The 72,089-nt window shown below is 37.3% G+C and overlaps 1 protein-coding gene and 1 long non-coding RNA gene across 3 annotated transcripts; one reads left to right on the forward strand and one right to left on the reverse strand.

Annotated features, from left to right (window-relative positions):
- Nucleotides 1–5,261: 5,261 nt before the first annotated feature.
- On the reverse strand, nt 5,262–13,408 carry LOC122170870. The gene is made up of 4 exons (XR_006171868.1): nt 13,278–13,408; nt 11,016–11,058; nt 6,803–6,923; nt 5,262–5,386 (listed from the first exon to the last, which is right to left on the reverse strand). It is a non-coding gene; the product is annotated as an uncharacterized LOC122170870 (long non-coding RNA).
- Nucleotides 13,409–33,266: 19,858 nt separating this feature from the next.
- On the forward strand, nt 33,267–39,697 carry MGST1 (microsomal glutathione S-transferase 1). 2 transcript variants are annotated; one of them, XM_042837960.1, is made up of 4 exons: nt 33,267–33,371; nt 36,021–36,168; nt 37,385–37,479; nt 39,220–39,697. In XM_042837960.1, exons 2-4 carry the CDS (start codon nt 36,043–36,045, stop codon nt 39,464–39,466), a joined length of 468 nt encoding a protein of 155 aa, XP_042693894.1. In that variant the 5' UTR covers nt 33,267–33,371; nt 36,021–36,042; the 3' UTR covers nt 39,467–39,697. The 2 variants fall into 2 exon arrangements, with proteins under 2 accessions (XP_042693894.1, XP_042693895.1); XM_042837961.1 differs by having other exon boundaries at nt 33,287–33,371; nt 36,009–36,168.
- The last annotated feature ends 32,392 nt before the right edge of the window (nt 39,698–72,089 follow it).

The raw sequence follows: 72,089 nt of genomic DNA on the forward strand, positions 1-72,089 counted from the left end.
TCAGCAGATTTTAAATAATAAATCAAGAAATGTAGATATAGTAAACTGGAGCTTTAAATAGGCAACAGATGAAAAATTGCAAGCAGAGTTTTTTTTTCCAAAAGTTAGCAGTATCTAATTTATTAGATTTGTTATATTTAGTTGAAATTCAGATAAGTTAATTAGAAAAATAAATAATGCAACTACATTTATGTTAGGGAATCAAATTTTAAAAGGAAATAAGTAAGTTGAATGTATTAGCAAAGAATAAAAGCTCTCTGAAAGCAACGTAAACCAAAACTGCTTTTCTAACTAAATATTGTGTGGCAATACATCATTTCGGACAAGAGCACATACAATTTCTGCCCAGTAAAAGCAATCACTAGCTTAAATAATATTTCTGATGAGACAAAGTTGCTCCTTGTGCCTCTCATCCACAGAAAAGTTTGCAGTTTTCCCAAATCAGTTTATTTGTTTCTTGGAGCTCATTAAGGTGACTATCACCTTTTTGAAACTCCCAAAGAAGAATGAGAAGTACTTTAGACAAACATAAATGCATATGCATGTTGCAAAGCAGTGGTAAATCAGGTGTATTTCTTTAAGAAGATCTCTCAATGCCTCAGCATTTTTGTGTCATATTTTTCTAAATGTCTACATAACAATTTTCATTTTACCTTCTCAGACCTATTAAGGCTTCTACATCCCCAAACTGATGCACAATAGTATATAACCAGTACTGATAAAGATAGATTCCTAGACTACTTCCAAATTAAATCTTTGAATGCTACTGCCAAATTCTAGTTTACTTCCTTGTCTTGTTTAGAAAGTATCTGACTTAAACACAAAGCCTAGAAAATCTGAAACTTGAGTCTACATAACAAAACACTTAAAATACCTTAAAATAATTCTAAAATACATATTTTTAAAACTGAGTAAAAGTCAAAAGCCAGAATTCAAACACTACAGAAATTTTTGTCAGAGATGTCCAAATGAGAATGAAAATAGCCATGTCATGTAACATAACCAAGAACTGCTTCTGTCTTTTCACCTACAGTAGCTACAGAGATTTTCATTTGGACAAACCCAGCAGAGAAATCCAACCTAGAAATCACCTGTAACTCAATCAACCTCACTAAAGCCTAATGAAGCCAACTCCAAATCCAAACACAAGTAAAAACTGCTTATAGACCAAAAGGCATATATGTCTTTCACTGCACAGAGATACTCTCATTTAACTGTTCAGCAAGAAAATGTTATTCCCTTACTTTATTTTTTTTTTTTTAGGAAATATAGCCTTTAAGGAAAAACAAGAATCAGATAGAAAACACCAGGATAAACACATTCTTACTACCATGGGCACTTCAGTATAAAGTACCCCAGTTTTCTACAAGCTATTTTTCTCTTAAAAAGTGCAAAGTTTACCTGTTCTCATAGGTGCTAATAATTCAAAGTGAACCATATCATGGAAACTACTAGAGACAGCAAGGTTGCTAACCAAAATATCTGTATCTTAGTCTTCATGTAGTTTCATTTACTGTAACTTTTGATAACAAACAAGGGAAAGGAAATAATTGGCTGAGCTTTATATATGCCATTGAAAGGAGGCAGTGGTGATTGTTTTCATTTTTTTTTAATTCTGAATTGCCTTTGCATGTGACTGTTAAAGGCATGGTGATCCTGATAGTCACAGGTAGCAATCAGTAAATGAGTTAATGATGCCCTCAGTGAAAGCACTGTGGTCTTTCTTCATCTAGTTATTTAACCACATCTGCAGCAAATATAGGTGGTCTGTTAGGGTATTCCATGATGTGGTTTTAACTGAGTTCTCCTTGGATCACCTGGTATTCTCTTAGCCTACTCTTAATGAAAGAGGTAGTAAAACTACATAGAACAAGAATTAAAAACATAAATTTAATTTCAATATGAACTGCCTTTGTTTTTTTTCTTTTATTTTTTGTCTTTTTTCCCCATATGTTTTCATCACTTTGAGCAATATCTTATTTCATGGGGAAGATTACGAAACAATTTCTGTTTAAAATCTTACCTTAGACAACTATTTCAGAGATTTCTGTGCAGGCAGCCGTCAGTCAGAACTGAGATGAACTGGAATCAATTATAGGTTATGATGGTCTTGTTTTGTCTTGTAGTTCACGGCATTTGAAGCCTGCATCTGATCCTTCTGAAGAACTTTGCGAGCATTACTAAAAATTCAGGATAATGTTTGCCTGCATTTTTGTTTGACTACATACCAGAAGAACAAATGCAAACAAAACATAAGCACTCTATAAACAACATAAAAGATCAATTAATAAAGTGAAATGCAGTCATCAGAAATTATTTGTGAAATCTGTTAGATTAGCAAATCTAATGAAACTCTTCTGTGTTTTATGAAGATCTCTTACACACTGTACAAGTACACTTTGATGGCTAAAAAAAGCATATATGAAGTAATCAGTTATTAACATGTTTAAATATATAAAAAAAATATCTCAGAACTTCTGGACCTATGACATCCACCACATTACATCTGGATAGTTTTTCCATTTACTAAGTATTCCTGTAATGTTTTTCCACACGTTAACTGGAGGCAACTGGGAACCCTAGCTCAGTTCTGCCTTGCTGTGGGGATGTCATACCCACTATCTTGTTCTGCAGCAGCTTTTGTCTGTGAAGGGGCAAGACCAAGGTGAAAGATTTAATGTAGAGAATAGTTATATTTTAAAAAACGTGCTTATTATTTTTTTCTTTTTTGTAATTTAATGGTTCTAGGGAAGCCATATTCTTCTTAATTCAGAGTGTAGCACAGAGCTTTGATGCAAAGGTCTTTCTATTCCCAGCTCGTCCTATGAAAGAGTGCTTTAGCCATTTCTCTCTGAGTCCTATTTCTGTCAGACTGCCTCTCTGGTTGTGTGCAAGCCATGTTAGTTTGCTGGGATCTTTCTCTCTCCATCTTGAAAATAGAAATAAATTGAATTACTTCACCGAGGTGTAAGAGTTTAATTCACTAAAATTTACAGTGATGTTGTAATTCAGATGTACAGCATTACAGAAAGACAAAATACAATATATAATATTTGTTTTTATACACTATATATAATTTTATAATAATTATAAAATATTCATATTAATATTTATTTATATTAGTATTTATTTGTTTATATTTATGTATTTTTATATATTTATATAATATATAATATTCATATATTTACACTCACATTTTTATATATATTTTAGACACTACTAAGCCTAAAGTGCATCATTAAGTACTTAAGGAAGTGCAAATACAAGAAAGTACAACAGTGGACACACTGGAGAGAACGCAATGCAGAGTCATGAAAATGAGGAAGAGTCTGGAGCATTTTCTTTCGAGAGAGACTGAGAGAGCTGGGACTACTTGGCTTGGAGAATACTCAGGGGATTCTGATAAGTGTACATAACTATGTGATGTTTGGGGACTAAATAAAATGGGTCCAGGGTTTTTTTCAGTGGAGCCCGGTGACAGGAGAACAGGCAGAGGACAAAAAGACAAAAACTGAAACATAATTTTGAACAGAAGTAAAAAACTGTGGTTCTCAAACATTGGTGGAGGTTACACAGAAAGGTTGTGGAGTCCCCATCCTTGGAGAGCTTCAAAACCCAGTGTGACGTGCTGCTGAGCAACCTGCTGCTTGTGACCCTGATTTCAGTGAGGCAGTTTTACAAGACAATTTTAAGCAGTGACATTGAGCAGAATCTAAGGAAGAAGGCGGTAGAGGCAAGAAAACAGTTTTTTATCTTGTTGCTGAGTATGCCCTCTACCAATAGTTAAAGATTTGCTAATTTACTTTTATACTTTTTTCAGGGAAGTGGTTTTAAAATTGCTGATCCTTAAACTCTTGCTATGAATGAAAATTATTTTGGCATGACTACCCTGTTCCATCAAACAGCACATCTTTTATTTTGGGGATTTTGTTCAAACATATATCTATGCTAAGCAGTTTTTCATATGTTGTAAGGCTCTTGTCTTATTGCACCTATTTGACGCTTTTATAATTCTGGAGTAATTGAATTGCAATTATTTTTCATGATGCATGGTACAGTTTTATATCACGTTGTTGGCAGATATTCTTTATGATGTCGTTTGGTCTAATGGGAAAATTAGAAGTAGCTCTATCATAGAGAAATATGGCTTTTTTTTGTGCCACGTTATAGTTTGTAGATGGCAATCAGGATATTTTCTTTTGACATATAGATTTTTAGGTACAGACTGAAATGAGATTCTAAAGCAGGGTTCACAGTTGAGACAATATTATCTGTACATCCAAGATTATTCCAACTATTCTCCCTCAGTGACAGTTCATTTATATTCAAGTCCATTTAGCAGTTAGTATTCTAAAATACATACGTAAGTATAACATGATGGGAGAGTTTCTGCTCTAAATTCATCCCTGATTGCACCCAGCTAGTTCCAGAGAAGCCATGAAAAGGTGCTAGCATCTTTTTAGAAGCAAATGCTCATCACAACTGGGGGATTGATAGTAGATCTCCCACCTCGTTGAAGAGCTTTCCACTCACCACACTGTTCAGATAGTCTCTTAATCTCTCCTGCTGGAGCTGTAACTCAAGGTGTAAAGCTTTATGAACTGTACGGAAGCTGTCTTTGTAGCTTTGAGATCGTTCTATGGGTGGTTCTGTAATTTAGGGAGAGGCAAATCCAAGGCTCTGTATCAATGAATAATTAATTATGTCCACAAAAATGATAATCCTCAGCAGACAGGAGTTAGTAGACATCATTTGAAAAGAGCATGTTTTGGCACAATGGATGTAGAAGAATAGTAGGAAGTGAGAGCTGAATGCTAAAGCCAGCAGAGCATTGTTTTACAGTGGAAAAATAAAGGAAGTTTTCAGTTTTACTTATGAAACAATATTCAGAATTTCACAGATTTTCATGGGGTGAGTCAATGGGTTGTATGAAATCGATCTCATTTGTTCATATGAAATTCTCATGATCATCACATATAAGTTGATAACAGAAAGTTTCAAATATACAGCCATCTTGAAGTCTTTTTCTGTCATCTATTTATACACGTTTGAGCCTTGTGAACTGGTACAGTGAAGAATGCCACATAACTTACTTATTCAGCTGCAATGTTGGATGTCCAAAAGCTGAAAACTGTATATAATGGCAGTCAATAATACCTTGTGTGGTTTGGGAGAAAATGTCACAGATGAAAATGCATGTTCTAGTAAGGGCCAATAAATACTTACAAAAATTATTATTTTTTAATGGAGAAACAGTTGTCTGTCCTTATGAAAGATGTCAGCTTTGCCAGAAGGTCCAAGGGAGGTGACAATTCCATTCTTCTCTGCATTGGTGAGGATGCACCTGGAGTTTTGGTGACAATATCCATCTTTGATGGAAATTTGTCTAAAAGGAATAATATTGAAGTTATACTGCTAATCTCAGGATACATGCACATTTTCAAAATTCTCTCTTTTTCTTGCTTCTGCATTATTAATAGTTTAAGCAAAGGAAAATTGGAATTCTGTACCAAGCACAATCCAAACACAGATTTCTTTGTTACTAATTTTGATATAAAAGCTGAACTGAAGACTTGAGTTTGAACAGGTCTGGATTTTGTTCCTGATGTGCTCTTCTAAGTGCCGACACTTCTTTAAACTTTCTCTAATGTTTGGCATTTAATGTAGAAGAGTTTTGGGGAATTCCACACACAGCTTCTGAAAGCATAGCATGTGTGCAGCAGCAGGTCAAACTGCCTTATTTAGTTTCCAAGAAAGTCAGAAAGTGCTTGGGATAGCATACAATATTTGTTCAGTGGTATGGAGTCTAAACTCCATTTTTTCTTTTTTTTTCTCCCCCTCTCCCCATTACCTTTGCACCAGAGTTTGAGACAGGGTCTGCACAGAATGATAGATTCATATAATGCCTTGGACTTGAAGAGATCTTAAGATCCATCCAGTTCTAATCCACTGCCATCATTTCAGGTTGCCCAGGACCCCATCCAACCTGGCCTTGAACAGCTCCAGGGATGGAGCTTCTCTGGGCAGCTGTGCCATTGCCTCATCACCTTCTGAATAAATAATTTCCTCCTAACACCTAACCTAAATCTCCTCTCTTTTAGTATAAAACCATTTCTCCTTGTCCTATTACTATCAGACCACATAAAAAGTTTGTCTCCCTCTTCTTTAGAAACCTTATAAGTACTATAAGGCTGCAATGATTTCTCCCTGGAACCTTCTCACTTCTCCAGGCTGAACAGGCCCAGCTCCCACCGCCTTTCTTCATAGGATAGGGCTCGCTGCATGTGGCTTATATGTGGCACGTGACTCATTGCTAGTGTCTCATGGTATGTGGCTATATCTTGCATGCTGCCTGCTCATGGCATGCTGCTGTCACATGGCTGATATTTTTTTACCACAAAAGAAAGGGATGTCATCCAAAGCAACACAGACAGGTTTGATAAGTGGGCCTGCATGAACCAAATGAAGTTCAAGAAGGCCAAGTGCAAGGTGCTGCAACTTGGTCAGAGCAACCCCAGATATGCGTATAGACTGGAAGAAGATCTCACTGAGAGTCTAGATTTCTCTACATTGACCTCTGAATGTTAGTCCAGTGGTGTATAGGAACCTTAGCAAAAGCAAAATCCTTAGTTCAAGTATGAGCCTTGAAGTGAAAATGGCTTGCCTGGTCAGAGATACTTAATCATTTCCAGTTTCACATACCCACAAAAGCTATGGCTTCCAAAGAAAGGCACAGTATGCATTTATGTATTTAGACATCAATCTTTTCACACCTAATCCTCCAAATTTCAACACAACTTACATCATCAGTTGATTATTTATGAGATTCACTTATGCTATATCCCAAAGCATTAGAATCCATCTAATACTTTCTTTCAACGGTCCTCCAAAGAGATGAGATGGAGAGGCTGAGTATGCTGCACCTAGACGAAAGAGGAAAAGCTTGGATTTACTCAATTGCTCTTTGGCATTTGTTAGCTGCAGTAAAACACAGTATTAAACCACTATAAAATTACAATATTTAAACCTTGAATTGCCTTTTAATATAGTCAGGTAGCATGCATGCTACTGATTTAATACTGCAGACAAGACTTATCAGTGTCTGTTACTTGCTACAAATGATTTAAAAAAAGATTGGTTGTTTTAAAACCACCAGTACATAGGAAAAAGGAGAGAATCGCCAGATACCAAGCTAATAGAGTGAAAATATTGCATTGCTTGGGAAAAAAAAAAAAAAAAAAAGGAAGAATTTTTAAGTGCATGTCTAAGGAGTCATTATTGCAGATTTCAAAGGCTCCCTAGTGCTCTCAGTAGATGGTGCTCAACTCCAACAAGAAGGTGCTCTTGAAAATCAATGGGCATTATGACACTCATAGTATGTTCAATGGCTTGCACTGGTGATGTGCAGGACCAAGAAAATATATTTTGTTAACTTGTAAGTATGGGCAGTATCTATATTTAATTCCTCGGGATGTCTTGCCATTGAACATGGCAGGTGAAAAAAACCCTGACAGTTAATTTCAACCTAAACATAGTGGATTAACTTTTCCAACTTCAGTTACTGCTTAACCTGACTGATTTTGACTGAGGCAGATTAAAGAAGGCTCACATAATCCTTCCCACTGATGAAATTGGTGGGTGCTGGGATGTCTGTCCCAGGGTAGCGATTTCTTCAGCTGTAAAGGTTTATGAAGAGAACATCTGTCCATGCCTAAAATGCCGAAATCAATACATCGTGTAACTTCATAGCAGGCTGTACTTCTGGCCTCTGCTGTTTGATGACTTAAATGCACATTTTCCTGACTACTGATGGCAGTTCAAAGACATCACTGAATTTCTAGAAGTATAATTAATTAAACTTCAATTGCACACTCTGAGGTCTGAATTTGTATTTGGATTTTTCTTTAAATAATTACTTAAAAAATAATCCACAACCATCAATAGCTGTTATATCTGCTACTCAGTGCTCTTGCGGAATGTCTGTCATGTTTGATACAAGAATCATCTGCAACATTTGTCTGTGTAGCCTTCAGAACACTAAAGAAAACTGGTAAATTAAACCTAGAAATAATTATTAACCTTCTTTATGTTTGATACAGTCTTCAGATTTGGCATTGCTGCTTCTGTGTGAATTTTAGGGTAGAAATACAATTACTTACCTGGATTGCACAGTATTTAAATACCCCCCCCCCGCCAGCTCCCCAAGTTCTGAGCCATGCAATATAGTCCACTTTGATTATTTTTTTTTTCGGAGAGGTGAGATTGAATATAAGATTCCAAAACAGTATAATCAGACTAAATTGCTTTATCAAAGATAGCAATTCAAAGCTTTTAGTGCAAATGCTTACACTTAGAAATTCTCTTTGTAAGACTGTGTTTACTGACTCTGCCACAATAGGTAAAAGAACAAAAATGTCTTTGATGATTTAGCAGTGAAAAGGGTAGTACTGAAAAAGAGATGAGAAAGAGTAGGATGCAAAACAATACAGAAAAATAATTGATACTATTAAAGGAAAAAAGACTAAACTGAAAAAGAAGGACAAAGAGAGAATATTGAAATAATTTTTGTATTGGGTGCTCACATTTTACAATTAGATATGCAAGGGTTTGTGCATCAGTAAAATTTTGTCACATTCATACTACAGACTGACCTAAAATCACATACACGTTTCTCAGATTTCCTCCCTACTGCTTTCTCCTTGACAGACTTTTTGAAGATCTTAGAGATGAAATCTCTGACTGAGACATAGATCAAGTAATTATATTTGTGGTTGAACAGATGAATGAGGAGGAATGCAAGCCATGTTTAGGTTACCACATCAGGATGTGACAAGAAAAGAACAGCAAAGGGACACCCCAATTTCCTCATCCAGTTTTTCTGGAAAGGTCAAAGAGAAACTAGGTGTGATGTGATGCACAAAGGAACCACAAAGGCTACAGAGTTTAATAATGATACAGCCATATCATCACAATGATTGGCGTTCTCTATGTATAACAGTGAGCATGTATGCTGGACTTCAGGTTTATAAGAGAAAAATGTCAAGAAGTGGCCTAAGAAATCAGTCTGCAACTGAGTTTTAGTGGAGATTATATTTAGTTTTTACTGCTACAGAGTCTCTCTGTCTGCTATATGCAATTCCCTTTGGTCCCCTTAATCCAAACAAAATACCACAAACACATTTGAGAGAGCAGTAGGACTTTAAGGCAACTACTTTAAAAATAGTAAGTGCTAAACTTTGGGTGACCTGCGTGGAATCTATTCAGTCTTCTCTTCTCTTCTCTTCTCTTCTCTTCTCTTCTCTTCTCTTCTCCTCTCTTTTCTTTCTTTTCTTCTCTTTCTCTTTTCTGAGTGGATGAAGTAAAGTAATACAGATGATTTCTAACCCCAAGTGCTAAACTAAGGAGAACATGTTGGTTTCCACTTCTACCATCCAGCCTCCGTCCTTTTTTTTTTGTTTTAATTTCTGTCCCATCCTCTTTATTCTTCTGTCCTGTTTCTATTTTTATGTATTCCATATATATATGGAATACATATTATTATACATATATATATTATATATTAAATATATATATTTTATATTATTATACCCATATATTATTATACATATATATATTCCAATTTAACCTGGCCTTTATTTGCTTTTCTCTATCCCTGCACATTCTTATTATTCACCTATAGAGAGAAGCAGGACCTGAGATTTCTGTATGGCTACTCCTCTCCAATCTGTTCTTATCTTCCTTCTTGGTTCCACCAGGTTTCTCTTCATTTTCCCATTCTACATTCAGAACTGCTGATGATGGGAGTGGAGAGGTAAAGGAAGATATGAAAACCAGAAGCTGATGATTGCCACCATGGCTAGGATCCTCAGGCCAATAGCTGGAATTTGGAACAGCTGGAACACAACAGGATGGGAACACTGCTTCCATCCGTGACAACTTAAAAACTCTGGGGCCTTCTTCCAAAGTCACCATGAGCACAATTTCAACATATTGACTAAATCTGTCAAGTTGAACTTTTTTTTTTTTTTTTTTTTTTTTTAACCCTTTCCACTCTGCAGGCTACATGGGTGGGACAACTGGGAAATAGAGTTTTACTCCTCCATGTTCCCATGCCCACAGCCCTACAGTCAGAAGTAGTGAAACAGCAAAACCGCATGTAGGTGCTGCATGGGGTCTGATATGTGCTTAGGAGAAGGCAGGGGATGGAATATATTCAATTCAAATGAAACCTTCTGAAGGTGCAGGTGCTAGCATTCCAGCAATCCTTTCTGGACATCTAAAACTGATTTCAGAGGAAAATACAGTTACTAAATACAGCCACTTTTTTAGCATACTTGGCAACTGTTTCAAAGGATGAGGATCATTGGTTCCAATGACTTTCCATAATTCAAACTTCATGTTCCATGGAAGACATGAATTTATGTCTCCCAAATTACAATACCTCACTACAGCAAAATAAACAGTGAATTAAGATTGTTTTTTTTCATGTGTTCACTGTTGATAGAGCAGAGAACACGGTCTGGCTCCTTCCAGAGAAAAGAATCATGCCTCTTGCTGAAAAAAATGGCAAGGAGATCATAATGTGACTGTAAGTAACTGATAAAATTCAGGCAGATGATGAAAGAAAGAATAGCAATGTTAGATGCAGAGATGTTACATTTTGTAAGATAATCTCCAACACAGTGCTTGCAGCTAATGTTTGTTCACATACTTCAGAGGAATGTTTTCTAATCATCCAAAGAAGCTTACAGTGTTATGTTGAGTTGACATCAGTTGAAATCAGGTCACCAAACATGAGATCCATAATGAGAAAAGCTGTATAGCATGTTTGTGCTATGCAAGACGCTACTGCTCCCAGTTTGTTTAGTAATGAAATCATTATTTTTTAGTTTTGCAATGAAAGATTTTGGTAGTCACACAAGCATGCTTTATGGAGTTGTGAAGTCCTGAACAGATTTAAGACTGAACTCTATATTTTACAGCTTTTGTCTTCTCATAGTCACAGTGTGTTTTACCTCTGGATTTATTGGTTCCCCTCAGCAGGTATGGCAGAGTTCTCTGTAAAAGATGGAGAAAATGGAATATATCAAAAAAGAGCAGGTAGGTTTTAAGTCCTTAGCACTGGATAAGGGAAAGAGTAAGAGATAGGTTTTGAAATGTGTTTATGAACACAGCTATTAATATATTTGTTGCAGTTTATAATTGTGTTTAAAATGCATCATCTCTGAGCACTGTTTTTCAACAATTAATTTGTGATTTTTTAAGTGTGACTATATATCCAAAGGCTCATGATTGTCTTCAAAAGTCTCATCTTTCACAGGGTATCTCTATCTAGTCACTTTCCAAAACATTGTTGCCAATTAAGTCTGACATATTTCTGTCAGATAGTCAGGGAATGTTATTTCCTACACTACAGATTGGCCAATTGTGTTACAGAGAATTTGTGGCCCACCTTGCAAGTCATCAGTAAGGCTAAATATCTAAATGAAGAATCCTAAATAAGATCTGAGGAGAAACTAAGATCCTACATATTGATTCTCCAGAGTTTTTCCAGTTTTTCAACAAGCTGTGATGCTGAGCTTCTGTATTCCCCAATCCAGGTCTGTGCTGGGCATGTCTAGGAGATGTTACTATGGAAAGATATTCCAAGATATACAGTCCCCAGCTGGTGTGTGTTTTATGTCTCTGTGGGACAGGAAACCTGTCACCTGGCTGCTTCTCCCTGAATATCAGGTAGATCCCATACGTCAGCTTCCCAGAGAGAATAAAAACCTTTTAATGCTTAGGCAGTGCCTACCATTTGGGAATAGCTGAAGTATTAGTAATAACATCAGTTCATGTTCCCTGTTCTCAGAAATTCAAAGAAGATGTTACAGTTTGCAGGAGATCCAGGTTTCCTTTATTTTTTTGTATCTACCGTCACTCCCACCCGCTATGTACTTCAGCAGATTAAGTGGGACCACTGAGGAAGAAGCCATCACAGAATTCTCAAACTCCACGAGACACCACCACATCATTTTCAAGCAGGCAGTGCACCCAGCAGCTAGGACAGAATATGAACTTCCCACTAATACAATGCTTCAAAAAGGCATATACATTCAGAAAGAGAGGCTAATAAAATTACAAAGTTGTAGTGACAGCTTTGCTAAAGTTGTAGCACAGCCTACTTTTCTACTCAACTGATTCTTTCTACTTCAGCTGATAGTAAGGATCTAGTACAACTCTAACCTTGAGACAGAAGGATACTGACCAGACAGCGAAAAGCTATCAGCCTCAGCAAATCTGCAGATAATATGGTTCACTGAATACTTAAATTGCATTCATACAGCTCTTGGCATAATAAATATGCTGGGTAAGTTCAGGGGCTGGTTAGCTTGCCATAGATTTATAAACTTTATATATATGTAAAGATATATATTTGCCCTAAATAATTTCTCTAAAAATCTGCTCTTATGTTCTAAAGCAGTTCTGAAGTAAACTAGATATCAATGAAAGCTGTCAGACAGAATTCTTTCTTTTCCTATTTCTTTTTTTAACAGAATGAGAAGCAATAAATTCCCCCATTTGCTGTTTCTAAACACTGGTGAGGACAAGTTTTCTCCCGGAGTTTAAATTCCATGAGTCCATTCAGTCTCTCGCCTGCTGACTGCAGCTACCAACAAAGATTTCTTTAATGAGTGCCAATAGTGATGGTTCTGCAGTGCTGAAGGACCAAAGGGGGCAAAACTTGCTCTGAGAAAAATGTTCAGTTTTCAATCAGGGAGAGTGTCAAGCAAAAAAAGACAGGAAAAAAGCAGCAACAACCCTCAACAAGTATTCCAGTACTGAGGGACTTTTATGCCTAGTAAATTCTGAAAGTATTTTAAACCTCATTAGAAAAATAAAGTTTGCCTATTTCTCCTGTTTCACATACTGTGCAGGCAAGGAACGTATATGCTGTCACATTCATATATTACGGGCTCTTTTTTTTCCCCAAACCTTCGTACCTCGGACTTGAACTTTAAACTTGTGACAGTGTTATGTTCATTAGAATAAGAATCACTTGCTATTTCCATTGCAAAGCTCCCCCCAAGAGGTTATCTTAGCTGTTTTATAAATCATATCAGGAGGAAAGCTGGCATAAAGGTTGACAGCTCACTCTAGATAATCATTTCTTCTTCTCTTAAGTGACTTTAAGGAGAAAGGAACGTGTAACTTGCCAGCTCAGTTTTAGTGGTCAAGCAGCCACATCTAACCACTACCAACATTCTGACAAAATTAGCTTTTAAGCATTTTACCTCAGTACAGGAAAATCACAGTCCTGCTCATAAGGAGAAAGACTCAAACATTCATCAGCCATCAAGCTGTATTTTCTCTGTCCTCCCAGTGCAGAGCTCATTACACAGAGCTGCATGAACTTCAGAGTCCTTTGACACAGGCAGCACTTGAATGGAGGCTGAGGTTCAGATTACTGTTGATTTATCAGCTTCCTTAAGAGCGAGGCTGATTAGGCTAATGGCTTCTATGGGACATGATTTCAGTATACAAGTCCTGTAATACAAGGGAAGGAAAATGAAGCAAGTTAGTTCTTGTTGGAAAGAGAACCCACAATTCAGGGCAACAGCCTATTAAAAGAAATTAAAGAGAGGAAACAGGCTGCAAAAGAATCCTGGTTTTAGGAGAAAACATCACCTTCTTCTATATACATTAAATAAAAATCAAATCCTGGAAAGGGAGACTAAAAATATATATAAAATCTGTCCCTTTAAAACTGCACTTCACCACCAAGACATGAATCCAGGATTTTTTAGAAATCAAGAGGCATCTTTCCCCATTTCTATTGGACTTTGAAGCCAGCATTGATGGAAGAGAAAGGCTCACTATGCCTCACTATAGTAGAATCACTATAGTATGCAAAGTGGGAGGTCACTGACATGGGGGGGATGTAATGATGTCCTTGGAAGTTGATAGTGAAAGCAGCAAATACCGAGGAAGAAAAAGAATCTGTTAATGCTATTTAAAGTGTAAGCATGACTCATCTCCTAATCACTGCATCTATCCCTGAAACTGTTGTCTCTTATTTGAGTAAGGATAATAAGGCAGTCTTTTATAAAACGGATAATCCTGAAAGTGTGTATCAGTAACTAAGATATAGGGAGCTTATTTTCTCACTGTCTTGTAATACAGAATCAGAAGACAAATTCAATTCAGTGCCACTGGGAAGAATAAAATCCAATTCTGATAAAAACAATACCTTTTTATACAACATATAATTAGACTTTGAAATTAATTTATCTTGGAAGCCAAGAACTCGACAAGAAAAAAAAAAGGAACTAGATATTTGTGCAGACAATGAAAATACGTAGAATTATCACTTATGAGGTAGAATTGTTTGAAAAAAACTATAAAATCTCCTATTTCAGCTATTCAACAACCGTAAAATGGCCAGCCAAAACTGACCAACAACAAGTAGTTGAACTACTGAACTACTACTACTGAACTGAGCTACAACAAATAGTTCAATTTCATAAGCTACCAATAAATAGTTAATTGTACTTGTGTGGAAATAAAGGAAATTCTGAAAGTAGATCAGAATTCGAATCTTACGCAAGAGCTTGAATGGAATACAGCCAGTTAAAGAGATATTGCATAAAGCAATACTGCTTGGAGAGATCACTAATTCTCAGTGTTCTTGTAACTTCATTAAGTTGATCTTACAACACCCGCAAGAAACAGAAGAAATAGTTTAAGAGCTTGGCAGCCTACTTACATCGATAGGGGAGATTATTATTATCACTGAGTTATTTACACATATAGTTCTTGAAAAAACAAAGGACTACACAAGAAACTACTCAGTAAAGTGGGTCATGGTTGAAGGCATGTTTGCACACAGGTGGGAGGACGTTGAACGGCTTCCACTGACAGCTCCCTGCTATATTGCACCAAGGCTTTAGTTTTGAGAGCTGTCAGGCTTCCATCCTTAAGTCCACATGAAGATGTTTCAAAATGAACAAATCTTTGCCTGGTGCAAAACCACTGAATAATGTTTACCTGATTTTGTCATTTTATTATATTTTCCATTATCGATAGCACAAGGAATTTCTATTACTAGCAGTAGAGTTAGAGGTGACTTGCTGTTAAATAGGTTTTATTCCTACCTTTCACCTGCCACTGGCTGAAATACTGCGAAACAAGACTAGGACACAAATACAAAATTGGTATTGTGTTTGTTCTAAAAGAAACAAGGAAGTGAAGAAATTCTGAACCAAAGCTGCTGTATCTTGTCTCCAACTTGTTTTCAGGGTTGTAACATGTATTGCACTAAGTGGTAAATGATATGTAAAGGCCCCTGAAGGCAAATGAAAACTGGTAGCTATTAGAAATGAGCCCATAATTTGAGACAAGAAGGACCATATCTAATTTCTAGGAAAAACATCTTTAAAGATGTAAAGATGTAACATCTGTAAAGACGTGAGATGTTACAGCTGGCTTTGAGTTTCATGGACCTCTCACACAAATAGTCATTGAGTTCTTCTCTGACAATCTGGTGGAGCACACATCCTGAAACTTGGCCCAGTGTTAGTGCAGTTAAGACTGAAGTGTGTGTTTAACACACAGATCTTGAAAATCATTGCATCAATGGGAGTTGCTATCAATACTATCTTAGATTCCTGGAGATGAGTTTCCCTTGTGACTGGTGTATAGTCCCAGAAAACAATGCATTATTGTATATGTAGGCATTATTGTATATATAGGCTGGGTGCTGAGGTCAGTGCTCAGATTATGACGCAAAACAATAGTCATTTGGCCCCTTTGTTCAGGCATACAAGTGACGTACAGCATCTTTCAAGAAGACAGCATCATTCTCCTCATGCTGGAAATCAGCCTTTCTCTGCACTGACGCCTATTTGCAGCTTTGGTCAGAGATGTGAAAAGTCCAAGGTGGTATGCACTTCGCTGGTCATTCCTGATGACATGGCTTCATTGCTGCTTCTATGCTCTCTGAGGGAGAGAAAGAGCGTTCAAGAGCATTAGTAATTGACTGGGACACGAAGTACCTGGGAAACATCTGTACATGTGGAAGTCTGCTTCAGTGAGAATGCAGTATCAGTGCATCTAGAGAGCTATTCCCATTTTGTGTATATTTGGATGCTGGAGACGATCTTACACTTTTAAAGACGTAGTTTATGCAAAATTCATTACAATGTCTGATACTCCAGCTAACCTCAGTTTTCTGAAAGCACTGCAGTGTGGTGTGGGATGAAAATGTTGCCTCCAAACTCACCTTAAGTCCCTAACAAATTTTACAGACTTTCTGCATTTTTCTGTTATAGATGCCAAGCCATTAGTATACCTTCTCGCTTGCACTAACCTAAAATTAATACATGAATTGTTTATTATTATGACTGTATTTCATTGTTTCTTGAATGTGGACAGTTCAAGACAATTTCTAACCTGCACATGCTTGCTGCCTGGGGGCTGTGAGTCATGTTTGTTTTAAAAGAGGCAGCACTCGCAGACTGTCAGTCACTTGGGTTATTAGAAACAGAGCACTTTAAGAATTACTCTGCCACCTCCTCGCCTCTAAATATAGCTAGTGTGTGTGGGTCTAGGTGATTAAGCTACTCAGAGAAAAGGTCTCATTCCAAATAATCAATTAAAAATCCATCGTTTTAAGAACTATGTGGGCCTCAGGCCAAATGCGTCTTGAATGTAATACCTTTGACTGCTTAATGCTGAAATTAATTATTTGTATTACAACTCCAGGTCCTAACTCAGAATGAGATTTCTTTTCACTAGCAAGTAACAAGACCTGTTCCAAAGAGCTAACTGTTTAAGTAGGCATGATGGACAAAGAGCAGCAGAAGAAAATCATCGTTATGCCCTGCTTCACAGATGGGAAATGGACAGACAGATTCAATGACCTGCTGAGGGTCACAGGAAAAAAGTAATTCATAAACCCCAGATTTTAAGCTATAAGATTTCTTCTCATTCTTTAATCAAGAATAAAACATCACAGATGTCTAAGTATCTAATATCTACAAAATTGCTCTAAGGTCTGTAGGCTTGAGACAGTTGATTTCATTAAAAGCAATGGAATGTGAGAGCACTCTGTACTGACCAGAAAAGTAGGCCTTGGAGAATTTGCAGCCTCTTAATACTCTTTTAATAGAGAATGAAAAAAATCAAGGACAGTCTAATTAAAATAAAAAGTAGAGGAAACAATTGCCAAACCTTTGACCCAAGATAAAACCAAAGTAACTGATTCAGGAAGCAAATTGAATTTTAAAATAATAAATAATAATAATTCAGCTCTAGAAAAGGCAGATGCTATTAGTGAAAATATTACTAACTAATTTTTCTTATTTAAAATAGAAAATTGTTGGTCAGTGTTATGTGTTCTGTTGGCTTGATTTTTAGGGCTATACTTGATCATATATTTTAACTCCCTCCTCCTATACTATCACGAAGTTAGTAGCACGAGAAATTCTCATAGAGTCACCTGCTTGAAGAATTTGGATTTCAGGAATAATCTCAGGTGTCAAAGAACTTGCAACATAATCACAACAGTCAACGACACCTAATTGTTTAAGTTTGTACCTTCAGATCGCAAGAAAGAAGTTATGCACTGTGGAAAAAGTTCATCCCTACCACATCCCATGAGCCCAGCGGAGCGAACTTTTATTGACACCTGAGCTCCTTATATCCAAACCTCTCAATAGTCTCTTTCAGATATTCCACAAATGTAACATGAATCGTCACTATGTTGTGCAGTACCTAATGCATTCTCAACATGCATGGGTATAACCTTTGTGTTTTCCAACCCTCCTCTCCTACTGCTCGTTGAACCGAAATTTTGCTGTCACTCCAACTCTAGCCTGAATCTTGCAAAGAGCTATTGTCATACCTAAATTTGTGCACGGCACATGCATTATTGTCATTACTGCAGTTGCAAACGTTACTCATATATCCAATGTGGTTGCTCTGACAGATCTGAATTTTATTTTGGTTTTAAAGCAACTAGCTTAACTGGAATGTGCTCCAGTTAAAATGCTAAATAATAGTACTTATGTTATTTTTAATAAAATATGCTACATTTATAGCACCGATATTGCAGCAAAAATGGATAAATTAAACCAGGTTTCAATACAACGTATCTTAACCCTCCATCCTTGCCCGTAAATAAACCAAACTGATTTAACCACCATTCTATTGTAAGATGCTGTTAGACAGTACAATTTAATACTATTTTCCTTACTTCCTGCATTGTATAATGAACTTTGATTCTGTAAGGAAAATAGACAGGGAGCTGATCAGTGTTCTTTCTTAAAACTATTGCACAAAAATGCAGGAGTGAAAAATTAAATTTTCTGCTTTGTAAGATACATTTAGGTTCATGGTTGGCATGAACTTAATAGTTGAAAACTTTGATCCATCACTGTTTATTCTGATAAGATATCTCTAACTGTTGTGGGTTAAAGTTCTTAGGAAATGCATGTCATCACTACCGATCACCACCTGCAGTTGTGAGAGGCAGACTCAGAAAGGCCCAACTAATTCACATACGCTCTATGAATTTTCTTCATCACAGGAAAAATTTGAGTTTAAAAGAAGTGCCATTGTTTGTGACTGGGCTTATTCTTTAAAAGGTAACAAATAATTAAGTATTGCAGTTCACTTACATATCACTCATACAGTGACAGAGCATTTAGTTTACAGTCAGCTGTCACACAAGCTTCTCCCTTACTTCTGTGGATGTAGCAAGGCCTCATTTCTGCATGAATGGTAGTGAAAGGACTTGACGTGAGTTAAAAATATTGAAAAATAGTTATACTTTATGTGTTTCTGAACTTATAGTAAGAGGTCACAAAACTTTCTAGATTACTTGTTTATTCAATAACATTTAGTAAGTAAAGGAAACTTGCACTGATGCTCATGATTGAATGGAATGTCCACAGAGTTTAACACCTTCAGTGGAAGACTGGCAGCAGAAAGATCACATTGAAGTAAATCAAACAAACTGTAACGTGCCCTTGAACCTTCCTTATGTAGCATTAATATCAATCTATCTGCCTTGTCACAGAAAGAGTGGAAGGAATATTAAGTCCCTGAATTTGCTTCAAAAGTAGAGTGGGTACAACTTCTGAGGATCTTTTTAAAGCTTATAAATCAAATGGTGCACCTGAAAATACACAATTAAGTGACTGAAGTAACTTCATGAAAGATTTAAAGAAATCATGTACTATAAGTAGTAGTGAACATACACATAATTTAAATATACGGGACCTAGAATGTGCCCTTCGGTTATAAGGCTATACAGGAAGGTAAAGGAGTTCATTTATGCTGTTGGATGTATGTTTGCCTTGACTACTGTAGACTGGAAAGGCAGTGAAGAGACTGAGTGCATCATGTAGTGTAGTGCTAATAGCTGAGAAAAATGTGAGCAGGATGGGAAAAAAACTGCATCCATGAACAAGGGACAGTCATTTAACTTTGTACCATATCTAAGAAGTTAAGGGGCAAAACCTGCAATCTTATGTAGAAAGAGCAATTGGAGTCAGCACTGGCGAGGAAGAACTTGGCTTCTGCCCTTGATTAAGTTTAACAACTTCAAAATCTTGCCTTTTGATAGGGTAGATTAAGTGTCCTAGAAGAGGCTTGCAATAACCACCCCGTGAAAACTAAGGTGTAGCATTTAGCAACAGGCTTCAACACAGGTACTGATATGAGACAGATGTTGGTTTCTGGGTCACCAAGGTCCAGAGGACATGGAGCTAGAAGGACCTTGTGAAATTCATGGACTTGAGCTTTCTATTGACTTCAGATATGAAGCTTTATGGATATTTAATGTGTACTGAACACAAGGTCTGAAGTAGTTGGTCTTTTCATTGACTTTGGTAGATCACAATCTGAAAGATCAAAAAGCTACTGCACCAAGTATAAAGCCCACAGGTAGAAGTGGAGCATGAAATCTTCATCCCTGCTATCAAAATGTCAGGATGACTAGTGACCAAAAGCCATCATCTGACAATTAATTGCTTGGTTGCCTGTTGAAACAAGCTCAGGATCTTAGTTCACTTCCCAGCAAATGACAGAATGTGACTGTCGCACCAGTATTTTTGTCAGGTGTCACAGGAGGAACCAAGAGCTGAACTGTCGTCACTGACTAGTTCATCTCTCACCTCTTCTTGTAGTTCACTCAGATTATTGTTGAGGTGGATATAACAAGTCTTTCTATTCCTGTCCTTAGAACAAGGAGGTGGGAGCAACACACCAACTATTATCTGCCCTTTCAGAAAGTTTGTTACTTATCTGCCCCACCTCAGACTCAGTTATCTGAGTAAGCAGGTAATTCCCTACTCAGTACAAAGCGTTACAAATTGAATTTGGCAGATGTGAACTGTATTATGATTTTTGAAACATTCTTTATCTGTTTGGATCTCATAAACCACTGCATGAGAGGTATCAGCATGACTGTATGTACAGTACTGCATAGTGTGCACAACTGAGCAAGATAGTTATCCTTCATGGTCTCTTGCTGAATCTGAATATAAAATGACATAGAAACATGAAGTCCCTAAAAAGGGTTAAAGTACACTTTGAAAAGCTTCTGTTGGAAAAGATACATTTGGTAGATGATTACTCTGAGCTCAAATGGGTTATAAGTTTCAGGAAAAAAAAATATGTAAAAGAAACAAATATGACTGTTATTGAATAGGTTTTTGACAATTGTCAGTAAGCTGATCTCACGAAACAGAAACAAATGAGTTTTTTGACAAGGCAGTAAGTGGATTTGAACGCACATGCCTATTCATTTTTTGTTACTAAAAATGCCATTTGCAAACATACTTCCACAAAGAGTAATAGTGTGAGCACACACACAGAATTTTGAGGGGCCAGTGAACAGAAAATTAAATGCATCATGAAATAAGGAATCCTTTTAACAGAAGCAATGAAGATAAAATGAAAACTCACCAAAGCAAAGGAATCAGTTCTGAAATCATGATACATTAGCACTCAGAACACTGTTGGACTGTAGTGCCTAAATACCTATCCATCCAAAAATGTTTTTTCCCTTGCCTTAACACACATCCCATTCTGTCTCTGACTGTGTTCTAATCCAAGATTTTTGGAAGGCAAGTTACATTTAAAGAACACATCCAGTAGCATCAACAGCATGAGTCTCCACAATTCACTTCTCTTTTTATGTTTCACAGAATATAGATCCTCAGTCTGTAGCTTCTTGAGGTATCTTTACTTCACTAGAGCTATAAGTCTATTTCATGATCTGCATACTCCATGTAAGTTTTCCAGGACAGAATGACATGGACTAGGAAGAAGATGTATGCCAGGCATCTTTGCTTTGTTCTGTTCTTAGGACATAGTCAATCACATTTTCCCTACTATTTCTTCAACATGTAATTCACCCAAATCCCTTATTCAGCTTAACAACTTTCTAGCGTGTAGACTGTTTATGCCACCATTACAAACCAGTAATCAGATATTGCTTTCTGTAGATAAGCATCTGAATGGAAGTTAGTTCAGGGTATAAAACAGAAGGAGCTCAATCCCAAATACCCTTGCTGGGAAGCCAGTCTTCTGTTGAAAAGGGCATAAACCTCCTGCTCTCAGTGTGGTAAGCTGGTTACTTTTATTATTATTGTTTTTTTTTTTTTTTTTAAAAAAAAAAAAAAAAAAGAATGCTTTCTAATTCTCACTGTACAGCTCCTAGTCATTTCATGCATATACTTATACATACTTTTATGAGTCGCTATAGCTACTCTCAAGGCCTTTTTTCATTCCCCTCAACTTCAGTATACTCAATATATAGTGAAATGCCTTAGCCAATAGGAGATCTATTCATTACTGATGAAAAAGTAAAATTAAAAATAAAAAGGAACAATTATTACACTACAATCCTTCCTGAGTAAGGAGAGATATTTTTCATGCCTCAGGAAAACAGCAGGAATAAAACTGGCTCTACTCCATGAAGAAGTTACTGACCCTAACTCTATGCCATCTTTCAATGTGATGGCTCCTTTCCTGCTCTGAATCCAATCCAGAGTGCAGGAGGCCAGATGAGGAAAGAGGTGAATGCAAGGTGTTTCCCTGATGCATGGTAACGAGGCCATGCTCCTCCTGCTGACCTCCACCCCAGACAAAGCCAATGAAATACTTTTTCTGCAAAGGGCATAAGGGAGTAGTTCAAAGCTCCAGTGTGCAGTGCACACAGATAAGAAAACCTTGCCCTAAATGTAAAATTAAAGATTACAGATGGGAAAAAAACTATAATCCAATAGAAACTGGCACAATAACTAGAACTGTGTTGCTGAGGATGGTACTTGTTATCCGTTGTCTAATAGAGTACGTATTTGGAAACAGGCTGGCAATTCCATTTCATTCACTTCTCTTTTCTATTCCATAAGTGTCATTGAAAGCAAGCAGCAAAGTCACTCTCTTCATGAATTTCTCAATCTGAAATGCTCTCCTGAGGATTGCTATCCTGCTGCAATGTGATCTAGTCTGGAAGTCTGCATGTACCAAATTAAAGAGAACTCTATGAATCAAAGCTGCAAGACTTGATACTGAGGTGTATAATGAACGCAAGAGCATGTAAGGCCCAGTGCTGCTCCCACAGAAATGAGCAGCAAGGGTCTGATTCTGGTTTTGCTTATCTGGTTATAAATCAAGAGCAACTTCACTGAAGCACACACCAGTGAAAAGTGAACAAGCAGTCTTTTAGTACCAAGCCACTAAAGTCCCAGCCTATCATACATAGTATATAGTACAAAATATTTTCCTAGCTTGACTATGCCTGCAGAGTTATCCTGTGAGAAAACACTAAGGAAATGCTCAAACTGCATCTTAAGAGAAAATTGGTTATGATGCACTGGAGGAATGGGTTAGCAGATCCTCCTGAACTCCCATCTGCAGGAAAAAAACAAACATGGATCCTTCTCAGAGATCAAGCTAAGCAAGAGTATTTCTCTACTTCAGCAACTGAAGGAACTGGGACTAGCGACTGAAGGAACTGGAGCTGCTTAATCTGGGGAAAAGGAGGCTGAGGGCAGACCATGTTGTCTCTTCCAAAATCTGAAAGGCGCTTACAGTGAGAGCAGGATTTGTCTATTCTCACTGGTGACAGCTGACAGGATGAGGGGAAATGGCCTTAAATTGAGCCAGGGGAAATTTAGGTTGGATATCAGGAAAATCTTCTTTACAGAAAGGGTTGTGAAGCACTGGAATAGGCTCCACAGGGAGGTCATCATCCCTGAATGTGTTTAAAAACCATCTGGATATGGTGCTCAGGGATATGATTTAGCAGAGTGTTGCTAGAGTTCGGGTAGTTTGGTTCGGTTGTGGTTGGACTCGATGATCTTTGGCGTCTTTTGCAGTCTGAGCAATTCCATGATTCTATGATTCTTTTTCTTGTATTGCCAAATCCCTTCTGAGTCCAGAAATGGAGGCAGGATTTGATGACCAGATAGCTACAATGAAAGTTATTAATGGATTCCATAAAATTTTATGTGTGAGTACTATTTATCTGAGCTAAGTAGATAGTGTAGGTGAGTATCCCCTTGTGCGGTGAGACTTAGGACAACATGAAGCAGCAAGCTAAGCCACAAATGCGTTACATAGGCCAAAAGATTTTCACAAGGACTTGTTAGAACTGCAGTGCCAGATAAATTAACTAGTTGCAATAGAGTGTAAAAGAGCATAACTGGCTACTGTGGCTTGGGGGAAAGAAAGAGAAATAGTATTTTTGCTATGACATAGTACTCATCAGAATAGCAAGGTTGAAGTTATGAGAAAGAAAATTGCCCATTTTTACCAGAGTGAGGAACACTTGATTTTGTGATGTTCTTTGTATATGGGATTGCACCAAAGAACATCATCACTACCAGAGAGAGTAATTGCATCCTGTCTTATCACCTCTTCATCCTTTTAATGAGAATTGGCTGGCAAAGCACCATGTGCTGGGTCACTGCCTTGCCCAAAGAGGATTTGTGTTTGTGTAGTGACTGAGTATGAATTTATAGCCTATTATTTCTGGGCGTTACATGAGCCACTAAGTGAAAAATGGTCCTTTTCCCAATTAACTTTTGAATCACTTGCAAAACTCCTTTTTCAAAAAAAGTTAAAAGATGGAGCAGGACACATACTCTTGTCTTGATGTTTTGGTTTGTTTGTTTTTATTTCCCATCACAGGGCTTTAGGGAGTGTATCTCTGGTAAGTATTTCTGCAGCTGTTCAAAAGCAATCTTACCGCACAATACAGTATCTGAATAATTGTCCCAGGTGACTATTAAAGTCTAAGGCTGCACCATAAAATCATGAGGAGTAATCTTGTACTGCAGCAGAAAATAACCAACAGCCAGCCCTGCAGTGTTATTCCTGTTAGCAGAGAACTACTGCAAGCAAGTAAAGATTCAGGAAGATAGAACATAGAGGAGGCTCTAGATCTTAAATTGCTCCTTTTCTTGCCAACTAAGCAAAACTTGATGATGATTGTTAAATATTGAATTGTCTATATTCATCTCTGGTCAACTGAAGTCCATGGACTTACATCAAGGATGACTTTAACCTACTACAGGTTTATATACTGCAGCTGAGGAACTCTTTTTAAGCCTAATGTATGGTAATACAGTTTAAGTGTGGTTGGTTGTCCTGCTGGGGATAAAATGTACTGGTTCCAAGTCATTTTGCTGATTCTAAAGTTGGCTCAGTACAAAGGGCTGGGGGAAGGGATATACTAATAAAAATAACTTTGCTACCTGGGAAGTCTCCACATACTGCAATGGTGCTGCTGGAGTAGGCCCCGTAATTGTTGATAACTTTTGTTATCAACATTGTTTTTTTAAAACAATGATGTTTGGCTCACACCAGTTACACAGTTTGCCTCTTAACTCTTAAATAAGAACAACTTGCACACAGATTTAACTCCCAGATGAGCACACTTTGAGCAGTCACTTCTCACTGAACAGCATGTACTAACTTTGCATTCATTACACAACTTTCAAGCTACGGGCTGGGGACAGCCAAATTGCTCAAGGCAGAAATCTCCAGTCTTTTTTTCTTGCAGTGTGACAACAGTTACCCAGAAGTAAGGGGTGTCTGCTTCCTCTTGCCACTTCCCTGATCTGTCACTTGGGCAGAATCCAAAAGTCCTACGGTGAAGTAAGAGACGTAAAGCTCTCATAAAGCCATTTAGCCTATTCACACCCATCTATGATACAAACCCAGTTAAGAGTGGCGGTCACCAAGAGTTCATACTGCCACAGAACTGTTCAGCACCCTTTTGGAAAAATGAGCTTGCTTCAACCAGCAGGACCTAGCACTTCTACTGTTTTACATAAATACCTACATCTACATGAATATAAAAACCTCACAATAAGATTTGAGAGGCTTTCAAAGTTACCTTTATAACTTTACCTGCTCAGATATAGACAAATACAGGGTCCTTTCCTAACAACCATTCCAGGATTAATGAAGTGGTGGAAGCTGAAGCTAGCTAGCTTGTTTCTTTCACATCACAAAGGTATTTTTTAAGTGCAACACGTAAGACTGGTTCTCAATCAGGCACTGCTGATGTTTTTGAGCCTCACCATTCTGAATTTCACAAATGGGACAAAAGAACACTCATTCCTGATTTTAAAATCATCACAGCCGAATCCACAATTAAATGATTTGCCTGTGCAGCACTAAATTATGGCATTATACTCTGAAAGCCAGTATTAGTGCTCCAGGCAATGAGGAATAGTTTGGAAACAAGACAGCAATAGTGCAGTTGCTATGAAGAGACTTGGACACTTAGGCTTTATGTACAGATAAAAGAATTTCAAGCTTGCAGCTGTGCCAATCATAAATACTTGAAAATTCATGTAATTCCACCCAAGCACGTCCTAGTAACCTGGATTTTCCAGCTTCCAGCCTGCTGTGTAGCAGTCACTGACATTTGAAGAAATTAAATAAACTTAGCAAAGTTCCAGCTTGACATAATTACATTCTATCAATCTGAAATGCTTTATGTAATTTAAATTTCAGATGCTAGAGGTTTCTCCATTTCCTACCTCCAAAGTCTGTCACAGAAGTGCAAAACAACTAACACTACTTTTTCTTCCTCCTTCTCTTCAACATTAGCTCAGCAGTGTAATATTGAAGTAATTAACTAGTGTGTGAGAGTGTGTTTGGAGATGAGATTCGTCACAGATTCCCTGTTACACCATTAAGCAGCAATAGAGTTAATGAATAGCATTGCTACATCCCCATCTGTGGCTCAATAACAGATTAGGAACAGCTCTGATAAAAGGCTGCAGCCCACAGACCAGTGAAGACGTGTAAGCAAGGCTTGGAATTGTTTTTTAATTTTTATGGTAGTTTTGCACAGAAGTGCCAATGGAACAGACCTAGAAATTTCACCCCACGAAGAGTGAGGCAAATTGAATAGCTTTATACGTATTTTTTGAATTTGCGCAAAGAAACCTTGACTTTCTGCGCCCATGCAAAGCTGAGTAACATGCATGGACTAGGAAATAGAAGACTGTAGTCCTCAGGAGTTGACAAATTCTTGATAGTTTTTTGGAGAATAAATATAAATCTCTCTCTAGAGGCTTCCTGGAAGGCTTTTATTGGTGGCTTTTTCGAAAATAAAAGCAGTTAGTAAAGACTAGCTGAATTGATGATATGACCAGGAAGAACTTATACATACAACTAAGAAAAGGAGGGAATCAAAAACCAAGACATAGCGTTGTTCTGCAATCCATGGGATACCTACTTTAGCTGCAGTTTCTATAAAGTTTTTGCTTGCTTACTTCTCTTGTCTGCAGAGATACCTTGGCATTTTCTGTTTTATAATTTTTATCAGTTTCTCACAGTAGCTCACTTAAATTCATTGCAAGCTTTCATTGTGCCTTTGGAGTGACCTTATGGCTTTGTAACTTGTAGTAATGATTATAACCTCAATATCTTAAAATTAATTTTACTCTATGCACTTTGCCTCTTCTCTGGACCTTGTTTGATCTGTAAGGTAATGCTAGATAAGTCTTTCAGCTCTTGCAAATATTTTTTCTCTTTCTGCTACCATTATTTTAAAAGGATCACATTTTGTTCTTCAGGCTGCACTTAATGCTTAACAAATAACTTTGCATGGGATTAGTTCAAATGTAACTTACCACACATCTGCAAAATCAGTTTTATTGGCACATCTGAATATTATAACGATAGTGAATCTTTCATGGCCTTTACTGATATGAAATATCTTGCTTTCCTAACAAAAATTTTACAGATCAAATAGCCTCACAAAAGCTGAGGTTACAGCTCTTTTTACTTCAATATAGCATGAGTCTTTAAACACCTCACCACATATGTACTACTGCCAGCCACGAAGGTGGTTCTGTGCTGCTGATATATCCTCAGAAGTGGAACCGTTGCTGCTGTATGCACATGCAGCAAAGCAAGAATTAAAGCAAACTGTGTTCCATGATGTGCTTAATAAACAGGCCCACTGAAATGGCTCACCTCTATGCTTGCTCAAACTTTTCTGGGTTCTTCCTTAGCTTAGGCATCAAGATAAGTACAGCATCAGTCTACAAATATTTTTCATGAGCTTGAATATTTCTTTTATGTCCACATCCTGACTCTTAATCCTTGTTTTACGTGTTCACTGAAATAAATTTATGGAAGTAAGTAAGCCACTTCAGAAGATAACCTTTCTCACTGTCCCTTTAACTGGCTATCAAATGAGCTTTGTGGAATTTCTGGAAAGGTATAACTGAAAAGGTAAACAGTAGACATGATCATTCCTGTGCTTTATAGAGATTGTCCCCCTTTGCCTTTTCTTCCTGCTTGCCAGTCACCTCCTACTGAAACTGGTCAAATATGTCATCTACTTTTGTTTCCTTCTCATAAGTGAGTGACTGGAATTCTTTAAACAATCTAACTTCGACTGCTGAGAACTGTTGTTCTCCACACAGTCTGATGAATAAGAACACATTAGGATGAACACTTGTTCAAAAATCAAACAAAAGAACTGACAATGTGTACATCACATGCCTGTTAAAAAAGTGAGAAGATTCTCTTTGATTATTGTTATAAGTATATAGAGATGCCGGTGAACAGTCCATCTTACAAACTGATGAGAATGCAGTCAGGCTGGTTCTGTATAAACACAGAACACTTCCTGCCTCTGGGAGCTCACAATGTGAAGAATGCTGTTCTGTGCTACAGCCCTTACACTAATAAAATGAGGAACTGTAAAGACATTTTTAATGAAATAAGAGACATCTATTTTGGTGAAACTGTGATTTGTTATGTTGCCTCAGTTTCTGTGCATTCATTGTTTGAGTTTCCGAGTAGAGATCATCCTAACTGAATGTACTAGAAGAAACACATGGGATGTACATATCTGGTCTTGAGTCCTAACTCCAGCCATAAGGCTGCATATGCCAGAGAAGCCTTCACTGAGCTATAACCAGTAGGAAACATTCCTAACTGAAGAAAGATCACTATTTTTAAAGCAATTCCCCAGAGAAACTACAAGAGCTTCTCCAAAAGTAAAACCTCCCTTGTTGGTATGTTGGCCCAGAATGTCAGAGATGGATGCTGGTGGTATGACAGTAGAGGTTGAACCTTCCCACCAATATTCCATTGCATCTTGTTGCAGTGCAACAAATGGCAGCAAAGGGGCAGTCTGACAAAATGGCATCATGGAAGTGCATATGAAGAAAAGATGTGTCATTTAATTTCTCCAAGCAAAATAATGGCACTCACTGACACTCATCAACATTTGTTAAAATTTTATGGAGAACAAACACTGAAGCTGAGCACAGTGAGGTGGTGGACGGTGCATTTCAGCAGTGGCAACAGCAACAGTGTGTCACCTCCTCTGGTGCAGGTTTTTTTGAAAGTGGCATGCAGGCTCTTGTTCATTCCTAGTGAAAATGCATAGTTAATGGTGGTGACTATGTTGAAAAACAGTGTTTCGTAGTTGAGAATTCATGCTATCAAATAGTGCCATTCAGCTGTTTGTAGGTGCTGTACTCTCCATGGAAAGAAACAGGAGGCATTACTTTTGGAGCAACATATATAGCAGTGTGAGATCTTCTGAAGCAGATGCATGTGAATCGCAGTGAAATTACATGAATGTCAACATTTGATAAAGTGAAAGTGCTTTCTAATCAGAGGAGGTAGGTTTTCATGGACAAAAACTTACTGGTCCATTATACTAAGCATTTATGTTACACTTTGGCATTAAACAGGTTTTGAGTTAAAATACGTACTATATCTCACTGTTTATGATTTGTTTTACTCTGTAAATCATTAGTTGTTATAAGGCACGAGGTATTAACTCCCCAGTTTTACAGAACAGCTACACAACTAATTTATGTTAGCAAGGGGCAAGAGGGTGAGCAGAAGCTTCAGGTGGGGTGAAAAAGTATTGTTGGTACATTCTTTACCAGTCCAATCATGATGAGTAAATGGAGCCACAGAAGGAGACAGGATGGAACAGGGTTGATCAATACATGCTTCTCCTTTGCCTTCCCTGCAGTCAAAAGAGAATGATTATATTTATCTGACCTCACTGGGAAGTATCTATTCCTTCTTGGAGGTTAAATGAAAAACGTGTATTCCTACTTTTATGCTGACCCAAAATTTGTGTCCTGATTCTACTGTCTCTGGCTATATGGATAGTTTTTCAAGTCAATGAGAAAACTGTCGTGAAAAAGTGTTTCTCACGTGAATGAGGCTTGCAAGATCAAGCCCTTCATGATTGGTATAACCCTGGGCATTGGGCTGATACGGCATCACTGATTTAGAAGAGTAATCCTATTAGCATCAAAGGGAAAATTCACAAGTAAGGACTGTGAGAATGGGTCCCTCAGGAGCAACTGTAGCCATAGTTATGTATCTCACTTAGATCACAGCAGTTTTCAAATGTTGTACAGGCACTTTATGCTGCTACTGAACTTTTAAGAGAAAATACACCTTGAGCACAAGTTCACTTCTGTTTTACTGACGATAGCCCCAATTTTGCACTTTATTTAGACTCTTCTCCCCCCCTCCCCACTCTTAAGCAGTCAGTTTGCAAGAAATACTGCCTTTTATTCTTGTTTATTTTCTTTTTTTTTCCCCTTCCCTTAACCTTTCTTTAACCTCCCTTCTCCTCCCTTCCCCCTTCTATCTTCCCCTCTTCGTTCCCTCCCCTCTTCATTCCCTCGCTTAAATTTCCAGAATCCATAAAACAGAAATAAGAAATCCAAAGGAAAGGGTGATTTTTTTGTAGAATTTCTGTCTGTGTTTCTGATTCTCTTTAAATCCTAATTATATCTATGGTCTTTCTCCTGGCATTCTGGCATTTCCAGGTCCAGGTCTTGATGAACAGTGTCCCCCTTGGGTCAACACTGGGACCAATACTCTTAATAACTTAATCAGTGACATCAACAGTGGGATCGAATGCACCCTCTGCAAGTCTGCAGATGACACCACGCTGTGTGATATAGTGGACACACCTGAGGAACAAGATGCCATCCAGGAGGACCTAAACAGGCTTGAGCAGTGGGCCCAGAAGAACTTAATGAGGCTCAACAAAGCCAAAAGGTCTTGCACCTCAGTTACAGCAACCTTTACTACCAATACAAGCTGGGGAATGAAAGGATTAAGCACAGCCCTGAAGAAAAGGACTTGGGGATACTGGTCTATGGCAAACTAGTAATGAGCCAGCAGTGTGCCCTGACAGCCCAGAAAGCCAACTGTATCCCGGGCTGCATCAAAAGATGCATGGCCAGCACGGTGAGGGAGGTGATCCTGCCCCTCTACTCTGCACTGGGGAGACTGCACTTGTAGTACTGTGTCCAGATGTGGAGTCCAGGAGAGACACGGACCTGTTGGAGTGCATCCAGAGGAGGGCCACAAAAATGATTCCAGTGATGGAACACCTCCCCTACAAGAAGAAGCTGAGAGAGCAGGAGCTGTTCAGCCTGGAGAAGAGAAAACTCAGGGGAGAACTGATAGTGGCATTTCAGTATCTAAAGGGGGGGCTGTAAAGAAGGAAGGGGACAGACTCTTTAGCAGGGTCTGTGGTGACAGAGCAAGGATAAATGGTTTCAAACCAAAAGAAGGCAGGTTTAGGTTGTATATAAGGAAAAAATCTTTTACAGCAAGGGTTGTCTGCCCAGAGATGTGTTTGATGCCCTGTCCCTGGAGACATTCAAGGCCAGGCTGGACCAGGCTCTGAGCAACCTGATCTAGCTTTGGGTGTCCCTGTTCACTACAGGGGAGTTGGACTGGATGGCCTTTAAAAGTCCCTTCATACTCTAAGGATTCTATGATTCTACGAAATGCATATAAATCAATTACCAACTTTTCTGCACAAGTATAATAATGTGGATTTAATTTAAATCTGTTAACTTAGTAGGTTTACCTCCTTCAGACAAGGAGTACAGTATTAAACAGTAAAAAAAAAAAAAAAAAGATGAGGTAATAGAAAATAATTATATTTTTATCATAATGACTAATTAGATCATGTAATTGGGATATATAATATTAGCTGGCATACAAATATTTATTAAGATAAAATTTCTGCCTTGAATGAACAGTTATGAACTGCTGAAACATTTCCAGAATTTTTAGAAATTCATTCCCTGTGTAAAAAAAATCTGCAAAATTTTCACTCTCTCACCTACAGTATTTGCACTCACATGACTTGCTTTGTTGACTTCAAGTAAAATACAATTTGCTGTGTCACTGCTGGGAACAAAGGTTGTTCAACTCAACTCTTATAGTCAATTAAAAACAGTTTATGAGCTAAAGTCCTTGCACAACTGAATTTTGCTGTTTGATGGTTAATAAAACCAGAGACACAGTAGGTCTGAAAACAAAGGTGCTGAATGTGACATGAGGCATTGAAATAGCCTCAAATAATGTTGGATACGTGTATACAATATCAGTTTTTCAATAACGATGCAGCTTTAAAAGTTGTATTCCTTTCTACTTCATGCATAGCTTTAGGATTATTTTTGAAATCCTTATTGTGTACCTGAGTACATCTGTGTACATCTTTCTCAGCCTTGTTTATATAAGCTTAGTCACAAACACTGTTTCAGTTATGAAAAGGAGTGTCAAGGGAATAGTGCCTTTTTCTTTGCAGAAGCAGAGGGAGGTTTGCACACCAGGTTTCCTCCTTTCATCGCACTTAACTGAGTTGGTTAGGAGAAGCTGATGCCCAGCACTGAAGTTCCTTTATTTTCAGTTCGGCATTGCAAAACAGCACGATGCTTGTTAACTGCAACAGCACTGGTGGTTTCACAACAAAAAGAACTTTGCCTTTGGTTAAAGTTCAGATCCACCATCTGAAAGTAAGGACTGAAAGTACTAAGATTTTAGGCACTTTAGTAGTTTTTCAAGTAAGCTTTGAGACCATTTGGGAGCTTGTGTCATCACTGAACATGGTGCATCATACACGGCACTAGTGAGGCCGCACCTCAAGTACTGCGCTGTTTGGGCCCCTCATGACATGAAATTTGTGATCCTGGTGCGTGTCCAGAGAAGGACAATGAAGTTGCAAAGTCTGGAGCACAAGTCTTATGGGGAGCAGCTGAAGGAACTGGGATAGTCCATCCTGGAGGAGGCTCAAGGGTGACCTTATCCCTCCCTACAACTCCCTGAAAGGAGCTTGTGGCATTATGGCAAGGTGTCAGCTGGGCTTTTCTCCCTGGTAACAGGACCAGAGGCGATGGCCTCAGATTGCACCAGGGGAGGTTTGATATTAGGAGTAATTTCTTCTTAGAAAGAGTGGTGATGCATTGGAACAGGCTGCCCAGGGAAGTGGTGAGGTCACTATCCCTACAGGTGTTCAAGAAAATGTGTAGATGTGATACTTAGAGATGTGGTTCGTGGGCATGGTGGGGATGGGCTAACGGTTGGACTAGATGATCTTGGTGGCCTTTTCCAACCTCAGCAATTCCATTTCTAATGAAGCCTGCTCGGGCTGCTAACTTTGATTTCCCTCCAGGATTTTGTAAGTCCTTATGCCTGTGAAGGTACAAACCAAAGTGCTTTTTGTGGTTTATTTATTTGCTTTTTCCTGCCGTTGTCTTTCAGGCAATGCTGGCAAGGGTCAATCAGGCAAAGGGCCGCTGACGAACCAGCAGCCGGCTCTGCCGGGAAGCCGCAAGCCAGCCAGGCCTCTCTCAGCCCAACAGCCACAGTGACCCCTAACCACTTCCGCGAGCACACAACCCCCAGCCTCCCGCCGCGCCCGCCCGAGACCCGCCTCCGTGCCGAGGAGGCGAGGCAAGGCGGGGCCGGGCCCTGGGGCTGGGCGTAAACGTAGTGTCCGGCCGAGCTCGGTGGGCGCGTCGCGTTGTGTGCGTTCTCCGAAGGGACTTGGTGAGGTGCGTGGGTGCTGCGTGATGGCGGCTCCCGTTGCGGGCTGGAGCGGAGCGGAAGGTTTCTGTGCCCTCCCCGAGGCTGTGCTCCGCGAAAGGCGGCGGGGTTTCCCCGGGCACCGCCTGGGGGGAGCGCTGGGAGCTGGCGGGGGGGCGACGAGAGGGAGGCCCGGTGTCTGGAGCTCGCTGCAAGGCCGCGCCGTGGGGAGAGGTGGCCGGGCCAGCGATATCCGCGGCTCTGCTCTGTGTCAGAGTGTTTTCTGACTCTCCGAATGTCCAAAAAGGCGCAGTTTCGCTTTGCCCTACAGTAGCTTAAGCGTGCTTTGAGTTCACAGCTCGGATTTGATAGGGGAGCAGGAGGCCTCGTGACTTCAGCGTGGCTTTGAGCGTTTCTTTACGAGGTTTTGAAGGCGCTTCTGTGGATAAGTGGTTGCAGGTTATGGAAGGGGTGGGTGTAGTGCCAGAGCTCAGGGGTGCGGTGGGGGAGAACAGAGCATGTGTTGTGAAGAAGCTGGACTTGCCGTGACGCTTTGGAAAGTGGTGATACAACAAATGAACAGCAAAAAGCCATGGCGGCTGAACTTCGGCTAATAACAACCACATGGGGAGCACACAGCCAGTCAGAACATGTGGTGTGAATGCCTAGCGAGGACTTGAATGTACTGAAATATCTTCCCTCTCCGCTTTGGAGAGCCTGTGCATGGGATCTGGGCTTGTGTGTTTAGCAGACCCAAACTTCTGTTCACACTACAGTGAGGTGCTGTATTTCCAGATAAGGCTGCTGGCAGCTTTAGTAGACTTATCCCTTTACGTTTTATGCTGTTGTTGAATGTAGTGTGTTTTTGTTGTTTTTTTTTTTTTTTTTTTTCTTTTCTACTGGTGTTAAAACTATGAATTCTTTGTCTTCAGTTTTCCATCTTCCATTTTCATAGCGAAGGCAAGACCTGGGCTTGAAGAAAATTAAAAGATGCTAAACCTACAAGTCATAAAAATGAACAAGTGTGGTATAATTCGAGTGTGAATAATACTCTCATGAACAGCTTCTCATGACTTTCATAGTTCTTGAATATATTTTCAGTGTGGCTTTCAAATTAATTATGGAAAAATGCTCTGAAGCCATAGATTTACTTTCTTTGTTTTTCTTCTTTCTTTTTTTTTTTTCTTCTCCCCTATGAAATCACACATACTCCTTGCTGTGATACAAAGTTAGAAATGACAGTTTCTGTTCACTGCTGAGTAATATCTTTTTTGAGTTGCTGGATGTCCTCAGAGCTGCTGTACTGCAGTGTGAGTGGAAAGAATGGTGCTCCTTGTTCCATAACCGTGAGTCCCAGTTCTTGGCCCAGTGATCTAGCCATTGTTCTGGAAATGATAAAGGAGGGAGCAAAATTCCACTGTTGCAACCAGACCTATTCTGGAAAGGCTAGGTTTGTTTCACAGAGCAAGCTGCTGCTTATCTCTGTCCTGTCCTCTTCCCCACCAAGGAGGTGTTCTGAACAAGAATCTTAACACAGCTCTTAGCTGGTCCATTTTCCCTGGTTTGGTTGTAGCTGACAGTGACTCCTTGATGGAGGAAAATGAGAGATTGTTAGATCTGTACATTATTTATATATATATATATATATATATATATATATATATATATATATATATATATATGACTATTGTTAAGATATAATAGGAAATAAAGAAGTTACTTGTGACAAAAAAGTACATTTATTTTGGTATTGAATGAAACAACTGGGGGCTAAGACATACTTGTTTTATGCAGTCCAACTCACTGAATGTGTGACGAGTTGGTGAGACTGAAGACTTACTCTGTGCAGATCACAAATAAAATGTGCAAGTGGGCATGCTTTTTATTTTATACACATTCAGTTCTCAGAACTGTCTTTATGTTGTTGATAAAAGATACTACCTCCATTGGGTTGTGGGTTTGTTAGAGCCTCACTGAAAAGAACTTCCATTAGCTTTAAACCTCCCATGGTAAATGCATAAATAGTTCTGTTCTTTGTCGTTGCAACTTAATTTTTGCCTGTGAATCATACTAAAAACAACTTTTAAGAACTGGATCTCAAAGGAAAAATATATATGTTTAACTCAGTTTGATCATAAGTTATTACTGGGTGGGAAGACAGCTATTAGTTTGAAAACTGAAGTGCAGTTATAATTGTGTCATTTTGCAAAAAAAAAAAAAAAAAAAAGGCAATACTAATTTTCTTCTTTAAGCACTATAATATATATATTGTGTCATCACGCTCTTTGTATCCTGATAATTGCTTAGGGAAATTCATTAGTTTAGATGATGGTCTGTAACTGGTTGTGTTATTTGAGAAGTATTCTAGTTCGACTAAATTTTGTATTGTACTAAATAGTTTTGTTATCAAAATTGACAGTTTAATAAGCAATGTAGCAGAAGAGAAAAATAAAATGGTAATATAGTTTACCATCTTAAGGTATTAGATCATGTCTTTCTGGAAATAAATTGAGGAAAAATAAACTTGTTTGAAACGACTTTCTTTAGGGAGCCAAAGTTGTGTTGTCATTGCAGTGTAGTGATGCTAAAAAAAACACCCCACCAAATCCGTTCTGTCAGTCCTGTTGTCAGAACTTTGGGTTGCTCTAATGTCAGTCTAACTTCAGTATTTTTCAAAGGTCATCAGTGAGAAGTGGAGAAATGGCTAAATCGACCCAGCTAATTGACAATGAAGTCTTCCGTGCTTATGCTACCTATGCAACTATTGTGCTTGTAAAAATGATGCTTATGAGCCTTGTAACTGCATACTTCAGAATCACAAGAAAGGTAAGAAATTGGGAATACTGTCTGTTAGGAGACTGTGTCCAGCAGCTGCGTTTGACTTATTCTACCCTTCTAAATCATCTCTATTCTTTTTTAAATAAAACTTCTCAGAACTGTGTTTTCCACTGTCTTGTGTATAATGCTGGTGTCCAGGATATCCAGTTTGTAAAGCAAATAAAGTGTGATATGAAACCATGTTATGAATAACGATCCAATAGGGTCCAAAAGGGCATATGGGTTACATTTTTATGCAACTATGACCCTTTCATCCAGTAATTCTAAAGCTTTTTACATTCCCTCATTGTTTTAGCCTTCCTATTTCATGTAGGCCGAAAACAAAAAAAAAAAGAGAGAGGAGGGCTAACAGTTTACATGGATTGATGACTAAGCTAGATAATCATATGAAAAATACAGTGAAGTTTAAAAGTAATGCAGAAGCTGCATCTGGTTTAGGAGAGAGTGCGCATGAAAAGCACTGGGTAGTTTGCCTTGTTCTTGGTCATTTCTAGGTATCTCTTACAGGCTATTGTTGGAAACACTTGATCATGAGCTGAAAGAGCTTTGGATTTGCCCTATGTGATTATTCTTAGCAGATCAGCTTCTGCAAGACAGCACGTCAAAGAGTCTAATGCAGTCCTTTTGTGTTCAAATACAGCTTTTTATTCTTGCTGGGTGAAAGAGAAAACAGCTGAATTATGCTGTTGTTCAGGATGTTACTCAGTGCCTTTGAGGTCCTATCAGAACAGCGTTTGAGCTACTGCTGATTTCAGATAGCTCTCTAGGTCTTCAGCACAGCCTAATATTGAGTCTAGTAGACCACACAGAACTGTATTTTGTTCAAAATCGAATGCAGATTTCAGATAATTGGTCAAGAATTGTGAGAAGGAGACTTAGATGGTAGTTCTACCTTCCAGGTTCCGATATTCCTTCAGCCCGCTGGCATTGCTTCAGTCATCTGCCATATCCATACATATTCTAAGAAGGCATCATCCAAATGCATGAATTACATTTATTAGTCAGTATGCAAGCTACACTTGGGCTAGGTTCAAGAAATCAGTAATCCATTCAATGATGTATTGTCCTCTGTGCATTTAAATGCAGGTCAGTTATGTGGGGTTATAGAGGCATTGGTAGAAAGGGTGACCTTTCCATCAAGTTGCCTTGACTAGTAGAAGCATCCTTGCATCTAATGTCACTTGTGTGTTTTTATTTGAAACAGGCATTTGCCAACCCAGAAGATGCAGCATCGTTTGGTAAAGGTGATAGTGCTAAAAAATTCCTGCGGACTGATGCAGATGTTGAACGTGTACGCAGGTAATGCATGGAAGTATTTAAAAAATTATTTTAAGTGGCAGAATAGTACTAAAACAAGGAATTAATTTCATCGTGTTCTCTTTGGCAAGCCTATGTGTGTTCTCTGTTGCAATATGTAGTAATTTTTTACACTAACTTGTTAAGGTGAACAAACTATTCCACATTCAAATGGTCAGCAATCATACTAAAAGTAAGAATTCATTATCTTGCTATAATAGCTCATTGTTGAATGATATCCTGAGTGCAAGGGAAAAGCAGTGAGGAGATGTAAAACATGATTGTACATTGATTTAATATGAATCAGAATATATTCAGTATAAATCAGTTTTCTATATAATCTGAGCATGAGTTGCAATAGTTACATCTTTTATTAAAGTATAAGGGAAATAACAGGGGGAAAAGGAGTGAAATTATTTTAAAGTTGTGGAACTCCAGAGTTGTAATGAGGGCATAATCTGACAAATGGTACTGTGTGGGAGTCGAAACCTATGTTCTTTTTGCTGGATTGAATTGAGATTACTCACTGGTGTATCAGCTGTATAGGAAAGTTGACCAGCCCTCTGGAAGAACGCTAATAATAGTATGGCAGAGTGCAACCTGTGGTGTAAGTGTTTTGTTTTGCCAGATTTGTGGCAGAGTGTAAAGTGTAGTTCAGTGAGCTAAATTTTACAGTGTATTTAATTCTATTTAGCTATTGGCAAAAATATTCTGTTACCAAGATTTTAACTTTAGATATAGTGCTTGATATACTTGTGCTAACAAGGGAAGCTTTTATATTAATACTTATTGTTATTCCTTAATGAAGCTTTTAGTTTGTTCTCTGTATTCAAGTTTTTACACCAAAAACTTGAATGTTTGAATGTGAACGAGCTGTTCTCATTAAAATCACCATTTAAGAAGATCTAGAAGACAAGGATCAACTCCGATTTCAGAATGTTGCATCCTTGCAGGTGTAGTTTTGTGAAGGATAATATATTTCTGTATGGCTCTTTTGGATTAAAGTCTGAGAAAGAAGAATCTCATCTCAGTATGCAGTAAAGATGTTCTGAGCTTTCCTTATATCCCCCCTCTATTGCTTGAGGAATTGTTAGTTATTTTATTTGCTAGTTGTTAAATGAAAATAGGCACTTTTTGTTGTCAGTAATCTTTTTCTATTTGTAAATTTTAAGAAGGCGTCTAAGTCAATATTAATTTTAAGACCAGGTGCCCCTTTGACTCAAATTATTTTGTTAGGGAAGTGACACTCACTGAAGTCTCAGTTGCACAGACTGGAGTTCTGCTGGAGACTCAAAAGCTTTTGCTGCTGTGTTTCAGTTGCCAATGAAGTCCAGTAGTTGCGGTCACAATCAACTGGTTAATTGATGTTTGGTTGTAGGAGGCTGCAAGAAAATTCCCGCTGTCGTAATCTTTCTTTTGATGCATTCTTGCACACCAAGTTGCACTCATATACCTCATGTGAGTCCATAATGTTACTAAGATCCTAGAGAAAAATGGAGACCTTACAGACAGAGGATCAGAAGTGTAAAAATGTGGAGTGCAATACTAGAGACCAGAGCAATGTCAGGTGAACACGTTGAAACTGTTTCAGTGTCTGCATCAAGTTCCAACTGTAGAGAAAGCCAGCAGCAGTGTTAGGGCCTTAACAGTAGAACACTTTGAAGACGCTAAAAAGCAAAGGCTCTTGAAGTGATTTATTCAACAAAATGTAACACTATGAAACAATTTTGCTTCTTTTCCCAGAGGCCACCTGAATGACCTTGAAAACATTGTCCCATTTTTTGCCATTGGATTGATGTATGCTCTTTGTGGCCCTGATCTGTCCACAGCCTTGCTGCATTTTAGGATCTTCGCAGGGGCAAGGATCCTTCACACTTTCGCATACTTGATCCCTCTTCCCCAGCCTAGCAGAGGTTTGTCTTGGGCAGTTGGGTATGCAGTTACCATCTCAATGGCATACAAAGTGCTGAGTAAAGCATTGTACCTGTAGCTCAATCACAGCTTCTGTACATCACTTGACATTCCACACAAAGTTTTCAGTGGTTAGTGTTTAGAATGAGTTGTCACAAGTTTTACAGAGTGACTGGAATTCATTTTTCAGCAGAGGTTTCTCATTCCTGTTTAGAAATATTTCTTCTTGGAGAAAAAAATAATAAATCCCTTTTCCTGTATTCCCTATTCATGGACTGCGCTGCCAAAATATTAGATTGAATGTTCTGTTTGCTATTTGTCAAGTGCTTATGATTCTAAACATACGATGATGTTGTATTGATAGCATGTGTGGTAATTTTCTACAGATGCACTATTTTTGGCTGTAGCTCTGAAGTCTAAATCAATAAAGACAAGATGAAAAAAAATGTGTTTGAATTTTTGTTTTCATTTTGACACTTCTAACTGCAGCTGGCAAATAGAATGTCACTATGTATCAGAAAGAGATTTCCAATCATACAGTTCTTTGAAGAATGCTTACCTTAATAATAAGATGTAGCCAGTAATACTAGGCTTGTTGTAAAAAATCTTTGATGGAATTGTTGTTTTTGTGTAATCCACTTTGGGATTAAAAAATGCAAACCGTTATAGCTCCATTTCACTCAGATGAATAGATTAAAGAAAAAAAAAAAAAAAGATATTTGGGTTACACTCCGTTTAGTGACAGTGATGAAATTTTGAAGTAATTATTTTTTTGGAAGTTAGGCCATACTTAGGTTTTGTACTGCATGAAGCAAATCCTTTGTAGAAGATCTTTTTTTCATTTTTGAATAAATTCGTTGTAAAATGAGTGACACTTACAAATATCAAGTATTTCAGAAGTGAATATATAATTAGTTTGTATGTCATACAGTCATAAATATGTCCCTGATAGGAAATTTGCTCTTTGCTTATATCTTTCTATGATGAGTTAGTTTGAAGTATTTCTTTTAAAGGACTCTTCCTGGTCTTGTTCACTTCTTCATGTAAGTATGGCTTAAACGATAGCACAAAATTGCAGGGAAAGAAAATAACTAGAAAAGACTTTATATATAGTGTGCTGTTTATTGATAAGTTTTAAATAGAAGAATGGAATGTTAATACCAGCTATCTGGGGTAGTATGATTTTAACAATGTCACATTTCCCGTCAGCCCTTTTTATTTTAAGGAGAGCTGGTAGTGTCAAGACAAGAGACCAGACAGTGAGGTGATGGGTGGTGCTTTTCAGTAGTGGTGATGGGAACAGTGGGTCAACTCCACTGATGCAAACTTGTATGAAGTACAGCATTCAGGTTCTTGTTCATTCCCAATGAAAAATGCATAGCTAAAGGTGGTCATTAAGTTGAAAAATAGGGTGTTGTAGCTGAGAATTTCCTTTAACAAATAGTTGTTGTGCTGTTTGTAGCTGTTGTAGTTCCCATGGAAATAAATAGGAGGCATTACTTTCAGAACAACCTACGTAACATATTTCCACATTGCTGGCAGTCAGAGATTCATCGAATCTGCTAAGGCAGATCTCACAGATTGAGCGTGTACCCCACCCAGATTCACAGATGGTGTTTGTGGGAGCAAAGGAAAATAAAATATAAGTTTGAAATAAATGCAAGAAAAACACAGAATAATATTGAATTACTCTAGGTATTTCTAAGGGTTTCTGTTTATCTTTCTTTCATTTGCTTCCGTTTGCTCACTGTTAACAAAGCACTGAGCATACACTCACTGTGCTGAACGTGGACTGCTTCATTTTTAGAAGTATGAGCATGTGAGCAACTCCTTGGTGTAGATTTCAGCTCTGTGAGTGAATGCTTATGTGTTTTTTAGATGAAATTACTTTGCCTTTTGGTTGTGTCTGCAGATAGATGTGCTGTAACCACTTGCTGAGAGGGTGACTGTCAAAGAGCTCTGAGCTAGGACTTGCCATCTGAGCATGGCTTCATGTCCTGTAATAACAAAACAGATGTTTCAAACTATAAATGATACATAGGATGTTTCCTTGAATTTCTGGAATAAAGTCTCTGTCTGAACTACACTGCCTTCAGGGTGCTTGCTTCACAAAGGTGGTCTGGTGCTTTTGAAATTGCATATCATCAAAATAAAGGAAAATAAAAGCTTAGGCTTGTAAATCACTTTGGAGTTTTGAAAAATATTATAGTCATCAGAAATCTGCATTGCTCTGTGCTTAGCAATGTTTCTTCCTAGTTATTTGCAGAAGCTAATTCAGTCTAGATTTTTGATGAACGTTGCTTGTAATGTATATCCTTTCTAAAAGCAAAAGATAAAGACTTAAAGAATAGCCTTTAAAAAATAATTAGAATATTGGCTGTTATTAATCAAACTGTTTTTTTTTTAACATATTTTTCATTCCAAAGCTGAAGTTTAAGAAAAACCTTTCTCTTCTCCATTACTGTACAAACCTTGTCCTCTTATCTGAGATCACAGAGCACATCAAATGCTCTGTGAAAAGTTGTATTGACAAACATTAAAATACTCATGATTAAATAGCTCCAGCTGATAGACACTTAGAAAAATGTATATCTGTGATTTACTTTAAGTGAAACAAAGTGGTTTTGATTAAATACTGATTTTAGAACTTCCCAAACTTGTTTAGTAACTCTTGCTCAGATATTTTTGGAAACTAAAATAGATCTTTACCTCCTTCAGCCTGACCTCTAGTGGAAAATATGCCATGGAATGACTGCCCTTGGTCCGAGGTTAGTTTTAATTACAGCATGTCTTCCAGAATGGTGTGTGATCTTTAGTCAGAAACATTAGGAAACAGGCATCGATCCACTTCTTTCTTTGACTTGCTTCTCTCTGAAATACAGATACACACAAAATTTAGTCTTTAAAACCAGGATTTATTTATTTATTTTAATCAAGGCAGTTGTAAAATTATTGTGATGTGAGGAAGAACATGAAATATCTTACACAGGTGCTTTCCTCCTACAAAGCATCCTGCTCTTCTTTGCTGTTCACTCTTGGAAAAGTAAAAATAAAGCAAGAAGAATTTAGAGCCTCTTTCCATATGCACAAAAATACTACTATTTTAAAAGTAGGTATGAAAAATGTGAATTATGACATTAGTCTTTTCTGTACATTATTACTATTTAATCAGGCTTAAGAAAGTATATTATGGTAAAAAAGAACACTGTATTCTGCACAAATACCTGCAATGTATGAACTAACTATGATCCTATGTCATAAATTCTAATAGCATTGTGAGGTAGGGCATCGCTTGCTGGCCTGGAGAGAAACTTATTGAAGTGCATGCTTATAAAAGAGTGGAAAATGACATCTCTGGCACACTTTTCTTCAAAGCCTACTGAGGTATATGCTATATGGATGGGGGAATGGTAGCTGACTTGTATTAAGTAGTCAGCCTCCACGTCTTGACATGGTATTTCCAAATTTTGACCTGTGTGCCAGGTGGCTGCTTCCTTTGCCATGGAAACGCATTTGAGAGTCATTTTTTTTTGTACATTAAAAGATGTTATTTTAGCAATGGCCACATAACCTCTGTAACGAAATGCTTTCATCTCTAGTTCTTTGCTGGTGGATCCCAGTGCGTATCACCACTGACAGTTAGCGTCTTTCTTTTATTCTACATCTTACTTGTTCTTGTGGACTTTCGAGAGTGGATAAGAAGAGGGAGTTCCAAGAAGTCTGCCTGTCTTTAAAAAAAAAAAAAAATAGAAGAAGAAGAAAAAAAAAGAGGAGTGTTTGCCTCATGGGTACTACTTGTCCAGTGAGGAGAATAAATTTAGACGGTAGTGGCAGTCCTGTAGAAACAATGAGGAGAAAAAGAAAGTGATAGGAGAGGGATATTTTTATGATAGCTCAGTGCAGCATGAAGTAGAAGACTCAATGTAGCCTACTAACTGAAGATAAAAAGGATAGGTGTTTTCAGAGAGGTAGGCAGCATTCTGCTTCTTCAGTTCTATTTTATAGGCTTATTGTCTCAAGTTAAAATAAATTCGTGATTAAGGATGTTTTTCCTTGTACATCTAGTCATCGTATATGTCTGCAAAGAGGATTGTTAATACCATAAATCAGAATGGATATGACCCATTGGCTAGGTAAACTCAGTAGCTAGTTCTGTTCAACCAGCTGCCTCTTAAGGAGCCTGTGTGGCATGCAGACCACATTTAGGAGATAGGAGTTGACAGTTAATTACAAATAATAGCTTATAATACTGTCCTTATATTAATGGCACTCCTACAGCATTGGCAAAGATAATTTCTTATTTTTTTTTCTCGTGGAAATTCACGTATGATGTGTGCTTGATGATTTATCTTGTTTCCCTTTTGACTGTCACACATTCATGGAAAATCGGGAAAGTCCTTCAAAGCAAGGGTGAATTTTTCTTGGAGATGAACAAAAAGAGTTCAGCTCTGTAGGTTGCTCCATGTTCCTTGAAAGAATTTCTGTGCTTCATATCTGTAACCCTCAATTTAGAGAGGAACTGTAGGGACCAGTATAAATGGAATTGTCACAGAAGCGCTCAAGGTAGGTTAAACTTATTACTCTTCAGGTACCTAGTAGACCTCTATATCATTGTTATAAAGCTAGAAGTTCATCTGCTTCATCTTTTGATAGAAAGTGACACCTCAGCTTTCTGTAACTAGTTTGCAGTTGTATTTTAATGTGCATGTCTTCAGCCATACAACACAAAGTTGCTTACCATGCATCTTTCACAAGAAAGTAATTGTGGTCCAACTCAGAAGCTGTATTTTTGACAAGGAGCAGCTGTCCAGCATGACACAGAAGAGGCCGGTGTAGAAAGTTGCACCTCATCACCACCAGTGTCCTTAGTTTCTAGCAAAATATGCGTACTTTTAATGCCTTAGGCATACTGATATTTGGCAGATTGTTTTATTATGGGTTTTAAGTAAGTTCATTGTTCTCAATTCAGACATCTGTTTCACTGTGGAAGGCCCAGCTATAAACTGTTCTTTTTTTCTTTTTTTTCATCCCAGCTGTTATCTCAAGGGAATGTCCTACTTCTATAATGTGTGTACTCTTCGCGTGAATGTCTCTTCTGTATGCTTAAAGGCTGTTTTTGTAAGAAAGATCTAGTTTGTTACAAATTCGGGTGATCTTTTATGCTAATGTTAACTGGGACTCTGCAGCTAGTGCTACTTAGCTCTACTATTTTCTTTCCAGCAGCTTGGAGTTTGCTGTTCATCTCATCTTGTCTGTTTGGGAAGAGTTTAGTACTACTGACCTGCCTTGCTAGCTGACAGATGGCTATTTCACTAATGTTCCATGAGCACTTCATCATGATTGTGATAAAATGTTCACTTTTAGAACTGGATCTTACTGTTTGCTCATTTGGTGAGCTTTGGAAATTCTGTTAAACTGGAATTTAGTTTTAGTTTCTGTTAATGGTCAGCCCTTTAGTGCAGTTTGATATACCTATAGACTTTCAAGGTAAATGAAATTAGTTTTCCTGGTCTTAATTTTTCGTGAGATTGTTCTGCTCGTGAAAGACTGAGTGCAGCTTCTTTCTTTCTGTCTGGAATTCTGTGACAGAGATGTTTCTTTAAGACCTTTTCATTTATAATTAGTTCATTTTGAGTAATTTGGTTTTCTTAAAACAAATCAAACTTACTTAAATAAGCAATTCTTAGCTCTCCTGTTTTGCTTCGTCTTTCTAGCTTGCCAAGGTGGAGTTTAGTGTTAAGTATATAGCCATTATTAAGTTTTTGTATGTTAGAAAATAATAGAATGGTCAGGGCTTATAATTAGTATTTCATTTCAGTGTTCTCTTAATCCTTTCTTCATTGCTGATAAGAAACAAACTATTCTCTGAGATCCGTAGTCATGGCAGTAGGTTTTTTCCTCCTGCTATTGCTTAATTTCATGCATGTTACCACTAGATGTCCCTCTTTGGCTTTTTTATTAGGATTCTGATCTGGGCTTGTAAAGAATAAAGTAGCTGTGTTCTACAACTCTGGCAGGTTGAGTTGTAGGGGAAAAATATTTTGCTAGCTTTAAAGAACTATTAAGGCTAACTACTATCTCTTTTTACTAAAAAGCCTTTATGGGGAAAGTGACCTTTGTGAAAACTCTATATTTAAACTATGGCTGAAGCATTACACTGTTTTGTTTTGTTTTAGTTTTTCAATTAATATGCTGCCAAATGACTGCAATGTTTAAATTCTTCTATTGAGGTTTCTCCGGAGCTGTGCAATTTAACTTTTATTTGCCTGCTATTGGTTTCCTTAAGTAAATAGATGTTATGATTTGTATTTAGAATTTAGCAGCAAGGTAATCTGAGAAAGGCTGAGACTGTTAAAAAAACATACCATAAGTAAAGGAGCAGAAACAAAACTCAGAAGCTATGTACATAGAGCTGACAGAACCCTGTTACCTGTTCTGCCACAATATCCAAAGGACACACACAATGCAAATAGTTTTATTGAAAGCATCTCAATAATTACAGAATTCAGCTTTGAATTGAAAGGTGCTCTAACAAAATGTTGCTTTTATTTATACAAAACTGGGATGCACTCTAAAGCAATGTCTACACAGCAGATTTACTTGTCACACCAAATGCCAGGGAAGTGGTGGGGGGCATTTTTGAGTGATCAACTTGGCACAGAGGTGGAGTACAGTGTCAGCATAATGAATGGGACCTTGCTTGGCGGATGTAAAATATTTTAAATTGAGTTTTTATTTAATGGATTTGAACTTTTCATGCCCAATTACCTTTTTTTTTTTTTTTTTTTTTTTTTTGCTGAAAGAGAACAATAATAATAAAGTGCAAAGGTTCAATTTCATTCTAGAAATGGGGAAATATGCTTGGAAAGCTGTCAAAAGGCACAGTCAGATCTCAGGAGTATGGAGCAAGTTAGATAATACTCTGCAGCGGATGTCCATCACCTACTTTTGTAGCTTCTTAAATCCTTGTGAATGGTAATGTGACAATTTGGAATGAGTCATACACAAAGATGGATGACAATCGTTAGGTGAGTTTTAGGATTAGACAAAGTATGTCCTTGCAAGGCGGTTTATATGATTTTCTTAATTTGTTCAATTAAGTCTTATGTATGCAAGAGTTATAGAGAAACCTGCAAGATGAGGTTAGTGGGATTTGAGGAAACCACTCCTGCATACACAGAAGTGAATCCTTCCGACAGAAAGCTTAAACCATCCTGTAGCTGGAATGTAAGAAGCATGAAGAAAAGCAGCAAACCCTATTAAATCAGATGGGTCTTTGAAGTAATAGCCTGTTTTCAGTGAACTTCTATTGTAGGAGTTTTTAACTCTAGGCATGTGTGCATCTAGAAAGAGAAGCTTAGCCCAAATGCATTGACCTCTGCTAAATAAAAATATACTTTTATGAGTGAATGTAATGAGTAAGCACACATCTGTATGTTACTTCTAAATTCTCATCACCATGATATCTGGGTAACAACAGATTGACTACAGAACTGATTCAGAGACCAGTGATTCAATGAAAAGATTCCCACTGATTTTTACAGGCTTTTTGCCTCGACAAGTAGTCTCAATCATATTCCCTTCATTTAATGAAGTATATGCACTGTGTCTGTATTAGAGTATTTATGAGTATTTAGAGTATGTATGAGTCTGTACTAGAATATTTACTGCAAGCAATAGATAAAATATTGTATTGTAAAATCTCAGGAAAAAAAAAAAAACAAACCAGAACTGTCAGTTGCCACCTTACTTCACGTTTAACTCTGCTATAACTACCTCTAGAAGTGGCTGGTCCATTGTTTACTTATTCTTGATCCCAGCAAGAGCTGTATTGATGGTTGGCCTTTGACTTGGCGTTACTGATGGCTCATATGGTGCAATCCTCAGCAGGGAACATAAGAGAGCACCACTTTAAAATGGATCCTGCTGGCCATGTGGCGCTGTTTTGTTCTGAACACTGCTAAAAGGGGACACTGTCAACTTGAAATCTAGTCAATTAAAAACAAACAGGCTAATATGAGTTTCATGTCCTCAAGTCCTTTTGCCATTTTCTGGGGGTTTGCAATCAAGAGGAGCCTTTTTTAAGTGTATTTTTCTCATTCATTGTTTGCCATTTAATTTTTTTTTATTATTTTTTTTCCTTCATATGTGTGCATGTATGTTTGTGTGTAAAAGTATAAACCATGCTAAAAGAAAGTACTTGCTACTTCACTGGCATAGAAATAAATGAGTAAATACGAGTAAGTACAAAGAACAATAAGTAAATAATCTACATTTTCTTTGTGTATTTCACAAAGTAAGAATAGAAGTTATTTTTTCTTTAAACTTTCAGTTACTAATATTTTGTGTTTTTTTTTTTTTTCCCTGAAAATTTTCATGCTTGGCAGCATGGAATAGATAAACTGAGTGAGATTTTTTAGCAACCAAAAAAAGTAGTCATTTAAAAAATTGAATAGAATTGTAAGATCTGAATAAACATTTTAAAAACTCTTTCTGAAACAAATTGAGCAACAACAAAAAAATCAATACATAGTATTTCTCTGAATAGAGGAATCAAGATGTTATTCTGCAAAACATTACAATTATTTTTACAACAGACACAATAGATATTCTATACATTCAGCTATCCTTATTTAAACTTATCTGTCATCTAGAGCCACCCCATATGAACAGTTCTGACTTAGTTCTAACTTAGTTCTAACTTCTACGCAGCTGCTTAAAATTGAAGTCTAGAGTAGCTCAGAAAGGTCTGTGTTCAGTCAGACAATGGGTTGGGTGCTGCAGAATGCCATGGAGGCCAGGGAGGGTTCATCGTTGGGGGCACCTAGGATCAAGGACTGCAGCGTGGATTGATGGCATTCAGCACTTTATTGTGAGCACGGTGGTCAGATATGGGATACTTAAATACCTTCAGGATGTTTTCTATCCAGAACTCTAGGTGACACCTAGAGATCTACCCAAGTACCTTTCATAAATGCAACAGAACTGGTGGACAACAGATTTGACATTAACTGAAGATCAGTGACTGACTGACAAAATTGAGATAGCAGTGCTAGTCTCAGTCACATAATAAGAGATCCATCACACAATTGAAATAGTTTCTCAGGTGTTAGTATAACTATTGCTTCTCTTTAAACTGAGGTATAAACTTTCTCCCTCATCTGTTTAGAAGTATTGACATGAGACTAACAAACATATTGGAGAGTGATGTGAGGTTATCATATTTTCCAAAGTCTCTGTGCTGTCAGTGAACTTGGTGTGGGCAACAACGGGTCCATTGCAGCTCTGGCAGAACTAGTTGATGGAGTGTTTAATGATGCAACACTTTTTTTAGTAATGTGTCTCATTCGGACACCACAGCACATCCTGTTTGTATTTCATCTTCTTCCCCTGGTGCTTTATCTATGTCTACTACTTTTGCATTTTGACCCAAGGGACTTTTATTTTAATCATTTGCTCTTACTACCTGAACTTTCTTGTACATACTTAATATTACTTTACTTCTGACTTGAACATATGGAACAGATATTTTTAGATCTCACAGTTAGACTTGATTGCTTAAAAGATATATTTTTCTTCTTTCAAATAGAGCATTTAAACTCTCCTATATTTTCACATGCTACCCAGAAGGATGTTTAGTGTTGACCAGGAATGCATACAAAGTGAAACTGTTTTGATTTTTTTTTTCATTTTTGCCTTTTTTTCTTTTTTTTTTTTTTTCTTTCTTTCCAGTAGAACAATAAATAAGTTCAGTGAACAAAAAAAAGCCCTATTGAATGAGGACCCTTGTTTTACAGCCATTTGATTTTACCTAGCCCAGATATGTAGCTGAGCTATATGGTTCCATTAGAGAAGCACCAAATGCTGACAAGTTGGTTTCATTATCAGGACCTTAATACAGTGAGAATCTGATTGCAAAACAGCTAGGTATCTCAGACAAAGAGTTACAATTGCTTGCTTCAGCTCATATAAACTAAGAGCTATAACTGGAGCACTAAAAGGCTATATTTCATTCATATTGGTTTTTTTTGTTTGTTTGTTTGTTTTTTTTACTAAGTCATGTATTATGACAGAGTTACAGAATTGCAGGTGTTGGAATGGACCTCAAGAGTCCAACCCCCCTGTTGAAGGAGGTTCCTTACCATAGGTTGCACAAGTAGGCTGCTCATCCTTTCCTCAAACTGGAGATGCTCCAAGCCCTTAATCATGTTTGTGGCCTTCCACTGGGCTCTCTCTAGGAGATCCCTGCCTTTTTTGAACTGAGAAGCCTGGAAATGGACACAGTATTCTAAACGTGGCTTCACGAGGGTGAAGTAGAGGTAGAGGATCACCTCCCTCAACTTGCTGACCGCTCTCTTTTTAATGCATCCAAGGATACCAATGGCCTTCTGGGCCACAAGGGCATACTGCTGGTTCATGATGATCCTATTGTCTACCAGAACACCCAGGTCCTTCTCTGCATAGCTTGCCTCCAAAAGGTTGTCCCCTAGTCTTTACTGATAGGCATGGTTATTTCTCCACAGATGAGAGAATCTACACTTGCTCTTGTTAAACCTCATTATGTTTCTCCTGTCCAACTCTCCAGTCTGTCCAAGTCTTATTGAATTGTAGCACGGATTCTGATGTGTCAGCAACTCCTCTCACCTTTGTATCATCAGCAAACTTGCTAAGGGTGGACTTCATCCCTTTATCCAGGTCACTGATAAAGATGTTGAACAAGACTGGACCCAACACCAATCCCTGTTTTCCAATCTCCTGTGTTTTCCAATTCCTGTTTTCCAATTTCCTGTGTTTCCAATCTCCAAACTTCCATTAATAAAGGAAATATAGCTTAATAAAGTACTAATTACTAGAATCACCTGTTTACAACTTGACTGAACTGTAGATCAAGTGCCTGTGCTTCCACACTGTCAAATATGAGGTAAGTGTTCTGCCATAATGTAAGAAGAGAAGAGACATACTGAGAAAAGGCCAAATGACAAAGAAAAAAGTAAATGTGGTACCTTGGAGTTGGAATCAGGAATGTTACTCTACTGTGACGTATGACAACTTGAGCCACCTTATTTTCCTTTGATTTTGTTTCTGTCACTTTTATTCTTGCCACCTTAGGCAAGGAACTGTATTTTATTATCACAGAGATTTGCACAGAACCTAGCAAAACAAGGTCATATTTATGATGGAAGCTGCAATTTTAATTTGTTGCTATAGGTGGTAGTGTAATATTAATTCATAATATTAAAGAAAAAGAAATAATGAATGTGAGCAATCAATAAAAAGAATGGTGGCGAACAAATGCTGATGTTTCATACTGTCTAAGTTCCGGCTGAGGTGATTTTTAAGATTGAAGGAGATGTAGTGACATTCATGTGATGGCTTTTAAACTAGTGCTAGTCTGTTAGATGTTTCATTTGCAGATTTCCACCAAACCTCCTGGAGCCATGGCTAGAACACACCTTATTCCTTTCTCCCAACCTAGTAATTGTCTGTGGTGAATGCCCAAGTTGCTGCAGAAAAAGCTGGTGTGAGGTGACTAAATAATATTGAGGTAAGGCATGAAAGTTAGAAGACACTTTTCAAAATGGAAAATGTTAGTGATATATGTAGCCATGAAAAGTTTGAATAGAGTGCCATGCAGAATACTTCAAGATTTAATCTTCAGCCTCATCTTGAACAGGCTTTCCTTTCACCTAGCTTTCCTAGATCACAGTTTTTTACTCGCAGAGCAGTACTACTTAGTTTAGTTTCATTTTATGGTGCTGATGCTTTGAAGTCAAGTAGTCCAGATAGTCAGATAGTCAGAAGTTAGATAGTCCAGATAGGAACCAAAACATAGCAAGACACAAGCCTCTTCTGAGAGAATTCTGTAAATCTCTCACTTAAAATTATTCATTCTGGTGTATTTTACTTTGGCCAAAAGTGTGACTGTCAGTATCAACCACTCCGGCTTTTCCTTGGTTACTAAATGTGGGAGTGCAATAACATAAATCAGTATTCAAGGCAGCTGGATTTTCTCAAAGCTCCTATTCTGACAGGATAATGCTGACTGATCTTCTATAGTGGCATCCGTAATAACACATTCTCAAAGAACATTTACTGTACAATAAAGGTGATTCGTTGGGACTTTGAGGTCAGCATGGGTCTTCTGGCTTGTCCTACAGTGTCAGTACTGGAGTTCTTATGTATCATATGGCCTTTGAATTCCAGGAGAACAAAAAGACCTGTCTTTCTCTTTATGACTTTAGAAATAATTAGGAAGTCTATGAGATGCATATTATTAGCAAACATGCTCTGTAGAAATACCTAGTTAACTTTTATAGTTCTCCTTTACACCTTGACGGAAATCTGGACTATTTTCTATCAGATAAGCAATGTTGGGGGGTTGGAAAGAATGAATTTTTTAGCATGTCAAGGAAGGCTCCTGAAGTAAAAAGAACATAACATAGAATCATAAAATAATTTGGACTGGAAGGAACCTCTGGAGATCATATAGGGTAACCCCCTGCTCAAAGCAGATACAGGCATGAATTCCTCCAAGGATGAAGATTCCACAGCCTTTCTTGCCAAACAGAAACCTTGTTTCAGAAACAGAAACCACCAGAATTTTTAAAAAATTGTATAACCTTGTCTAAACCTTGTCATGAGGTTGCCCAAACTACAGAGGTGCCACTGTGTGTGTGTGAAAGAGCAGGCAAAAGGTGGACAGGAGAAAAGCCAGTGAAGTTTTTAGGGCCTAAGTTTGAGGTGTGTTGCCATGAGACAGAGAACTACACTCTTTGTAATGCATCCAGAGAGCCATAGCACGGATGTAAGGGAGTATCTCTTGAGGAGGCTGGTAAATGGAAGGTCCAAAGGAACAGAGCTTATTTCTCATGAATTTGTGCTAAACCATTCATAGGGAAAATGAGAATGTAAGTTCACTTCCCACCTGAACCACAGAACCACAGCCTTTTTTTTTTTTCTTTTTTTTTCTTTTTTTTCCCTTAGCCTGGTAATTTTGGGCCTGATTTAGAAACCATGAGTTACTTAGACTTCCATTGCTTAGTTGGAGTTAGCCTTTGACCTTCACAGCGGCTCGGCCCTTTTTGGTTAAACAAAGATTGTTAAACCTCTACCTGCTTTGCTAATATTCATTACAGGATCTTTGAGACAGATAACTCTGTTAAGTGTACAGTAGTTTCCTTGCATGCTACTGTAATTTTAATAATAATAGTAACCATCTTTCTATATGTGATTATGCATTTCAGTATAGACAAAATGTAATAGAGAATGTATTCCATAGTGTAAAATGTTTATTGTATAATCTGAAAGGTCTTTCTTTGTGTGGTGTGTGCAGTTTTTCAGATATAGTTATGTTTACTCAGTGCTGCCTATAAAATATATTTTAACCTTCCCTTTTGAAGTACATTCCACTGCATCACTATAATATCCTTGTGAAACAAACGTTCGGATTTTTTAACAACCAAAACCATCATTTCACAAGGCTTTATACAAATGGGAAATGTAGTTAAGATTTATTTATTATGTAAAATGGCAGGGATTATTATGTTTATTACTTTTAAATTGCACAATGCTTTTACATTAGGATCAATTTTAGAACATAGGATTAGCTACTATAACTACTGGCAGTTTGGGTGCCTTATTACCTTCTATTATATTCTGAAGTAATTTTCATTTATTTAATTTAAACTTCTGTCATTCTGCTTTTTCAAGCCTTAATGTCTCAGTTTCTAAAAATCTAGTTGGTGTTTTCTATCTACACAGTTAAAGAAGTGCTGTTATTAAGTGATTCGATGGCTTGTTTAGTCCCTTGACTATTCCAAGGCTCACTTTGCTTAATTTAACTACTGTACTTGCGGCTCCCTTTCTTCTCCCCCCTCACCCGCCCCTTTTTTGTTCCTAATTGTTTTCGGAGTACTCAACTTCCTGTCAGGAATCAGTCAGCATGCTAGACTTCAAAGAACTCGTTACAGTAGACCAGTTTGGCAATATGCTAATTTAAGCCTATTTTTATATCATTGTACGTTGTTTCTACGCAAACAAAGACCATTTTGGACATTAGCTAGAGAGCAAGGTCTTTGGAGGTTTTTTATTATCTCTGATCTTCTTGGAGAAAAAAAAAAAGAGAAAGTAACTCTTAGCCATTGAAGATGGAAAATACCTTTTGGATTCCATTTAACACAGCATTCTCTTAATTATTTGTTTCATTTTATTTTCTTTGCCCTGGTCCTTCAAGTGAATCCATTTAATGTGAATTGGTTTTAAGTTAGGGTTACCAAGATACAGCTCTTACTTTTAAGAGCTGTTTCCATGGCACATGGAAAACGTGGGGCTTACAGGTCTCAGCTATACAAATCATTGTGGGTGCTCAGAATGAAAATTTGTGAAAAGTAAGGAACACTTAATTAAACAGTTTGGACCTCTGAATTTCTAAGAACAGCGAAACAGGTTCAATCTGTAAAGTTTTTAAGTATTCTGGGCAAAAACATTGCATATATAATTGCATGCACATTTACTGATACTGTTCAATTAAGCAATCAGGCACCTGACAGGTGACTCTAGGAAATGCATATGAAAATGAAGTACGAGTTTATTCACATATGCAATTTCATGACTGAATTGCTTAGAAGGATCACTGATTCATGTTCCTTCATGGATGAAGTTACAGAGTGGTTTGGGCATAATCCAAGTATGATTTTATGTGTTCTACTACATCCCACATCATCTCAGTCAAGTCAATGAGGTCATAGTTCCAAGTTCATCCATAGTGGCTGCGAGCACCACTGAATCATCTTACTTTAAAGATTTGGTCTGGATCCATCACAAAGCTGTAATTAGTGTTACTTCTGTTAAAATAACACACAATTTGTTGCCAGCTTTGTGCTTCATGCTGGTTGTAGAGTAGAAGATAGATGATCTGGCAAGAAGTATAACAGGATGACTTTTTTAACAAATTTGAACTGGCAGAACAAGTTTGTTTTAGTTTGGTGGTTTGGGTCTGGAGAGCGTAGCATTTTTGTAATGTTATTAGAGGGTAGTGTCTTGCAGAACCATGACCCTGGATTTATCATCTGCTAATAGTTGAGAATCTTTGCACTGTGATTATTTGATGACAGAGAAAGAAATCCTTGCCAGATTCTATAAATCTTCAGTAGAGTCAGAGTCTCATTCAGTGCTGCCACTAGCCTTGTGTAATCGATGTCTTTGCAGTTTTTGATTATGGTAATTTCATTAGTGATACTGTTCCAAAACGGCACAGATTGATTTTTTGCAAGGGGAGTCTTGTATACAAGAAAACGACAGGAATTCTTTTATTTTCATAACCATTTTTCATAATCAAACCGTGGAATGTATTTTCAAAATGCGCTCTCCATTTAAGAAGGCACTTCTGTGCTGGAGGACTTCAGGCATGAAAGGAGAGGCTACCGTGTCAGCAGAGGCTGATGGCAGAGGCAACGTGCTTGTGGAGTGCACACACAGGTCATAAAATGAAGAGGAATCAGGAATCTCTTGCATGTAACATATAATTTTTCTTTTAGAAGACGGTGAGCATGAACTTAGCATAGAGTGCTGAAACAAGGACCCTTATGTGAAGGCTGTGCTTCAGGCGGGGGGGGCTACAAACTGAATTCTGCAGAAGGAGCACTGTGCAAATGCTGGAAAGGCCAATGTGAGGACTAGACATGAAGATTTTCCAGCTACTAAATGAATTCTTATCTTGGTCTTGTGGTCCAAAATCAGACTGGATTATCTTAGGGGTTTCCACAAACTGAAGTCTGGCCTTCTGGAAAATCACTCAGACTGATGTATTGCTTATTGTGATTCGTAATGCTACCTTTTTGGATGAGTGTGATCCAAAGATGGTCTTTTGGTTCACAGACTCAGCTGAGAAAAGGAAAAATATGTTGGGCAAATGGAATTTTATTTGGGTTTTCCTATTACAAGGGTAAAATGCAGGAGATGCATAAACCTGTACTTTCTTTTTAAATGGGATTTAACTCCTTCAGTTCTTATAGGAAATAATTTGTATTTGTGGTTTTTAAAGTGAAAGCATGATCTTTAAATATCAGATTGAAAAACCTTAAAACATTTTTAATAGCTTTTCCAGGCTATCTTTCAATTATTTTTTATAGCCAAAACAGCTATCTTTGTTCCCCTTGTAAACAGTTTCAGACTCTAAAATCAGTCTCTAAAATGACATTTCTTGGTAGTTACACTAGTTGATGTTTATATACATTACTCCAGCAGAGTATTTCTTTAAAAAATACTCTCAGACATTTAACAAAATTTAGAAGGTGGAGTGATGCCTGCATATTCAAAAGATCAAACTATAATAATGTCTTTGGAAATGGAAGATAGCAGACTCTCCAGTAGCCCTCATTAGTGGAATTATACAGTTATAGCTAAGAAAATTATTATCTGAATACTACAGATGGTTCAATGGCTTCTTAGTGCAAGGACAGAGGAAAAAAATCGTAAGCAAAACATGCTGGGAATGACTAAATGAATTTCTTTTTTCCTGATTTCTAGTAGAAACGGCAGAAACGGCTCCAAGTCAAAATGTCAGATTCAGATAGCTGCAGACCTTGAGGCTAATGAGATCTGGATCTGCATTTTGTAGCTTGGATCCATAGTTTAAAGTGAATTTAAGATCTAAATTTATATGTGTGATGCAGTTTAATATCATTTGAGTTTTTGGTTCTGATTCCAAAAAGCTCTTAAACTGATCTGAGGAGATTCTGAAGAAGGCAGTAGAATGTATGTCTCACATTTTGCCTGGGTCTAAAATGAGAAAGATGTTGTATTCTTTATGAACATAAATGTATAAAAGAAGTGTCTGTGTTGTAGAAGCATAGGGTAGTAAAACAACTTCTTTCATAGTAAAAGTTTAGGTTTTGTCCAGTAGATGTTTGTTGTTATTTATTGAATTTTGCCGTATTGATTTCTGTAACTCTGACCGTTTATCTTTCTACAGCAACACACATTTCAGTAAAAACTCTTTTGGGGGCAAAAGGCCAGAATGAAGTCTTTGCATGGCTTATCTCTAAAGTTGGAAGTGAGAGACTCAGAAGTTGCACCTACAAAAATCAGTGGGGAACTGTTTGATGTCTCTCTTAATGTGCTGGGTTTAGATTACTTTGTGAGTACAAAAAGGGTGAAAGGTTTGAGGTTACTTTCAACTAACTCTTAGGATCATGATTTGTCCATGGGGTAGTTTTTAATGGAGCAGATGCAAGGCGATGAGCTATCAGATGCAGTGTCTTGAGGCTGAAATTCAGTATCTGTCCACAATAAATGTGTATGATCCAAAGTTTCGCTATCTTACTTTCAAAATCTTCTTTTTTTTTCACCAAAATAGATAAATAAATAAATAAATAAATAAATAAATAGGGCTACAGCACAGGATATATTTTTCCTTCAGCTCTTGAGCTCTGTCAATATATTTTCTATAACACAAACTACAGGTTCTCCCCTTTTAATTTTCTGCTAATTATGCAGATGGCCCCAAGATGTCTTAATGTGGAACACTAAGTACCATAAAGTGCAAGATAATGTCACAGGAGTATACTTGATGATGCAAGGGATTTAGCAGGTACCACTCAGTCTTGGGGTCTTGAAGTACATTTAGGAGCATTCTTATTCTGTAACAGTCACTTAGTAGTTCTTTTGTTCACTATATCCTGAATTATCCATAAATTTCTGCTGAAATGCAGAGATGTATAAAAAGGAGAATTTTAGGACTAAATCCTTTAATCCAGTCCTTGCATTTTTGCATCTGAGCCCACTAGTTACATACTGGAGCAAGTTGTTTTTCCACAGCAAAAGTAAAGTAATACGATAATGTTGAAAGTACAGAGGGAATTTTAAGACAAATAATACTTCTGTGAGTTTTGCATAGGTCAAAGGCACGCAAATCCAGTTATTGTGGGTCACCTCATTCATGCTAACAGTAATAGCATGATTTAGAGGTCAAGCTTTAGAATGGGGACAAAATTATGTCCCTTAGTTCATCTCCTGCTTTTGCTCTTGGCCTTCCATCTGTGTAGGATAATAAAATATTAGACTTGCATTATTCTGACATGCTAACTTAAACCACAGAATCTACCAGTCCTACTACATACTTATTTTTGCAACAGCATCAATCCCACAACTCCCATCTTTCACTGTTTGATGTTCCCTAAACACCATTAAGTGATGTTCTTACAGCACTGAGATGATGCTATCCCATTAACGTGGTTGATTAATATATGACTCAGGTGCATTCAATGATATAAGGCTTTAAACTCATAGGTCCTTATTAAGGGGTTCTGTTAAGCTGATGTTACTGTATTGTTCCTGACAAGTGGAAAAGAACACTAAAGTGTGCAAACAAAAAAAAAAAAAAATTGATTCTTTTAGACTAAATGTTGATAGGAAGCCTAAAGCTCTCATCAAGATTTCCTTTACAACCTGAAATAACTATTAAATCAATCTACCTCAGATATGTAGCTATGTAGCTTGGATCAGAACCTAGCCTTGAATATTCTGCTTGTTCCTCCACTCTATTCACAAGGGGAGTTGACAATTTCAGCTTTTTTTTTTAATTATTATTTCTACTTTTATTTCCAGATAGAAATGTTACATTTTCACCATATGAATGAATGGATTAAGGATTTACCAGGCCAATTGTGCAGCTTGCTTTCAAGAAATTCACAAACCTTTAAAATGTCATATTGCTTTTATACTTTACAGTGTTTTATAAAGATCTACCTAGGGGAAGGATGCATATTATTTATTACTCTCCTATGTATCTTGACTTCAAATATTTAAATCTGCTAATTACTGAGAAAAAAAAGACAGCTGTGATTTCTGAAGTACTAAAAAAATCAAAGAAAATTTACAGGTTAGGAATTTGTTAGTATGGTGACAATGAAGCCTAGATAATTGTAGATTAAAATTATGAGCTAATTATATAGGCTGAAATTCTGCCTCTTAGATACATTTTGGACAAACTGTATATATGTGTAAGAATCTTCTGCTGCCTACTCATATCTTTCTTGTTTGTTGCTGCGCTCTTCCTGTACTTGGCACTGGTGAGGCTTCACCTTGAGAACTGTGTTCAGTTTTGGGCACTTCAGTACAGGAAGGACATCGAGGTGCTGGAGCAGGTCCAAACAAGAACAACAAAGCTTCTGAAGGGCTTGGAGAATATGCCTTACGAGTGAAGACTGAAGGAACTGGGGCTGTTTAGTCTGGGGAAGAGAAGGCTGAGGGAGACCTTATTGTTCTCTTTCAATATCTGAAAGGTGCTTACAGCAAGAGTGGGCTTGGTCTCTTTTCAGTGGTGACAGGTGACGGGACGAGGGGAAATGGCCTTATGTTGCACCAGGGTAAGTTTAGTTTGGATATCAGAAAAACTTCTTTACAGAAAGGGTTGTGAAGCACTGAAATAGGCTCCCCAGGTGTGTGATTGAGTCACCATCCTGGATGTGTTTAAAAACCATTCGGATGTGGTGCTCAGGGACATGATTTAGTGGAGGGTTACTAGAGTTAGGGTAATATGGTCAGGTTGTGGTTGGACTTGATGATCTTGAAGGTCTTTTCCAATCTGAGCAATTCTATGATTCTATGATTCCTGACTGTAAGAGAAGTGCAAGAGACTTTCCACGTTTTCAGAAATACAGAGAGTATTTCACAAGTGTTGGAACACATAGGGCAGTACTGGCTCAGGTCTATTCGACAGAAGGATAAACCAAACACTCACTGAAGAGCAGCTAGAAAGGATCTTCCTAGTCTGAAGGAAAATTCTGGACCACCAAATGGACTTCATTCCCCACGTTGTCATTGTCATTAGCCTGTTGGGTTGGGTTTTTTTGCCTTTTCTTTCCACTCCTAATTGTAACGCTTTCAGTATCTTTAAATTTCCAAAATTCTCATGTAGTGGCTGCCATATTCAACAGACAATTTGAATATGGATTGTTTCCTAATTGAAGCTGAGCTAGGACACTAATTAATCCCTGTTCTACAGTTCTGTAATGAGTTGGCTAGCTTACAAGTACCACTGACCTCTAATGGATGGAATCAGAACTGTTCAGTCATTTGTCATGTCTCATAGTACAACTCATGGTGTATCAGCTTTAAGTTAAATAGTAAGGACTTGTGCTTTTGGGTCAGGAAAATCTAATTTCAAGCTCAGGTGCTGCCAGGAATTTCTGATCTGTTGTGGTCTCCAGCTCACAAGTAGGGTGTCATTAGCCAGCTCAAACTAGTGAGCAGTCACTCACAGGAATGAGTTAATGGTCTCGTTACTTTGTTCACCACTGTAAGAAAGTTTGCAGTCTGTCCACGGTAACAAATGTGAAGCTGTAGGTGGTGAGAAATATAAACAGAACATTTCTGAGCTATTATAAAACTCCAGATTTTTGGTGAAAAGAGCTCTTTATTATGTCTGTGCTCGTTGTGGGTTAGCTAGCAGTGATTCATGGAATATTATTGTACATCTGATTTTAGAAGTTACCCATTACATCATGTTAATATATTTCAGTACGTAATCAATCCACTTTTTGGTGTGCTGCTTTAATTCAGGCTTCATTCCTTGCCTAGTATTTATTTGGAGAGGGGTGTTGTCCATCTTTCTCTAAGACTGTACTACCCTTTTTGCTGTACCCATTTTAGGATAAAATACTTAATAAGATTTGCATTTAAAAAATGAACTAAAAGAACTGGACCCCCTCCAGCGAGAAACAAGTAATTATATCATTTGTATTGCAAAACAGGAGCAGCTATAAAACATTAGTATACTTTTAAAGAAGATTGATATTCGTTAGAAGCATTACATTACATATAAAATGACAGGAAGGGAGAGGGGAAAAGCTCTCTGCAGGGCAAGTAACCCATAGAAATACAGGCAGAGGCATGGCTTTTATTCTGGATTCCATTTAATCAAGAACTCAGAATTTACTGCTTCTAGATTTTCCCTTTCTTGATATCCCGATTATGAAAGCTAGTGAGGGACATTATTAGCTTGTAATGAGAATTTTTTTTTTGGTTGATTTGTCCCAGAAACCATCCAAGTGCTGCATAACACATACAGAAGTCTTTTGTCTGGTTAGTTTGTCACAGATACCTTCCTCCTACTCTGCCAAAATGTAGTCATTGAAATTTTTATCCTTATAACTGTGCAAAAGCTGACATTACAAAGGTATACTTTGAACTGTTGGTTAATATGGCAAAAGAGATGGCTTAGACCATCTTGGCCTTAAAATCTCTTGTTCTAAATAAAAATACAGAAATTGTTATTCCTCTCTGGTTGGGTGACTAAACCAGTTTAAACAGTCTTCAGGCAAAGCACTGTTTGTGCTAAAATTCGTGTAACGTTTTGTGAATCTGAAATAGGAATGCTCATCGGTTTTCCAAACGCTTGTGAATAATATGCAATCTTGTGAACTAGAATCTTGTATGTTTGGCATTTTATTAATGAAAATATTCCCAAATCGGTGTCTGTTAGCTTGCTTAAATATTCAGTAAATTATATCCTTTCAGACCATTTGCCAAAGCTGTTAGGTGAGTATTAATAAATTAATATGTTAATTAAATCAGTATCTGTGTATGGCATTTATTGCTGTTTGTTTTGCATCTCTTTTAAATAAGGCTTTTGAGCTTTTATTTTCATGTGTAACAAACTTTGCATTAGAGTTGGTCAATCTGTTCTCATATTGGCAGAAGGGGATTTTCATTGATTGTTTTCCCTGTATTTGCTTTTTTTTCCTCCTCTAAGCCCTAGTGCTGTAATGCAGAAGATTTATTGTCAATGATTTATTAAAATGTAATTCTAAGGTGACTCCTTATCGTGAAAGTAATCTGCAGGCTATCTTTGTTTAAACTTGCAACCTGCTTTGTCAAAGAAAACAGCCTATGAAATTTTCATTATAATAGACAGGTTTTTATAATGAACTGGGAAAAAGCTATTATGACCAAAAAACAAATTGTTAGGAAACTTATGCAGGGAAACAATATGCTCATTAATTGTAATTTTTTGGGGAGGGTGAACAATTCTGGGTAATGGTTACATTTCTCAGTCTTATAAATTAGTTTGAATTGCCCAATATAACTTAATTTTTTCCCTAGGAGAGCTTCTGCTTGCCCGAGCAATATTATAACTGCTAATTCAATTACAGTGAAATTGTTTAATACAAAATATAATTGCTTATTCATACAGAATACCCATTAAAGAAGTGCAAAAGCCTATACCCTAGGGTTACTGCATATTAGTACTTTGGGAATTCAGATGGGAATGCTGGGTAGGGAAGGTGCTGACTGATCTTTAATTGTTCATCACCTGCCTCCCAAATAATATGAATGGACCCAAACTAAATGACCACTCATTACAAGTTTCAATTTAGGAGCTTGGCTGGGGTCAGCAGATTGCTTATGCTGATCGCAATGATTTGAAGTTGTGATTACCATAAGCAATTTAAATTTTATTGATCTTCCCTTCTGAAAGTTGTAATTGAGCATAGATGTTGGACCCGTAGCTCTCCAAACTAAATTGTACTCTGAAGCCCTTGCTGGATTAGTGCAGGAATCAATAAGCAGTCAGTCACATTAACAATGAAACAGCTCCATTAACATACAGTGCTACTGGTGAAACTTTATTTAGGAGGGGTGTTAGTTCACTTCATTGTTTTATCAATGAATTTCCGTTGTACAGGGAAAAGTATAGCTTGTGTACTCCTAATGAGCTTGCATAATGATAATCTTATATGCTTTCACCATGAGTCTTTCTATGGGAGAGAAAGAGTATTTTTTTCTGTGACAGATTTGCTTTATTATGAGCAGAGGAACTGTGTAACTGGAATTACAATTTGTTAACTGTGAAGCACTGAAATAACTTGTGTGCCAAAGAATTTTCTGATATTACATATGTTTATCTTAGTGGATTTCAGACAAAAGGCCACGTCTCAATGAAGAACAAAGACACGGTGCTTTTGTCATTTATATATATTTGGAACTTCCAAGCTAATTTGGGCAAAGGTTTGGGAAGTTGATCACTAAAGTTTTCTGTAGCTCTGTGGCATTGCTGAGATGCCACAGAGAAAGGCATGTTGTTCTTACATAAAATAGACATAGAAATAACAAAGAAGGTTGTAAATTGAATTTCAGTTCCATCTGGGTTATGAGATTTTTTAATTTTTTTATTTTTTTCTATTGAAGAGGTGACTCTAAATTTTGGAATAGGAGTTTTGGAAAGACCAACAATGTTATAACTATGGTATGGCTTGATATACAGAAGAATCTTTGAATAAAACTCTACTGCATCCCTTCATGATTTATCTCTGCTTCTCCTGCATCTGCTACCTGAATTTTTTTTCATGACTTTAACTCATTGCAATCTTCTTTGCTACCTAGAAATCATGGCCATGCACACTGTGGTCACTTCCCTCACCAGGTTTTAAGTGAGCAATGAACCAGTATTGGTTGACTTGATTGGTATTGTGCTAATTGAGTGGTTTTAATTGAGTAATCTTAGAATTGGGAAAGTATCATCATACTCACCAAAATGGTAGTTCTAGAGCCATAATGATCAGCACTTTATGTTCATAAATTATGTAAATTTATATCTCTGTACTATCTAAGGAGCTGTTGATTCCATAATATCCCAGACACTTCTACTGGTAGCAAAACTGCAATGAAATGAAAGACACTAGTATGCTGGATCTAGCTTAGGGACTGATGAAAACCATAGCCATTAGAAGCTGTAGTTATTTTCAGGATCAAAAGACATCTCTTCTATTGAAAGGATTCACATTTTTGAAAAAAACTGATAATGCTACATAACAGCATAGAGAGCAACAGCTCTGGATTAACACCCTTATATCCCCCTGACTTGAATACTTCTCACAGAAAACTGCAATTTCAGCACCTTGATGCTAAAATAAAATTATAGTCTTGTTGATGTGAGTATTCCACAATCAAAATGCCTAACATCTATCTATGCAGAGCTATCACGACTGTGTGTGCAGTAAAGCATATTCCTTAAAATTTACCAGTGCTTTGGCTTTCATAGTCTAGGACATGCTTCATATCAGTGAGGTCACCCTAAAGGGTGTAGGCATCCTACAGTGAAGAGTATTCACAGCTCTTTTCTAGAAATATAATCCTGAATTTTGATATGAGCTGTGCAGATTCTTTTAGTACAGAGCAGTTGAACCAATTCTTTGGAGTTATAACAACACAAACCAATACTTTTTCTTGAGCTAAGGATGTGAAAATATCGGTTTTTTTATGCCTTTTCAGGAATTCATTATTTTGTCTAGGTTTCTTCCATTATTTGCCATCTTCTCACTGAGATGGTTAACTATTTTTTCCTAGATTCAGATAAATGTGTGTATTTTCTGATCTAGCTCTTGGAATTTCCCTCTCATTCAACAGTGCAGTTAATATGGTTCGTGTGAGGTTCCTCTTCAGGCCTACGTCTAGTTTATAGAAATCCATGCGGAGGATGAATAATATAAGAACACATAAATTGTCATTCTTTCATCTAGGGCAGTGCTGTTATTCCAGGAATCCATGTGAAACAAAAATATATGCTACTTACATATAATTTCTACCAGCTTCTGACATAGTGGAGACACAGACCAATGAAAGACATGACTTTGATTCATAAGAAGCTTAATAACATGTTTATAAAGGTACCCTAAAATAGACAGAGTTGATTTTTATATGTGAAATATCAGCAAGAGTAATATTCAGTGAAAATTGACTAGTTTAAATTACCATTCTTTAGATAAGACATTGTATTTACTAGAAGAACAGTTACGTATTTATAAACTGTAAGATCACTCATGAAATTGAGAATAAGATGCATACTCAGTTTTCAAAAGGGATTTTTTGATATAGTGTTGCTCTGTTAATGTATTTCTTGCAGGAAATCTGAGAAAAACATCGATTGATCTATATCCTATATAAAATGTCACGCATCAAAAAAATTTCACATGTACTGCCTAAGTGTTATATTGAAGGGATGAAGAGTTCTCTGTCGTGATAGCCTGATTATGAGATATTATATATCAAATTACATTGAGAAAGGGAAATTCTCTTGCAGTGCCTGAGATTCTAATCTCTCTCTCTTCTATGTTAAAGAGCTTTGGGTTTTCAGGTCATTTCTGATAGGATCTCTGACGAAAAAAAAATTAAATTCCTTTAATTGAGAGCCCTTTACACTAAAAAACAACTAATTTTTTTTGATCCATTTAAACTTTACTTGTTTTAAGCACCATCATAAACATCTGCCACCTGGCATAGAAATGGCTTCATATGGCAGGTGTGGAGATGAGATATTTAAAAGTTAACTTTGATACTTTCCCTTTCCCCTGCTGTATTTTCCAGTGGAGTAATTTGAACCTCATGCCATTTAAATCACCATTTATTTTCATAATGAAAGAATACAGTTTAAAATACATAAGGTAATTGCTGTCATTCTAGGGTAATAATACAGCAGTAGGCATAACGGAACAAAACCATCTTCAGTCTAGCTTGGCCTCCTGCCACAATATTGATCAACACTTAGATCATTCAGAAAATAATATAAAGCCTTCCATTTCTTTTACTAACCTGGCCAAAAGAAGTTTTCTTTTTCTTTCACTAGATAGTGGTTGAAACCCCAGATCAGCGTGCTGATAGTATTCAATTTTTAACATATCTACAAAATGATTATGAGTTTCATTTTTTTCTCTGAAAAGACAGTATGCACATGGAACCTCCTTCCCAAGAGCTCTTCCGTATCTTTCCTCCATTACATAATTTTTGTGTATTGTTTTAGTGCCATTGGATTTCAAAAGCAATCTGTAGACAAAGATGAAGCCTTCCCATTGAAATTGCATCAGTGTTAAATGCAAACATAACAGTTTGAGGGAAGAATGTGCATGGTAGAGCACTGGAGCAAGCTGCCCAGAAAGGTTGCAGTCTTCTTCTATGGAGATATTCAAGATTCACTAGGACACCTTCTTATGCAACCTACTGTAAGGAACCTGCTTTAGCATCAGGAGTGAACTAGATCTCCAGAGATCCCTTCCAATCCTTGCAAGTCTCTGATTCTGTGATTCTTCTTCTTGTCTTTTCCCTGCCCTTTACATCATTGCATACTTTTTGCATGGCTAGTTAGGATCAAAGAAAGAAAGGTACTTTCTATTGTCTTCCTTATGAGACTTTTGACCTCTGTGATATAATCATCTCTTATTGCAAAATTTGAAACATCTTGAGTAAAGGAGCTCATCTGAACAGTTCAACCTACAAAATTCCTGCTGCATCAGGTCCATGTGAACTAAATGGAAATCTAAGACTATACAAATACTTAAGAAAATTTGCAAAAAGCTCTGAATGCACTATTAGCAATTTTAAAATCATCAAAAATTGCTTTATGTGCTTCTGTCACTATTTTCCAACACCTGAGTATGACTGCAAAGCAGTATTTTATATTTATCACATTCATCTTGGTTGCTTTTTTCATTCCAAGTGTTCCTGAAACGTCTTCTGAGTACTGAGAGGAGAAGAGAAAAGAGGGTGACTCAGCTATGGTTATCCTGTGAATTTTGGGTACCTTCATAATCTTTCCCCAACTAATCTAGAGATCAAGATTTGTCTGAGTTACTGGGAAAATGGTTATGAGAAAGAAATATGTCTAAGGAAACGAGAAATGATGTTTAAATGGAGATTTCATCTACCCTGATTTGCTCTTTATTATTCTTTTTCTCCGACTTTTTAACTGATGTAAACAAAACTGAACATAAACCATTGCCTTATATCATTATTAAAGTTTCTTGATTGCTCTTTCTTCTAACTTTATTTTTAACTGCGGAGGGAACTGAGGAGATGTACTCATTATGGCATTCAAATCAATTCCCCAGTATCTTCCTCAGCGAATTCAGCAATACCAGTTGTCCAAGGACCTCTTTCAAGGACCATCAGTGTGTGAACATAGATTTGTTGTGGCCAGCTTGCCAACCTTCATCTTCTCTTTAATGTCCATTCAGAGCCAGAGCTGAAATTTCCTACAGCTAAAAATAATTTAAAATGGAACCATTGTCAAATTAAACTAAGTTCATCATCATTTTCTTTCTTTTGAGTTGAACCAAGCAAAAGCCAAGTTTCAAGCTGATTTTGGAGAAAAGCAAGGCATAGCCTCTTTTTTATAGGCTTTCGTAAATTTGGATTTAGTTCTCTGCTCTACCTCTACTTTTACTACTAAAACTAAACAGTTCAGACTACATTTTTAACTGCCCAGATTCAACCACTGCAATGGTAGTTAAGCTATGGTGGTGAACTGGAAAATTTTAGTAAGCACTTATATGCACCCTTCTGGCACACATTTTTAGATGTATTTTAGTTTTTTCTTTCTACTGATCTCATTTAGCCTCAGTGCTTTACTTGTGATTTGTTACAAAGATGTTGGCTGAAGTCAGATGAGGATATATATAAATATATTAATAGACAGACAAAAAAATATGGATCTAAATAATGCAGAACACTGTGATTGTAGATATGGAGTGTTCAAATTCAGATACACTGAATTTTGCTTAGCAGATTTACTTTCAATATAAATTTTAGTATAACCTGCAGTCCTTGTCTCATTTCCTTGACAAAACCATCATCATGATAATTTTTGAGCTATATTTGATGTCTCAGAAAATACCAGATTTAAAAAATCAGAGATCAGTGGTTTTTTACTAGACAATTTAAGAAATACTTATTTTTAAAATGCAAGACAATTTTTTTTTTGGTACAGTGGTTTACATTTTGTTAAGATAAATGCTTCTTGGAGCAGAAATAATTTTGTTTGTTTTATTACCAGGTAAGAAGTTTAAAATATTTTTTTCTGACCTTATATCTTCTTTTTTGCTACTGAGTAGCACCCTTTTTATACATGGAGATACTGAGAACATAACTGCTGAAATAAAGTGTTTTATGTGGCAAAATAATCTTGTGCAAGTAAAAAACTGTGAATAACCTTATATACAGGCATCTGGTCATTTACTAGATAGATTATTAATATTAATTTATGAGATATTAGATCATTAATAGATATATCAAATTTTGAATTTGAAAATCATTATTTATTCAAAAAAACAAAAACAAAAACAAACCAAAGCCAAATTCTTTTAGCTGAAATAAATTTTTGTAGGCGCCCTGAAATCACAGTAACTTGTCTGTATCTCTCAAGATCCAGATTTTGGTGCTTTCTGTCCAATAGGAGGCTGGAGCACCCAGCAAAAGCACTGGGATGATTGCCCACCTTGGCTTTTCTCCAGTGCTTTTCCTTCTAGGTCACTTAGCTGCTACTTGGGCTCTCCCATATCCATACCTTAAGCTTAGCCTCCAAGTCTACAAAACAACCGGAGCTACAGGTGAAATTATCAGCTTTAGAAGGACTGGTTTTGTCATTTCCTCTTATCTTTTATCTACTGTAACGTACCACAAGGAAGTCCTTGGGGCTGGAAGACATATGAGGAGAAGGGAAAATAAACGAGCCAAACAAACTTTGGAGAAGCGGTTGATTGAGAGGATATGACAGTGTCTCAAAGAAAGAGGAAGAGGATGATGAAGTAAAATGAATATACAGTTTTTTTCCACAGTGCCGATCATATCTTAATAGAGATATTAGTTATGATTTTCCACTGACTTAAGTGAGTATAACACAGTGTACACACTTTGATGGATCTCGCATGGAGATTTTGGCCCTTTGATTATGTGGAACCTAATTCTGTGGGCCCGGGGAATGAGCCTAATACCCTATTTGCAGTCCCTTTGTATAACTGCAGAAGAAGAAACATTATGACTCTGGTCCTGAACTGCCATTAAAAATCTCCTTTCTTATAAAAGTGAACTTTAACCAAATTATCTCCAAAGCACTTTTTTGGAAGTGGTTATCTTAATGCCATAGTGACCGTATAGTGACTGCAGAGCTACTGTTTTGTGGACTCTATTAAGTCTTCTAACCACAGTGTTGCCCTTCTTAACCAATTTTTTTCTCAGTGTATTTTGACTACTTTAGCCCTTTACATCTCACAGAATTTAAAAACCACAGCCCAGAAATAGATATTGTAGCTTCCTTTTGCTGAATACTTGTACTTTTTTTCTTACATATAAAACATAATCTTTCACAGTATCATTTTAGATAGTAGGATACACAGTTTGTGTTAAAGTTAGTTGTGGTAAGTCAGAAATATGAAATATAACTTAGTTAGCTAATTAGATAGCTGTAAATGAAGGGTAGTTCATGATTATGGTACTCCCACAATCTGCCAGCCCAGAGCACAAGAAAAACTTAGATTTGAAATACTGGGAAAGCTTGAGATCTCTGCACTCCATTCGAAGTTTCTAAATTAAAATTAAGTTTTTCTTGAGGACTAAGGAGATTGAAATAGAATCTTCCCTAGGTGATAAAGTACTGTTTTTCTTATGTTAGGGGAGTTAGTGAGAAATTAATATTCTTACCTTTCCCAACCTACCCTCTCAAATACACATTTATACATTTATATGAAGAGTTGCCTTTGCTCAGCTTTGCTCAATCTTCTGTGAACTCAAGTAGCTCTGTTATTCCCATGTCTTCTAATGTAAAACAAATGTGGTTCTTGCATCCAGCTGCACTCTTGGGGCGTGTACGACCTATGGCAGGCCTAGCTGAAGTAGCTTCTCATGAAAACAGGTGGTGTCAATTGTTCAGTTGTTCCTGTAAGACAAAAGATTAAAAGAAAATGTCTGTCTTAGTTAACTTATATTCCAAAACTCTGACCCAGTCAGAGCATAGGCAATCTCCGTAACAGAAATGTCAGAATGACTGTGACCCAAAATTATGGTATACATCAGTGGCAGGGTTCTCAAAGAGATAACTTTTGAAATGGAGCACTGTGTAAGACCAGATGGCGGCCTGATTTTCTATTGTTCCTTTTGGCTCTCTGGTGATATGTAGCTTTCTATATTGCTTTCTATATTCTCACAGCTCTGCCAAGTATTTACATTCAGGTAGCTCGGATGAAGAAAATGAAAAGGCCAAACATAAAGAAGCTGCAGAAAAAATGTTTGTCTCTGAAGTGTGTGTGAGTGTGTGTGTGCATGTGTGAATCCCTGTGTGATATTAGAGGTGTACTAAGTAGGTATTAATCTTGTTTTCTCTCTCTCTTTTTTTTTTTCTTTTCCATTTTACATGAAAGCTGCCACAATTGGGATAAGAGTGAAATGAACATAAGTATGATAAATGATAAAGTGCTCCTGGGAGTAAATATACCACTCAGAAAGAGCATTGCTAATCAAGCATTGCAGCCAGCTAATGCACTCTGAGAACAAGCACCTCAAAAAGATTCTAAATTTGAAACATTGAAGACTGGCATTTAGCTTGAGTAGTTTCTGGTTTAAGATGAAACTACTTCACCAAAGGATCACAGTAGCATAACAAAATCTTGAAATGGGCAGAGGCAAATGATGTCTTGTATTAAATGACCAATGAGGTAGAGGGGAAAAAAGAGAGCTAAAAGCTTGATTTTCTATCTGATTTGTACAAACTGATTGTTTGAGCAGTGAATAGAATTAGGGAAGGATGAGAATAAAGTCTGGCCCTTTTAACTCTGCAATAGATGTATGACTGCTGGTGTCCACTGGGGTGACTGAAGTGCTGCATTGTTACAGCATTCTCTTTGAGAGGTGTTTGTGAATGCCTTCACAGATTTTGGTAGCCAAAATGCCAAAAGGACAGGCATGGCACGTTGAATGCATTGCTTTTAGATAAAGCAGCATATGTTCCACTTGTGAATTTCATCTACCACCCACTCTTCAGAAGTGTAACACTGCCCACACATCTTGCCTGAATGACTTGAAAAATATATTTTTATTTGCAAATGATGCTCAAAGTCAGAATGATCAAAGCTGTGATGGGTCAAGAAAATCACCCAGAAGAGCTTCTCTTTTAGAGAAGCAGGATGAAAGTACTCCTGGCATGAGTGAATTGGATTAACTTTAGAATGTGTTTGAGGTAAGTATTAGCGAAGTATTTAAAATTACCTACCTAAAAAACTTAGAAAGTACACCATGCCTTTGTCTGTGTTTACAAAATTTCACATAGTTGCAAATATGAGTTTGCTTAAGTTCAGAAAATGCTTTCATTTTGTCCTATGTTTATTCATCTTCACTTACACTAGTGAATTAGTTGTTCAATAACTGCAGGAACATGGGTGACCTTCCTTGTGTCTTATCTAGTCCTACCATATGATATGGAATTGCCTGCAGTAATCAAGATGTGGAGGCACTGGGTCAAGATTATGATGTTTTCTATTTTAATCTGTATTCCTTTCTCAGTCATTCCTGATGTTCAAGTTTGCATTCTGACCAGCACTGATTACTGAGCTGACATTGCTGAACAAACATAGTAGCTTCAAGATCTCCTTCTGTATTAGTAATTGTCATTGCCATGTATATAATGATCACTATTTTTACAATATGCATTATTTTGCATTTATTAACTTTTAATTTCATCAAACATTTCATTGCACAGTCATTTAGTATGGTGAGATCTTCCTACAGTCAGTTTTAATTTTGACAGCTAGATGTTCCAAAGGATGATTCAGGCCTCAGGAAATCATTACACTGCCTTTAAAATTATTAATTTGGATGGTTTTTACTATCTTCTCCTTAATGCAAACTTTTATGCTTTTCTCTGAAGCAACCAGATCTAAAATCACCATTGCTTTTTAAATAAAATTTTACATCCTCTAATAATCCTTTGATTTGGAGATTTGGAGTTTTAAGAAACATATCAAGTATTGCGAGACTTACGCAAAAATGTCAGGTGTTGGCAACACTGCTTAGACTTTCATCTCATGCCTCCCGAGGGTTCAGATGGGTGAGCAAAAAAGCAGAGAACACCACTGAACATGCTTGTGTTACAGTTGCACTGTGAGTTACCATAGCTGAGCTAATTGGGCACACTCTCTTTTGGAAGTCTTCTCTTCAGGTGTACACACATTAGAGAGACAAGTTGCTTCCACATTGGAACCAGAAATTAACCTCATGTGGGCTGAGCCTTGTCCGCAGCAACAAACTTAAGTGATTTTTCCAGCACATCTTCGGAGAGGTAAACAGAGCTGAGCATTTGTAGAGGACAATTCTACGCTGTGTGCGCTCTACTATTTGCTGATTCTACTGATCAGAAAGCAATTACTTGTTATTATTAGAAGTTAACCAAGTAGATTTAGATTTCAATGGCTGATTTACAAATATCTGATAATCTAGCACCCATGAGTGTAGGGACTAAAATGTCTTTGCACATTCCTTGGGGATGAGAGGCTTGTTGAAATGATTTTATTGTGAAGTATTTATTATTATTATTATTATTATTATTATTATGTTATAGTGTCTCCTGATGACACCCTAGTGCTTTATAGTCCTCACAGTCTTGAGAGTCAAGCATAGTTGGTCGTCTGTATTGCCAGATCCTCTCTCTTCCTTTTCTGCCTTCATATAGTACGAAATCCCATAACTGCATGGATGGGACACCATTAAACACCTTTTTACATTTCTGAAGTGAAACAGGCTGACCAGGATCCTACTAAATGGAGTCACCTGCCAATTTGTGTAGACTTTCTGCAATGAATAATTATTAAATCCTCTTTCCTTCGAATAAGCTTTGAATGGGAATTCTTAATATAAACTAGAAAATTTTGCAGCAGTTTCAATAT

Source organism: Centrocercus urophasianus, unplaced genomic scaffold (genome assembly GCF_019232065.1).
Source record: "Centrocercus urophasianus isolate 14NV4802_14NV808 unplaced genomic scaffold, USGS_Curo_1.0 seq_73, whole genome shotgun sequence".
Lineage (NCBI taxonomy): Eukaryota > Metazoa > Chordata > Aves > Galliformes > Phasianidae > Centrocercus > Centrocercus urophasianus.

Coding starts and splice junctions, on each gene's coding strand:
- MGST1 (XM_042837960.1), top strand. CDS start 36,043: ATGGCTAAATCGACCCAGCTAATTGACAATGAAGTCTTCCGTGCTTAT. Junction 36,169..37,384: donor ACTTCAGAATCACAAGAAAG/GTAAGAAATTGG, acceptor TATTTGAAACAG/GCATTTGCCAACCCAGAAGA. Junction 37,480..39,219: donor GATGTTGAACGTGTACGCAG/GTAATGCATGGA, acceptor TTCTTTTCCCAG/AGGCCACCTGAATGACCTTG.